At 36.9% G+C, this 63140-nt stretch overlaps 1 protein-coding gene across 1 annotated transcript; it reads left to right on the top strand.

Moving 5' to 3' along the window:
• Positions 1-21593: 21593 nt before the first annotated feature.
• On the top strand, positions 21594-55202 carry LOC115213070 (T-complex protein 1 subunit zeta). The gene is made up of 15 exons (XM_029781981.2): positions 21594-21760; positions 24488-24551; positions 27404-27538; positions 28131-28190; positions 31180-31293; positions 38813-38916; positions 41045-41155; positions 42498-42657; positions 45334-45416; positions 45969-46065; positions 47413-47560; positions 49397-49489; positions 49994-50137; positions 54065-54137; positions 54645-55202. Exons 1-15 carry the CDS (start codon positions 21624-21626, stop codon positions 54718-54720), a joined length of 1599 nt encoding a protein of 532 aa, XP_029637841.1. The 5' UTR covers positions 21594-21623; the 3' UTR covers positions 54721-55202.
• Positions 55203-63140: the final 7938 nt, after the last annotated feature.

Raw genomic sequence — 63140 nt, 5'->3', positions numbered from 1 at the left:
AACCAAATCAAATCAGATATCAGAAAGCAGAACCAAAATCGAAGTCGATCAACATCAATGGAAATTGCAGCTGTGATACCAGTGCCGGTGACAAGTAAGCAAACCATCTGATCGTGGCCGTTACCAGCGCCACTCCGACTGGCCTCCATGCCGGTGGCACGTAAAAAGGACCATCCGTTCGTGGCCATTGCCAGCCTTGCCTGGCCCCCGTGCCAGTGGCACGTAGCACCATCTGTTCATGGCCGTTTGCCAGCTCCGTCTGGCACCTGTGCGGGTGGCACGTAAAAAGCACCCACTACACTCACAGAGTGGTTGGCGTTAGGAAGGGCATCCAGCCATAGAAACACTGCCAGATCAGACTGGGCCTGATGCAGCCTTCTGGCTTCACAGACCCCAGTTGAACCATCCAACCCATGCTAGCATGGAAAACGGATGCTAAATGATGATGATGATGATGATGATATTATATTCTATATTCTATATTATATCTATTATGAATAACAGAATGTGTCTAATATTAATAATATTAGTAATAACTGATTATTATATATGCTTATAAATGCAAATATTTATGTATAATTCAGTATATATATAGGTATTTAATTATATCTATATATGTATGTATATGTATATCTATAGATATAAGTTTTCAAATGTGTGTGTATTTTTATTTATTTTATATTTATATTTATTTATTCAGTAACATTATGTACTTTATAATCTCTGATGAAGTCTAGAGATACTTCACTCCATTTGAGTAATAAAGGTAGAATGAGGTATTTTTACCTCTTGGCTGAAACAGCTGTAAGTTATTTTCCCAATTTATATTCATGTTTGTAATTTTATAATAATTACTGGTATCCTTATATATTAATATATTTTATATCTTATATGTAAAGCAAAATATGTTATATGCATGTATATTATTGTAATTATCAGTTTAGTAAATAAATAAATAAGTTAGCGAAATATAATGTCTAAAAGTTGATGAACCACCAATTGATCCCCTCCATTTTCTTATTGCTATATATATAATATATATATATATATATATATATATATCATCATCCTCATTTAACGTCCATTTTCCATGCTAGCATGGGTTGTACGATTCGACTGGGGTCTTGTAAGCCATGGAGGCTGCACCAGGTTCTAGTCTGATTTGGCAGTGTTTCTACAGCTGGATGCCCTTCCTAATGCCAACCACTCCATGAGTGTAGTGGGTGTTTTTTACGTGCCACCGGCACAGGAGCCAGAGCAGGCTGGCAACGGCCACGATCGGTTGGTGCTTTTATGTGTCACCGGCACGGATGCCAGTCAGGCGATGCTAGTATCTGCCACATTCGGATGGTGCTTTTTACGTGTCACTGGCACGGGTGTCTTAACAATAATTTCCATTTGAATTTTTATTTTGATGTTGACATAATATATATATATATATATATATATATATATATATATATATATATATATATATTATATATATATATATATTATATATATATATATATATATATATATATACATATATATATATATATATATATATATATATATATATATATATATATATATATATATATATATATATATATATATATATATATATACATATATACATATATATATATATATATATATATATATATTCAGTAGGGTATATAATACCACTTGCTAAAATTAGAAATAGATGTTAAAATGTTATTTTCAACTGAAGATTGCAGAGTATGTTTGTCATGCAAAGCATGAAATCAATTGATATTAAAATATACATTACTTACTGATGTATTCAACACAAAGGTAAGCCTATTTCTCATATTTTCATTGCATTGCTCACGTGTATCTTTATCGTGAGCTCATGCTGGTTTTTGGAGCATTAGGTCGGATTTTAGCAAGTGGTATTATATAACCTACTGAATTTAAATTTACCTTATATTGTGCTGGTAATGGTATGAACTTGCTAGCCATCTTATTTTTACCTAATTAATACTATTAATAACAGCAAGTGATCCCAGCTCCATCCAAGCGGGATCACTGCCAGAACAACTGTCTGGCACTTAAAGAGCACCATTTGAGCGTGATCGTTGTCAGTGTCACCTCATTGGCATTTGTGCCAGTGGAACATGAACGAAACATTCGAGTGAGGTCATTGCCAGTGTTGCTAGACTGACTCCTGTGCAGGTGACACATAAAAAACATCATTTTCAAGCGTGGCCATTGCCAGTACCGCCAGACTGGCCCTCATGCCAGTGGCACTTTAAAAGCCACCCATTACACTCTCGGAGTGGTTGGCATTAGGAAGGGCATCAAGCTGTAGAAACTCTGCTAGATCAGATTGGAGCCTGGCACAGCCATCTTGTTCGCCAGTCTTCAGTCAAATTGTCCAACCCATGCTAGCATGGAAAGCAGACGTTAAACAAGGATGATGATGCTGATGATATATCATCATCATCATCATCGTCGTTTAACGTCCGTTCTCCATGCTAGCATGGGTTGGACGGTTCGACCGGGGTTCTGGGAAGCCAGAAGGCTGCACCAGGCTCCAGTCTAATTTGGCAATGTTTCTACAGCTGGATGCCCTTCCTAACGCCAACCACTCCGTGAGTGTAGTGGGTGCTTTTTACGTGCCACTGCACAGGTGCCAGGCGGGGCTGGCAACGGCCACGGTCAGATTGGTGTATTTTATGTGCCACCGGCACGGAAGCCAGTCGAGGCGGTGCTGGCATCGGCCACGAGTCGGATAGTGCTTTTTACGTACCACAGACCAGGGATCCTGGTGGTTCAATTCGATTTCGATTTCGCTTGCCCCAACATGTCTTCACAAGCAAAGGGGGTTGGCAAGGTGCCTGTCGTACGGTCGCATTGGAGTTTTACGTGCCACGGCCACGAGTCGGATAGTGCTTTTTACGTACCACCAGACCAGGGATCCTGGCTGGTTCAATTCGATTTCGATTTCGCTTGCCCCAACATGTCTTCACAAGCAAAGGGGGTTGGCAAGGGGCCTGTCGTACGGTCGCATTGGAGTATTTTACGTGCCACGGCCACGAGTCGGATAGTGCTTTTTACGTACCACCAGACCAGGGATCCTGGCTGGTTCAATTCGATTTCGATTTCGCTTGCCCCAACATGTCTTCACAAGCAAAGGGGGTTGGCATGGGTGCCTGTCGTACGGTCGCATTGGAGTTTTACGTGCCACGGCCACGAGTCGGATAGTGCTTTTTACGTACCACCAGACCAGGGATCCTGGCTGGTTCAATTCGATTTCGATTTCGCTTGCCCCAACATGTCTTCACAAGCAAAGGGGGTTGGCATGGGTGCCTGTCGTACGGTCGCATTGGAGTATTTTACGTGCCACGGCCACGAGTCGGATAGTGCTTTTTACGTACCACCAGACCAGGGATCCTGGCTGCGGTGGTTCAATTCGATTTCGATTTCGCTTGCCCCAACATGTCTTCACAAGCAAAGGGGGTTGGCATGGGTGCCTGTCGTACGGTCGCATTGGAGTATTTTACGTGCCACGGCACGAGTCGGATAGTGCTTTTTACGTACCACCAGACCAGGGATCCTGGCTGGTTCAATTCGATTTCGATTTCGCTTGCCCCAACATGTCTTCACAAGCAAAGGGGGTTGGCATGGGTGCCTGTCGTACGGTCGCATTGGAGTATTTTACGTGCCACGGCCACGAGTCGGATAGTGCTTTTTACGTACCACAGACCAGGGATCCTGGCTGGTTCAATTCGATTTCGATTTCCGCTTGCCCCAACATGTCTTCACAAGCAAAGGGGGTTGGCATGGGTGCCTGTCGTACGGTCGCATTGGAGTATTTTACGTGCCACGGCCACGAGTCGGATAGTGCTTTTTACGTACCACCAGACCAGGGATCCTGGCTGGTTCAATTCGATTTCGATTTCGCTTGCCCCAACATGTCTTCACAAGCAAAGGGGGTTGGCATGGGTGCCTGTCGTACGGTCGCATTGGAGTATTTTACGTGCCACGGCCCCGAGTCGGATATTTATATGTGTATAGTATCAGTACCATGAAAAATGCACCCAGTACACCCTATAAAATTAGTGGTGTCAGGAAAGATAAATAACCATAGAAACCAAACCAAAAATAAACCAGACAAATCTATAACCCCGCCAGTTCATGTAAATGAGTAGTGTGTAGTACCCCTGAATATGTGCTGGCTTCAGCAATAGTAACTCATCCAACCCATTCCAGCGTGGGAAACAGATGTAAAATGATGCTGCTGCTGCTGATGATGTCAACAAGGTGAGTGTGCGTGTGCACATGTGTGCATGTGTGTGAGAGAGAGTGTTTATGAGTGTGTGTGTGTGCGTGCGTGCAAATGCATGTATATGTGTGCACATGCATGTGTGCGTGTGCACATGCATGTGTGTGTGTGTGTCTATGTGTGCCTTTGTGTATATATTTCTTTACTACCCACAAGGAGCCAAACACAGCAGGGACAAATAAGGACAGACAAACGAATTAACTTGATTATATTGATCCCAGTGCGTAACTGGTACTTATTTAATTGACCCCGAAAGGATGAAAGGCAAAGTCGACCTCGGCGGAATTTGAACTCGGAACGTAATGACAGACAAAATACGGCTATGCATTTCACCCGGCGTGCTAACTTTTCTGCCAGCTCGCTGCCTTTGTGTATAGTAGTATTCACTGGTGTAAATTCCTTGTGGTATTTACTCCTTAATCAGAGCTAATTCTCTTAAAGGGGCCATGAGTCAGAGTAAACAAATACTAGATTAAGTAGTGAGGATGATATAATTGACAAAACTCCCTTGGAGCTGATGCCCCAGCATGGCCACAGATCATGGAATGAAATTAGCATAGAAACCAAAAGAATGCTCTTCCTTTTGTTAAGCACTTCATTATAAAGGAGACCTGGAATTTGTTGTTTATCTAAGCTAAAATAGACAAGTAGGTTAAATTACCCAACCTGTGTATAAAGTACAGCCATATACATTCACTATAAGACACTCATTGTGTACTGGTTGATAGTTGAATAATATTGTCATTGCCCTCCATTATATAACTTTCTCTATCTCTCTAGATTCAACCTAGTTCAACTTAAAATGGTGTTCCCACAATGTTTTTCTTTCTCGGCATTTATACTCTACATTTTCCTTAACCCTTACGTTACCAACCCGGCTGAAACCCGCTCTGAGTACAAATGTCTTATAATAAAATAATAATAATGAAATTATTGTATACAGTGCTCAGGTGCACCACAACTTGTCAGAGTATATGCAGTAATGTACAAATGTCTGGAAAGTGAACAATGCATGAGTCAGATACATGCTTGTGTGTGTATGGAGGGGAGAAAATCAGGTGTAGTGTTGGCGAATCTCAGAAAGCATGGAAGTTTTCAAGGATGCAGTGCTCCGACAACTAACAACTGATGCCGGCAGTTTGTTCCATGCTTCAGCAACTCTCAGCGTGAAAAAATGTTTCCTGGAGTCATGGGAGCTGTGCTGTTTTCTGACTTTGTAAATATGTCCATGGGTGTTAAATGGGTGGAGTTTGAAAAGGTGCTCAGAGTTATTGTTTGTACGATGATTGATAATTTTATGTGTGTCTGCCAAGTCAGCTGCCAGATGTCGGAGTTTCAATGTGTCCATGCCCAGTGAAGTAAGGCGTTCAGGATATGGCAAATGCCTGATGGAGGGTATTCTTTTGGTTGCACGTCACTTGTTTTCATAAGTTTGGAATTAAAATCTTCCACTAAACCTTAGTCAAAATTTATGTTCCTAACACTAGCTGAATGATTACTAAGTTGTTTTACTAAATCCTTTGTTATACTTAAAGTAATTGAAAGAAACACAGAGCATCTCAAAATAAATACAGTAATGAAAGGTTTAATACTTCAACATTGATAATTTATACAGATTCCCCCCCCCCACACACACACACACAACCACTAAATTAAAGCATTGTCTACATACACATAAATACTACAATATAATTAATTTTATTTCTTTGTTTATAAAGTTTGTTTCATGCACATGTTAAGTTTAAAGCTAGTACTGTGGAATAGTGGCATGACTCCAGTATTTCAAACCTGAAACACAGGTTCAATTTCTAGTTGAACCTATTCCTCGAAATTGTTATTTCTGACCAAAGTCAATAGTCTTCAAAGGACACAGACTTTACCAGGATCATATCTGATAACACAATGTGAGATGACACATCTTTCTATGTGGATGAACCATCCATTAATAGTTTCAATAATTTTTTTCATTTTTCAACTAGAATTTACATATATAATTTTAGGTCTTTATTATTATCATTATTGTCTGAGAGAACCATAAGCACGTTGGGCAAAATTCTTAGCAGAATTTTGTCTGTCTTCATGTTCTGCCAAACAGTTCTTACTCCTCTCTTTCAATACCTTATATAAAGTAACCACTTTATCTCCTATTCTCCTTCTTTGGCAAGAGGGCTCTTTAGTTTTGCTAATTATAAGACAACCTCCCTAATGACGGTGCCATGAAAAAAATATTCAATATACTCAGTAAAGTGATTGGCTTTAAGAAGGGCACCCAACCATAGGAACCATGCCAAAACTGAAACTCCAGAGCAAGATGTTAGTGACAGAAAAGGCTTCTGAGGCGAGCTGGCAGAAACGTTAGCACGCCGGGGGAAATGCTTAGCGGTATTTCGTCTGCCGTTATGTTCTGAGTTCAAATTCCACCGCGGTTGACTTTGCCTTTCATCCTTTCAGGGTCGATAAATTAAGTGCCAGTTACACACTGGGGTCGATATAATCGACTTAATCCGTTTGTCTGTCCTTGTTTGCCCTCTCTGTGTTTAGCCCCTTGTGGGTAGTAAAGAAATAGGTATTTCGTCTGCCGCTATGTTCTAAGTTTAAAATTCTGCCGAGGTTGACTTTGCCTTTCATCCTTTCGGGGTCGATAAATTAAGTACCAGTTACGCACTGGGGTCGATGTAATTGACTTAATTCGTTTGTCTGTCCTTGTTTGTCCTCTCTGTGGTTAGCCCCTTGTGGGTAGTAAAGAAATAGGTATTTCATCTGCCGCTACGTTCTGAGTTCAAATTCCGCCAAGATTGACTTTGCCTTTCATCCTTTCAGGGTCGATTAAATAAGTACCAGTTATGCACTGGGGTCGATATAATCGACTTAATCCGTTTGTTTGTCCTTGTTTGTCACCTCTATGTTTAACCCCTTGTGGGCAATAGAGAAATAAGAAAAGGCTTCTGACAAAAGTAAATCTACCTCAACAAATTCCGTTTGCCTCATACAAGCACGAAAAGTGGATGTAAAAATGATGATAGTGATAGTGACAAATTTATTGTAATATTTAATACAAAGGCGACGAGCTGGCAGAATCGTTAGCGCACAGGACATAATGCTTAGCGGCATTTCGTCCGTAGTTACTCTTTGAGTTCAAATTCTACTAAAGTCGACTTTGCTGTTTATCAGAGATATTTTGGTAAAATAAGCACCAGTTGAACACTGGAGTCGATGCAATCGATTTACCCCCTCCCCCCACCGAAATAAACCAATATTTATTTACTATATATTGTTAAAGTTAACAACGAAGGAAAATTTTCAGTCTTGAAATTTTATTAAAAATATAATTTACCATAAGCTGTGAGATCTTTTCGGTTTGAACGGCAGTTTTTTCTAGCGGTGTCATATGAAATTGTCACCCATAATTATGACCCTAGTATCGATCTATTGCATTTCAATCTGTTTTAGGGTTAGGGGTGGGGGGAATGGTATCTTTTTTTCTTCCCAAATGTAAATAAACCCAATCTGTTTCTTAAACGAGGGACGTATTCATACGGCACAGAATGTTGTTTACCTCAATGGACGTCATTGATTAGTTGAAATTGCAGAAATTGAAGAAAAAAAACAACAAATATCTTACAAACTATAGAATTTTCTTAATAAACCCAAGAGTATAAGATGTTTTATAAACACATGCCACCAGTATATGAAGTTTAAAATATTTTAGTTACCTAGAAATTATGTTAAAAAAACTGCCGTTCAAACCGAAAAGATCCAATATTTGTTATCTAAATTTGTAACAAGTAAACAATTTTCCTTCTGTAAATTATAGTAATTAGCCATCACCATAACATTTATATTTAACTTTTAACCAATCATCTTTTGTGATTTTCGGTTCATATAAAAAGTGAGGTTTTCCGAACAAAGGGAGATAATCCGAATCTAAGTTGTTTCCCCTGGTTGCAGCTCGCGGAGCTCAAATGTTGTCTTTTGTTGCTGTTGATATGACTGTTTAGCCCTACGTCAACCTTGATTGAGCAAAAATATTATCGAAATTATTCCAGTATTGATCCCCTTTTTGTTTATCTACATATCTATTTGTTTTTTAATGGACGCATACGTTTAATATTACATTATCCCGTATCGTATTGTTTTAAGATAATAAAGTGTGATTTAAGGAACATTTGGCTGCTATGTTTTACAGATAAAGTGACCAGGTAAAGGCTCCTTTGAAATTCACTAGACTCTTGGGCTGCGATGCTTATTACTTGGGGAATGCGAGAGTAGAGGAATTGCAGAACTGGTATAAACAAAATATCCTTATGGTATTTAGTTGCATAATTTTAAACACAGAATTCAGATTGCACCAAGGTCAATTTTGCACTTCTCCAGGGGCTTCATGAAATAGCTAGCAGTCTTGTGGAGGATCAATATAAACGACTATCACCTTTTACCAAATATGTTGCCATGGGCCTAAGTCAAAAACATTGTGAATATTTTTCAGTGACTAGATTTCTATATATAGAGGAATCAGTTTCTTTTATGCTTTCTGCTTTTCCAGTCAAACCCATGCCAGCATGGAAAGCAGATGCTAAATGATGGTGATGATGATGATGAGGAGGATATATATGTGTATATATATACATATATAAGAGAACAAAGTGTACATACATATATATATATATATATAGTTAATCCAAACATGAAAACACAACAACGCGAGGACGTGGAACAAGTATAGTATTATTGGACGCTCAGGAAATAAGGAGGGTTTAACGTTTCTGGTGGAGCTCTACGTCAGAAACATAGGAAAAGGAAAGATCCAAAGAAGGGAATATATATACGAGCTAAACGCACCCACTCCAATGGACGGTGCTGTGTTGTCAAACATTTAAACCAAATTTTCTCAAAACAATTTGTCTGACCGTCCCATAGGCCTCCCCTTTGAGAAACACTGATTTAACCTAAATTTGAGACACCAGCAAAAGAAGAAATAAAGATAGACTTTTTTTTTATTCCAAAGGAAAACAATTTTATTCAAACAAATATGCAACCAAAGAGTTTAAAGTACCAGTAATGATAAGGCTGTTGACTGGAAGTACACAAACATGGTTTAAACAGTAAGCTTGGCAGGAAAGAAATGTGCCTTTAAGCAGTACAAAAACAACAAAAAATTAAAGGTGCAGTTATGTAAAGGTTGACGGAAGAAAAGCAGGACAAAAACGGCTTTTTTTATTGCATTCTCACCTGGAATCGATTTTTGTAATTTTTTCAAGACTTATACACGCCCTGATACCATTGGTATCTACATATCAAATTTGAGCACAATCGGATGGAGGATACCCAAGATCCTAGAAGATACACAGACAGACAGACAGAACGGATTTTATATAAGATATATATATAAGAGAACAAAGTGTACGTATATATATATATATATATATATATCAATATCAGTAATACAGTGATTGTTTCTTGTCAGGAACAAAAAGATTAATAGGACTGCTATAGAAGTGCTCTATTGAAAGAGACAAAAATATCAAATTAAAGTTATTGAACAGGTTATTGAAATGCAAGGTCATCCGCATAGCATTTCATAATTCGAACATTTAATCATAGAATATACATATAAACATCCCGCAAGATGGAACATAATTCATCTGTACAAGCATACAAGCATATAATAATAAGGTGCGAGAAAAAAATTTTTTTCATCACAGTTTAGAGTTAATACTTTAGCGATTCAGAAAAATACATTTTTTTAAAAACAAGATGGCTGGTTTGCCAATTAAGCACATTACAAATACTACAGATAAATACAGAGAACCCTCCAACTGCAATAATAAGAGGCCTTTGAATAGTAATATGTTTAGGGATACTCGCAATAGGTACAGGTATAAGAAAATTAATAATTTTGATAAGGAGTTAAACAAAACGGGAGGTTCACGGTCTAGGATAAGGGAAGTTGTTTGGTTTGCTCCCCCTTTCTCCCTTAGAGTAAGGAATTTACCGAAAATGTTCTTTAGAATTCTGAAGTAGAACTTCCCAAAGAATCATAAATACTATAGCATCTGCAACAAGTCAACGATAAAATTCTCTTACTCTGTAATGCCTATCTTTGCTTCCATCATTGCTTCAATCAATAGAAGCAAGCTTGCTGGGTGGAATAGCGGAAAAAGTTCCTTTGAGGATGACCAAGGAACTGCGTATGATAATCTTGTAACGCCTAATGCCAATGCTACAAGCAGTCTACCTTTACCGGGTATATCGAACCCATGTAATAAGGGAAGATTTGATGGAATGAAAGAGGGAAACCCTTCTGGAATTGGAGATACAATAAGTAAAGGAAACAATAGGAATAAAACTAGGAAAGGCCCCGGAAAGACATGTAACTGTAGAAAACCCGAATTATGTCCTTTGGATGGTTCCTGTCTAGTTACCAACGTAATATATAAATGTGTAGTCAAGGACGAAGATAAGCTAATAAATTTTATATAGGTAGCACGATAGACTTTAAGGCGAGATATAGATCACACATGAGCTCTCTTGCTAACGGCAAATACTGTAACTCAACTACACTTGCATCCCATATACACAACCTGAAGAAAAATAATAAGAATTATCATCTAGAATGGTCCATTATTTCTAAAACCCCAAATTTCAGGAGAAATATCAACAAGTGTAGGCTATGCATAAGGGAATCACTTACCATCCTTAGGTGTTATGGACCGCACATTCTGAATAAATTTACGGATGTGATTCCCTTTTGCATACATAAATTTTCTTCTACATTCTTAAAAGTCTATAGGAAAAATAAGTTGTAGAAAATAATTGATTTAGCTTTTACAGGATTGAAACCACGGAGGCTCAATTTAATTCAATTTAGTTCAATTTAATGTAATTGAACTTAATTTAATTTAATACACCCATTCTTTTTTAATCTATAGTAATAAAAATAAGTTGTAGAAAATAAATGGTTTAGGCTTTTACAGGATTTGAAACCACGAAGGCTCAATTTAATTCAATTTAATTTAATACACCCATTTTTAAAAATATTTATATATATATATATATATATATATATTTTACCGCCTTATTTCTCTACTGCTTTAAAAAAAAAAAAAAATTTTTTACTGCTTTAATTCTTTCTTTTTGGGCTTATCCAAGCATGGATGCTTCAATGGGAAAGCACACAGCATTGTACTAGCCTGGTATGCGATGATGTCTGTCTTTATGTATTTTTTTCCCCTGACGAAGGAGGTATTATCTTGATGCACCCTAGTGCTTTAAACATAATAATACACCCCTGAAATGGCCATAGGGATAAGTAAATATTGTTTCCTTTTTAACTATAAGGCGTGTAACGAACTTAGTGAATATATCTTCTCTTGTACTTTCGGGGTACAAGAAAGCAATCACTAGCCGTTGCTTTAATAATCCAGATTCTCTACCAGTCAGAAACAACAAGACGCAGACGTAAATAATATATATACTACTTATTCTCTAATGTGGTAACAGTAACAATAAGTGGTTATCTGATATCCTTGGTTCTGGGCGCGCAAGGCTGAAAGTTAATGGATTGTAATATTTACAATGTTCAGCCGCTAAAAACAGAACGGGTTAAAGATGGCGTCCGGAACAGGGAAGATGAATGTGGTCGGCAACAATTTGGTGAAAACCTTCGGCCGACTGCTATCAGAGCTGGACAGCGAGAAAATATACGTCCGTCGCCTTCGGTCGCTGCTGTCCCAAGTCGCCGCTGACTGCTGCTAGTGGTCAAACGTTCTACGACCCCCTTGCCTCGCTAACTGCTACGTAGGCAATAGGGTCGTGCTTCCGGTGGTTCGCGCATGCGCGAGAGGGCCCTTCCTTTCTGTGCCTTGGTGAAGGCACCAACACTCGCACGCGCGAAATAGAAAATGGACGGTGCGCGCGCGCGCACCGTTATAGGATCACTACAAGGCTCCCCTCCAGTGCGTACGCACGAAGGAAACTTATTGTAGTGACTGCAAAACTCAAGGTGGACACCAGACAACCAAATAGCACACAATATAATAAAATGGCAAAATTTATAACATACACAAGAAATTTACTAAAGGAAAAAGAGAAAAAATACTCAATGAGCAAAAATCAAGAGTGCATGCATGAAAGTGTATACGTCACAAAGTATAAACCCTTCCGCTGAAAGGAGCGGAGGGAAAGCAAAACTCACAGTCAATGAACCTAGGCGAAATTAAAATCCAACTTCTCTAAAGGTGGTTGATCCTGCAAAATAGCAGTTAAATCAATTGCTGCAGGAGAGGAAATGGAATTGACAGAAGCTCGCTAGTAACACAAAAAGGCAAAAGTGCAAACATGCTGGTGTGATGCGCGACACAGATAATTTTCTGTTAATTACGTGACCAAACAGTGGTCTAACAGGGAAAAATAATTACGCCTAAACATGGCGCAGCGCATGTGAACATCCGACGTCCTATGAGTCGGGAAAAAACTAAGCTACTGCAAACGTGTTGCAAAGAACAAGGCAAGTACACGTGCGGAGCAAAAGGCGCATGAAATGCAATAGGGCTTGCCAGACCGAAAAACAGCAAGAATATGCCAGTGGTTGAGCGATTATATGCCTCGTTCGTACAGGAACAAAAGTATGACATGCTGGCGCGTTATAATGAACAAACAACCCTCTCTATGTATACGTGACCCCTTAGGGTCTACAGAAATGAGGTGTGTCCACAAAAGGCATATTTAGCATGGAAAAAACAAGCGAGAAAAGCATGTGTGACGTATGTATGTGAGAGATATGCTCCTATATATATATATATATATATATTTTATATATTTTTATATACCTATATATTTTTATATAGTACTTTATATTATATTTTTACTTTCTAGGTGTTGTAATGTTTTTTTTAAAAAAATGTATTTTTCTGAATCGCTAAAGTATTAACTCTAAACTGTGATGGAAAAAATTTTTTGTCGCACCTTATTATTATTATATGCTTGTATGCTTGTACAGATGAATTATGTTCCAGTATGTATATTCTATGATTAAATGTTCGAATTATGAAATGCTATGCGGATGACCTTGCATTTGTTTGTTCAATAACTTTAGTTTGATATATAATATATATATATTTTACCGCCTTATTTCTCTACTGCTTTAAAAAAAAAAAAAATTTTTTACTGCTTTAATTCTTTCTTTTTGGGCTTATCCAAGCATGGATGCTTCAATGGAAAGCACACAGCATTGTACTAGCCTGGTATGCGATGATGTCTGTCTTTATGTATTTTTTTCCCCTGACGAAGGAGGTATTATCTTGATGCACCCTAGTGCTTTAAACATAATAATACACCCCTGAAATGGCCATAGGGATAAGTAAATATTGTTTCCTTTTTAACTATAAGGCGTGTAACGAACTTAGTGAATATATCTTCTCTTGTACTTTCGGGGTACAAGAAAGCAATCACTAGCCGTTGCTTTAATAATCCAGATTCTCTACCAGTCAGAAACAACAAGACGCAGACGTAAATAATATATATACTACTTTATTCTCTAATGTGGTAACAGTAACAATAAGTGGTTATCTGATATCCTTGGTTCTGGGCGCGCAAGGCTGAAAGTTAATGGATTGTAATATTTACAATGTTCAGCCGCTAAAAACAGAACGGGTTAAAGATGGCGTCCGGAACAGGGAAGATGAATGTGGTCGGCAACAATTTGGTGAAAACCTTCGGCCGACTGCTATCAGAGCTGGACAGCGAGAAAATATACGTCCGTCGCCTTCGGTCGCTGCTGTCCCAAGTCGCCGCTGACTGCTGCTAGTGGTCAAACGTTCTACGACCCCCTTGCCTCGCTAACTGCTACGTAGGCAATAGGGTCGTGCTTCCGGTGGTTCGCGCATGCGCGAGAGGGCCCTTCCTTTCTGTGCCTTGGTGAAGGCACCAACACTCGCACGCGCGAAATAGAAAATGGACGGTGCGCGCGCGCGCACCGTTATAGGATCACTACAAGGCTCCCCTCCAGTGCGTACGCACGAAGGAAACTTATTGTAGTGACTGCAAAACTCAAGGTGGACACCAGACAACCAAATAGCACACAATATAATAAAATGGCAAAATTTATAACATACACAAGAAATTTACTAAAGGAAAAAGAGAAAAAATACTCAATGAGCAAAAATCAAGAGTGCATGCATGAAAGTGTATACGTCACAAAGTATAAACCCTTCCGCTGAAAGGAGCGGAGGGAAAGCAAAACTCACAGTCAATGAACCTAGGCGAAATTAAAATCCAACTTCTCTAAAGGTGGTTGATCCTGCAAAATAGCAGTTAAATCAATTGCTGCAGGAGAGGAAATGGAATTGACAGAAGCTCGCTAGTAACACAAAAAGGCAAAAGTGCAAACATGCTGGTGTGATGCGCGACACAGATAATTTTCTGTTAATTACGTGACCAAACAGTGGTCTAACAGGGAAAAATAATTACGCCTAAACATGGCGCAGCGCATGTGAACATCCGACGTCCTATGAGTCGGGAAAAAACTAAGCTACTGCAAACGTGTTGCAAAGAACAAGGCAAGTACACGTGCGGAGCAAAAGGCGCATGAAATGCAATAGGGCTTGCCAGACCGAAAAACAGCAAGAATATGCCAGTGGTTGAGCGATTATATGCCTCGTTCGTACAGGAACAAAAGTATGACATGCTGGCGCGTTATAATGAACAAACAACCCTCTCTATGTATACGTGACCCCTTAGGGTCTACAGAAATGAGGTGTGTCCACAAAAGGCATATTTAGCATGGAAAAAACAAGCGAGAAAAGCATGTGTGACGTATGTATGTGAGAGATATGCTCCTATATATATATATATATATATTTTATATATTTTTATATACCTATATATTTTTATATAGTACTTTATATTATATTTTTACTTTCTAGGTGTTGTAATGTTTTTTTTAAAAAAATGTATTTTTCTGAATCGCTAAAGTATTAACTCTAAACTGTGATGGAAAAAATTTTTTGTCGCACCTTATTATTATTATATGCTTGTATGCTTGTACAGATGAATTATGTTCCAGTATGTATATTCTATGATTAAATGTTCGAATTATGAAATGCTATGCGGATGACCTTGCATTTGTTTGTTCAATAACTTTAGTTTGATATATATATATATATATATACACACACATTCATATATAGTTAATTAAAAAAACCCCAGAAAAACCAACAATGCGAGGAGGTGGTACATGCAAAGTATTAATAAGATGCTCAGAGAAGGGAAGAAAGGGTGTTTTATGTTTCAAGCAAAGCTCTTCTTCAGAAACAGGAGACAGAGGAAAGTCCAAGAGAAAAGGAAGATGGAGGAAGAAAATTGCCAACAGTTGACATGTGATTATGCACACACAAACATATATATTTGATGTGAAGGAGGAAGAGGAGTTCTTAGGAGGTAACCTACTAAGGGCAATTGACCAAACTTGTGGCTGGAGCAAAGCTTCTGCCTGACCATGGGTGACATGGTGGTGGAACAGAGAGATTGACAGGACCATTAAAGAGAGAAAAAAGGTTCAGAAAGTGTGGAAACATGGAGGTAGCATAGAACAGTATCATGTAGCTAAAAGGGAAGCTAGGTAACAGTTCTGTGTAGCAAAAGTAGAAGCAGAATAGGAAAAGGTTTGTCAACGTCTTGCAATGTGAGAATTAGATGAGAGGTGCTCCAGATTGCTGCATAATGTATCAGAGAAAATCGAGATGCTGTGAGTGAGAATTCTCAGATGGATAATGGTATGCTTGCACTTATCATCATATCTCCTTCAGCCATATATCATCTTTATAGTACCTGTCCTTGTACGTCTATCATATTTTAGCCTTTTGACACCTGGTATAGATCCACTCATCTCCACTTCTCCTCCCTAATACTTTTTAGTAGTAAGAGCTTTTTTTCCCTTTGCTTCTCCTCTTTCACTGTTCTTTTCTTTCACTAGAGCTGGTGCCATGAAAAAAAGCAAAAAAAGCAGCCAGTACACTCTGTAAAGTGGTTGTGTTAGAAGGGTCACCCATCCATAGAAACCATGGCAAAGATGACACTGCAGCTTCTTGCAACCCTGCAGGTTGTCAGTTCCCAGTCAAACTGTCCTACGCAAGCCAGCATACAAAGCGAACATTAAATGGCGATGATGATGATGATATAAGTATATATGTATGCATGTACATGTGTATATGTATATATATATATGTGTCTATATATATATATATATATATAAAACGGGAAGGTTTATGAAAATAAACAAAAGACAAAGGCAGGTGGAGTACAAACAAACAATTGTATTAGTATGGCGCTCAGGAATAGAAATAAAACAAGTTTTTTACGTTGCGAGCCTACGCTCTTCGACAGAAAGATACACAGAAAAGAAACAAGGAGAGAAAAAAAAATGCATGCAGGAGCTAACGATTTAACATATATATATATAAAGGGAGAGTTTACGAAAACAAGAGACGAAGACAGGTGGTGTACCAAACAAACAGATGTATTAGTATAACGCTCAGGAATAGAAAAAGCCTTTTACGTTTCGAGCCAACGCTCTTCTACAGAAAGGGATACAGAAAAAACAAGGAGAGAAAAAAATGTGTGTAGTGGCTAACGATCAATTATATATATATATATATATATATATACACACACACACATATATATATATCGTTGCCAGCCTCGACTGGCTTCTGTGCCGGTGGCACATAAAAAGCACCATCCGAACGTGGCTGATGCCAGCGCCGCCTCGACTAGCTTCTGTGCCGGTGGCACATAAAAAGCACCAACCGATGCCAGACTCCCACTACACTCGCAGAGTGGTTGGCGTTAGGAAGGGCATCCAGCTGTAGAAACACTGCCAGATCAGACTGGAACCTGGTGCAGCCCCTGGCTTCCCAGACCCCGGTCGAACCGTCCAACGTATATATATATATATCATCATCATCATCGTTTAACGTCCACTGGTTGGACGGTTCGACCGGGGTCTGGGAAGCCAGGAGGCTGCACCAGGCTCCAGTCTGATCTGAGTGTAGTGGGTGCTTTTTATGTGCCACCGGCACAGGTGCCAGGGGAGTTTGGCAGCGGCCACAATTGGTTGGTGCTTTTAACATGCCACTGGCACGGAAGCCAGCCAAGGCGGCGCTGGCATCGGCCACATTCGGATGGTGCTCTTTACATTCAACCGGCACAGATATATATATATACATATATATATATAAATATATATTCATATATATATACATGCATATATATATATGTATATATGTATATATATATATATATGTGTATATACACATACACACATATATATATATATATGTATATACATATGTATTTACATATATATATATATGTATGTATGTATATATATATATATATTTATATATGTATATATATATGTATATATGTATATATATATGTATATATGTATATATATATATATATAAATATATATATGTACATAAGTATATACATCATCATCATCATCATCGTCCGCTGTTCATGCTGGCATGGGTTGGACGATTTGACTGAGGACTGGCGAACCAGATGGCTGCACCAGGCTCCAATCTGATCTAGCGGAGTTTCTACAGCTGGATGCCCTTCCTAACGCCAAATACTCCGAGAGTATAGTGGGTGCTTTTACATGCCACCGGCACGAGGGCCAGTCATGCTCAAATGGTGGTTTTTATGTGCCACCTGCACAGTCCAGTGGCACTGACAACGACCTCACTCGAATGCTTTTTCACGTTCCACCAGCACAAGTGCCAGTAAAGCGACACTGGTAATGATCATGCTCGAAGGTGCTTTTTACCTTCCACCGGCATGGAAGCCAGTCAGTTGCTCTGTTATTGATCACACTCGGATGGTGCTCTTAGTGCTCCACTAGCATGGATGTCAGTCATCAAATTTGATTTCGATTTCACTCATCGCAAGCAGAGTTTAATGTCCAATGAAGGAAAGGTACGCATAAGTTATGGTCTCACTTGGCTTGCCGGGTCTTCTCATACACAGCATATTTCCAAAGGTCTCGGTCACAAGTCATTGCCTCAGTGAGGCCTAATATTCAAAGGTCGTGCTTCACCACCTCATCCCAGGTCTTCCTGGGTTTACCTCTTCTACAGGTTCCCTAATCTGCTAGGGTGTGGCACTTTTACACACAGCTATCCTCATCCATTCTCGCCACATGACCATACCAGCGCAGTCGTCTCATATATATATATATATACCTATACATATATATCACGTGATCACGTGACCGACCAGTCCATCAGATGTAGTTACACATTACTGGTCACAATGCGTTCACATTGTTTTAGCCTTCAAATGACGCCACCCCGCTGGCTAAGCAAGCAGGCCAACAGAAGAAACAGTGGTGAAATAGTACAGCACGGATCACCACCCCCTGCTGGAGCCTCGTGGAGCTTTTAGGTGTTTTCGCTCAATAAACACTCACAATGCCTGGTCTGGAAATCGAAACCGCAAGTCCACTGCCCTAACCACTGGGCCATTGCGCCTCCACATATACATATATATATATATATATATATACATACATATATATATACACATACATATATATATACATATATACATACACATATATATACATATATATATACATACAATCAAAACAAATCAAAATAGATGAACATCAATGGAATTTGTATCTTTGTGGTACCAGTGCCGGTGGCACACAAGAAAACCATCCAAACGTGACCGTAGCCAGTACCGCATCGACTGGCCTCCGTGCTGCGGGCACGTAACAAACATCATCCGATCGTGGCCGTTCGCCAGCCTCATCTGGCACCTGTGTCGGTGGCACATAAAAAACACCATCCGTGCGTGGCCGTTCGCCAGCCTCGTCTGGCACCTGTGTCGGTGGCACATAAAATCACCCACTAGAAACACTGCCAGATCTGACTGGCCTGGTGCAGCCTTCGGGCTCCCCAGACCCCAGTTGAACCGTCCAACCCATGCTAGCATGGAAAACGGACGCTAAATGAATGATGATATATACATACACAAACACACACATATATATACATATATATATAAAATGTATAATATATATATATACATACATATATATATATATATATAAAATGTATAATCATCATCATCATCATCGTTTAACGTCCGCTTTCCATGCTAGCATGGGTTGGACGGTTCAACTGGGGTCTGGCAAGCTCGAAGGCTGCACCAGGCCAGTCAGATCTGGCAGTGTTTCTACAGCTGGATGCCCTTCCTAACGCCAACCACTCCAAGAGTGTAGTGGGTGATTTTATGTGCCACCGACACAGGTGCCAGACGAGGCTGGCAGACTGCCACGCTCGGATGGTGTTTTTATGTGCCACCGACACAGGTGCCAGACGAGGCTGGCGAACGGCCATGCTCGGACAGTGTTTGTTACGTGCCCTCAGCACAGAGGCCAGTCGATGCGGTACTGGCTACGGTCACGTTCGGATGGTTTTCTTATGTGCCACCGGCACTGGTACCACAAGGATACAAATTCCATTGATGTTCATCTATTTTGATTTGGTTTGATTTGATTTGATTGATTTGATTTGATTTTCACTTGCCTCAACAGGTCTTCACAAGTGTCACAAGAAGGAAGGCATGCACAGGTGGACTGACTATGTCCCAGGTAGGGGCCACGGGTTATGGCTTCACTAGTCTTGCCGGGTCTTCTCACGCACAGCATACTTCCATAGGTCTCGGTCTCTAGTCATTTCCATGGTGAGACCTAACGCTCGAAGGTCGTGCTTCACCACCTCGTCCCAGGTTTTCCTGGGTCTACCTCTTCCACAGGTTCCCTCAACTGCTAGGGATTGGCACTTTCTCACACACCTATCTTCATCCATTCTCGCCACATGACCATACCAGCGCAATCGTCTCTCTTGCACACCACAACTGATGCTTCTTAGGTACAAGATTTCTCTCAAGGTACTAACGCTCTGTTGAGTAAGTACACTGACATTACACATCCATCGGAGCATACTGGCTTCATTCCTCATGAGCTTACGCATGTCCTCAGCAGTCACGGCCCATGTTTCACTGCCATGTAGCATGGCTGTACGTACACATGCATCTTACAGTCTGCCTTTTACTCTGAGCGAGAGGCCTTTAGTCACCAGCAGAGGTAAGAGCTCCCTAAACTTTGCCCAGGCTATTCTTATTCTAGCAGTTACACTTTCAGCGCACCCACCCCCACTACTGACTTGGTCACCTAGATAGCGGAAGCTATCAACTACTTCTAGTTTATCCACCTGGAAAGTGACGGAAGTTGTTTTCTGCAGATTTTCGGAGGTCAATGCTCCCGAGCATCTGCCACATACAAAAACTATCTTCCCAGTTAGCCTACCTTTGACATTGCTGCACCTCTTATGTGTCCATAGCTTACACTGGGTACATCTTATAGAGTTTCTACCTACACCTTTTCTACAGATCGAGCAGGGCCATCTTCCTGAGGATATTTGTGGATTGTCTACCTTTCTACTTACTAGTACTTTGGTTTTAGCTAGGTTGACTCTAAGGCCCCTCGATTCTAAACCCTCCTTCCACACCTGGAACTTCTCCTCCAGTTCTGATAGTGACTCAGCAATAAGAGCGAGGTCGTCAGCATAGAGGAGCTCCCAGGGGCAACCTGTCTTGAATTCCTCCACAATTGCCTCGAGGACTATGATAAATAGGAGGGGGCTGAGTACTGAATCCTGGTGGACCCCAACCTCTACTTTGAATTCTTCTGTGTACATGTTGCCAACAAAATGTATAATATATATATATATACATATATATATATATATATATATATATATATATATATATAAATAATGTAATGTATATATATATATATATATATATAAATAATGTAATGTATAATATATATATATATAATAATAATAATAATAATAATATAATAATAATAATAATAATATTAGGGAGTATATCCAAACTTACAGGGAAAAATTAGATTTAGGATTAAATCAAATTCACAGTATAGATATAAATTAAATTAGAGATAAAACCACTATTAGGCAATACAAACAGTGATAAACATAAAAACCAAAACATAAAAAAAAACAATAAATAAATATGATTAATATAATATATAACATATATATATAAAATATAAAATTCAAAATTTAAACTATTAAAATTAAAAATTTTTAAATTAAAAAATTTAAGACATATATATATTTATATATTAAATATGTATGTATAATATGTTCCTTCTGCGCATCCGTATCGCAATCGAGAGATACTGTTCGTTGTGACCCACGTGAGTCAGCAGAACTCATTCTTGTCTAACAAGATGGCGGCCGTGAAGTCATTGAATCCGAAAGCCGAAGTAGCTCGCGCTGCTCAAGCCCTTGCTGTTAACATTAGCGCTGCTAAAGGTCTTCAGGATGTCCTTCGGACTAATCTCGGACCTAGAGGAACCCTTAAAATGTAAGCTGTTGTACATGTTTCTCTTTTTTTATCCCTCCGTCTCAATGCTCTTTCACTTCTGTCGCATCCAGAATCTTCCAGAATGAAGCCGGCAATGTTATAACTAAACTACTTACTACACGTGCTTAGGCCTCTCTTTTTTCTTATTAGCATTTACACTCACTTCTTGTTGGACATATTACGATTTCTATTTGAATTTGACATATTACAATATTAGTTTGCATTAGTATTTAATAGAAATATCTTTACGAGAGAGCGATTTATGAAATCCTGGCGGCCATGTGCGGCGGTGCTTTCGACTAAATTAATCTTTTTCATGTCTACTCCCATTCATATTTCGATTTTTGTTTTCTATTAATTACATATATATATCTGAAAATGTCTCGCCTGTTTTCTCTATGATATTGTATCTTTTTCTCATCGAAGATAATTCTGTCTGATGGCTAAATGGTATTATAAAGACCAGACAGTTTATAGCAATATGAAAAAAAAAAAAAAATGACATGCATCGCTTTATGTTTTACGAAATCGTCTAATTTTTCAAATCACAATCAAACCATGAAAGATATTTTAAATATATATAACTTGTATTATTAAATATTTAAATTCAATGTTCTGAACATCATTCTGTCCCCCCCCCCAACCCAGCCTTTTTTCTTTTATTCATAATTGTAGCTTTAATCTGTTAAATAATATTTTTTCCTTAATTTTCTATTTTCTTTTTGTATCTTGGATTTTTCTAAAATATAGACACTATTTAATTAATCTTGCAATTAGCTACCGGTGATAGAGCATCAATACTTATTTGGTAAAATTATTGGGAGCAGAACTTCCGATCATGGTAAATTAACATGGACTAGTCATTGTGAGCAACTCATTTGAATATTAAATTCCGATGAAAAGTATACACTTTCTTTCTGTCTTTGTCTCTAAAAGCTTCCATGACAGCCTTCTTTAGTTAATCCCTCTGACTAATATTAAATTAATAACTGGGGATTTAATTAAGATACTGCTAATATATTGTTAATTCAGATGTCCTGTGAAGATTGTGAATGTTCCGATTGAAAAAAGCGTGAAGTGTAAGAATTTTTTGGAATCCCAAGAAACTGTTCACGTTAAAAAACGGAACCTGTTAAAAGTGTTCTTCATATATATATATAGGAGACATGGTATTGTAGACAGGCGTCGTATTTTTAGAAAGTATGAGAAGACTAGCAAAACGAGCAATGAAACAGGGAAATAGGTGAAAAAAGGGGCTGTATGTTATGATTCGCGCAGTAACTATGTGCTCTCTGGTTCAGTCTCACAGTGTGGCACCTAGGCAAGTCCCTTATGCATTAGTCCTAATGAGTAGATGGAAATTATTATATCGTGAGTAGATGGAAATTATTTGGAAGCCTGTCGGAGGGTATGTTTCTGTTTTGGGGATGGTAGACTTATTATATTGCCCACTTTAGTATCACCACCAATACACTTGTCCTTTTGGTGTCTTTAACAGTCGACTCTGTTGCAAGCATTTGAGCCAGGTCTATACATTTTCTGCTTTGACTGAGCCATTAAAAATATATATATATCATCATCATCATCACCGTTTAACGTCCGCTTTCCATGCTAGCATGGGTTGGACGATTTTGACTGAGGGTTGGCGAACCAGATGGCTACACCAGGCTCCCATCTTGATTTGGCAGAGTTTCTACAACTGGATGCCCTTCCTAATGCCAACCACTCCGAGAGTGTAGTGGGTGCTTTTTACGTGTCACCGGCACGGGCCCAGTCAGGCGGTACTGGCAATGACCTCGCTGCATAATCTGGCATATAATCATCATCATTTAACGTCCGCTTTCCATGCTAGCATGGGTTGGACGGTTCAACTGGGGTCTGGGGAGCCCTGAAGGCTGCACCAGGCCAGTCAGATCTGGCAGTGTTTCTACAGCTGGATGCCCTTCCTAACGCCAACCATTCCAACCAATATTAGTTGAAATTAAGTAAATAATGTTCAGTGATCAGCAGAAACTATGGAGTAGTGTTCTTTTGACCTGCAACGAATAACAACCACATTTCCCTCCATTATCTCCTCGAAAGTCTTGATTAATGAAAAGACAACCCAAAGATTTCCTAGTGGTCACCGTTGGTGTATTTAGGTTTTCTATATCAGTTGACCTGTTGCTAAGCAATAAACAAGGTAGTTAATCTAAATTTTAATTAGGATAAGGTATAAAAGTTAGTGATCGTGTGTTCTTATCAACTAGTCAAGAATCGAAACTAAATCAAACTTGAAGATTTTGGTAAATCTCTACAAGGGTCAACATGAAAATGGATTAGTTGTCTTACTCCTCGTTATCTTTGATTGAGCATTCTTATAAGTAATTCAGTTGTAACCATTGCCATCTCTGCCCATTATATTTTTTTTTGTGAGATGATAAGATGTGATTTTATGGGTATTTAGTTGCTATTTCTAACAAGTTGTGTCTCCCTGCATAGAGACTCCTTAACATTTCACAAGTGCAGGCATGGCTGTGTTAAGTAGTTCACTTTGCAATGTGATCTCAGGTTCAGTCCCTACACAACACTTACCAATTTTATTCATTCCAATTATGAATATGTTTATGCATTGACTGTAAAGTTTCTTGATGTATTAATTTCAATGTTTCAATAAGTTACTCAATTGTGTATATCTCAACACGGAAACAATACGCATCATTAATTGTGAGCTTTTTTTCTTTTAAGGTTGGTATCTGGTGCTGGAGACATCAAATTAACTAAGGATGGAAATGTACTTCTTCACGAGATGGTGAGTGTCTCATTTGAAAAGCAATTCTTCCATTCACTTACAAAAAAAAAAAACAAAAAAACTTTCCAAGCCTCTTCATAGCTTAGTGGTTCAGCAAAAGAGACAGACAGAATGAGTATCAGGTTTTAAAAAAAATAGGTACTGGGATCACTTCATTCAATTAAAACTTCTTCAACCCCAGCTTGGCTAGCATCTAATGACTGAAACAGGTAAAAGATAAAAGAAACCCTGAGACATATTCCATATTTTTGGATGTTACAATATTATCTCATGATCAAGAGTTGAAGTAAAGTTAATTGCAAACTGGTACCCAAGAGTTAAGTTAATTTGTCTGTTTGCTAATTTGAACATTGTCAGTGAAATATTTGTTTTTTTTTTCATTCTAGCTTTGATAGTACAAGCTTGCAATACAATATCTCCATTCTGTGTTTTTTAATCAAATATTGTGTAATGGTTTGGCTTTCTACAACCACATATCTCTTTCATGGTCCTACTTCTTTTCCTTTGGTGAACTGCTTCTCTGGCATTAACTGAAATTGTAATTTCTTCAGTGTTGGAGGTGGCTTTAACAGTAGATAAGTTAGTGTTAGGGCATCCAGGCAAATCATGCCTAATATACACTATACAAGCAAAATTTGGTCTCCTGGCCCATTTAGGAGAGCAATAACCCTAAATAAAAACTAACTCAGGATGTCATGATCCATCTTCTCCATGTCAGCACAGAAAGTGCACATAAAATGATGTGGCCATCAAACTTCTTAGATCATCCTCACAGAGTGTGTCGTGTGTGAATTGAGATTTTTTTAATTTCCAAAAAGACAGTAGGCATCTTCAGTCATGTTTCTGCACAATACATAATGTTCCACTCATACTCAAGGCAGTGCTCCAGCATGGCTGCAGTCAAATGACTGAAACAAATAAAAGACTATCAAAATATCAATGCTGTGAGACAATGTATGAGTAATTCAAAACGAAGCAAGTCAGTAAGCATTACATTTAGCAGGGTAATCAGAATGCTAAAGGGTGGATCCTGACAAAGATTTATTTCTCGTTTTTAAAATCTAAGAATATTACCTGGTTCAAATATCTTATTTCTAAGAAAAATCACTATCCTACTAAACACCCAGCATCCCTTTAATATTTTCAGCCCCCTGTGAGCTCAACACTATTACTGCCCAATTAAAAGACTACTGTTTTAGAAGTTGTCCTTACTACCAGCCATTCATGGTTTTGGTAAATTGGCAGACATTCAAAGTTTTGTGCATGTGTTTTTTGTGAGAATTCTTCAATAAAAATCAGGTACTCCTCATATTTCTGCTAATATCCTGCCTTGAACTCCTTTCTTGTTATCTAAGACTTGAAAGAACTTTTCTGAGATTGCATTAATATATGTCTACATCATCATCATCGTTTAACATCCGTTTTCCATGCTAGCATGGGTTGGACGGTTCAACCGGGGTCTGGGAAGCCAGGAGGCTGCACCAGGCTCCAGTCTGATCTGGCAGTGTTTCTACAGCTGGATGCCCTTCCTAACGCCAACCACTCCGTGAGTGTAGTGGGTGATTTTTACGTGCCACCGGCCCAGAAGCTAGTCAAGGCGGCGCTGGCATCGACCATGTTCTGATGGTGCTTTTTTACATGCCACCGGCACAGGTATCACAACTACTATTTCCATTTGATATTTATTTCGATGTTCATGTACTTGACTCAATAGGTCTCCTCAAGCACAGCAGGTCGTTTTGCAATCCAAGGTACAATAACTACCTGGTTATTAAAATCCTCATTGAACCAACAGTCTATTTGGCCATATTTGTCATATTGGACAGATCTTGCTGGATACTCTTCCTGATGCCAACATCTTCCACTGATCTTCAAATTTTCATACAGCTGAGATACCAGACTTATTATTTATACAGTGTCACTGCTTCCCATGTTGTGTCAGTGCAAAGTTATGCTCACACATGTGCGTGCACATGTAATCTCCCATTCTTCTTTTGTTCTTTCTTGAACTAACCTGCCCACTCACCCCACCCAATCCTGTCTACCACTTATATACACCTTCCTGTAACTTGGGGGTTTGGTCCAATGCATTTCACCATCTTTTCTCTCCTCTACTGCTTGACACTTATTTGTGTTCCTCTGTCATACTCTCATTTCTCATCATCTGGCACAAAGCTGTCTCCACCTCAGTCGAGTCTTGGTGCCATGTAAAAAGTATCCCGTACATTCTATAAAGTGGTCGGTTTCAGGAAGAACATCTGGCCACAAAAGCCATACCAGAGGAGACAATTGAGCTTAATACAGTCTTCTGGCTTGCCAGCTCCTGCCCAAACTGTCAAATTACCCAAACCATGCCACCATGGTAGACAGATAATGATGATGATGAGCTTCCACTGAATTTGTTTCCTAAATTTCACTCACAAGTTCCTGATTTTTCGAAGGCCACCATAAAACAGCTCCTGATGGAAAGGACCCAAAACAGCACAGTTGCAAAGCAAACTTAACCACACAGCTGTGCTTGCCTCTATTGCATTAAAAGATAGCTTTTTTTTTTTTTTTTTTTTTTTTTACTTGCAAGAACCTGAAACTGAAAGTTCTTTTTATTTTATAATTCACTTTTTATTAAGTAATGTAAAGACAGTTTAAGATTTCCTCTCACAAGTGACCTGATCTGTGATATTGAAACTGAAATACAATGTGGCATGATAAATATGATAAACGCACTCATTCACACCATTAGATTTACTTTGGTTTATATATTAGTATATTATATTATATTATAAAATGTGAAAATTATCATCTGCAATCTAGTCGCTAAATTTTTTTTCTTTTTTTTTTTCCCCCCCTTTTAGCAAATTCAACATCCTACAGCTTCTTTAATTGCTCGGGCAGCCACAGCCCAGGATGATGTTACAGGAGATGGAACCACTTCGAATGTCCTTCTTATTGGAGAACTTCTTAAACAAGCTGAGCTCTACATTTCAGAGGTAAGTAACAAACCCTGCTCAGAGTATGAAGTCCATTAGGTCTAACCTAATGAATAAATTCAATAGAAAAATGAATTTCAAAATTTGTTTATTTTGTTAATTGATAAAACTTTGTTATTGCAGTAGAAACATTATCACAAAAACGATTCTACTAAAATGGCTTCACACATTTCATTTGTGCTGTTATTCAACTTTGTGACTTTGAAGTTTTAATGCTTCATGTTTTCAATGCAGAATTTCTTGAATTTTAGATATTCCTTGGGGCATCTGAAATGAGTTTGTTTTTGTTTTTTTCTCTTTCATTCCTAGCAAATTATCTTGGAAGCCTCTTAAATGTCGTTTTCTATGATCTGAGACTCTAAAGAGATCTTGTTATTACTGTTGCTAACATTCTTTTCCTGCAGTTTTATACAAGTTTCTTGAATATTTTATTTTTTAGTTGATATCTAAAAATTTATGTTTAGAATAGTGTTAGCTGCTATTCTTAAAATAATCTTTTGAAAAAAAAATTAGATAATGTTATTGACCCTGCTGTTGATAATAATAGATTTCTATAGATGATAATCTAATTTGTTTAATTTCACTTTTTCAGGGCCTTCATCCCAGGCACATTACAGAGGGATTTAATTTGGCAAAGAAAAAAGCATTAGAGGTAAATATTTGAATATTCTTAGAAATGTTCAAAATTATTTTGTTGAATACATGTGTGTTAAAAAATATATCGGAGATAAGCAGCAACTTAACCATTCTTTTGCTATATTTTTAATTAAAATTATACCCAGTGTGTTTGAGTTAAAATTCCAATAATGAATTTAGACTTGTTTCTTAAAACAGCTGTTTTTTTAGTGGGTGTTTGTGGTTTTTGTAATACAATTTAACAAGAGGTTCTTAAATCTGTTTCTTCATCTTTCTAATTACAGATAAATACATTGAAGTAAAATTTATAATTTTGTCCGAACATCAGTGTAGAAATTGAGTAATTAGCTAATATTCTGCCTGGTATGCAATGATATCTTCATTTAGAAACACTATGCACGTTATTGAATTTTCAGTTGAACTAAAATGTACATGAACAAGATGTGTACTATAAAGATGAAAAATAGAATGAAATATCGGAATTTACATTTGTAGAAAACAACAAAATGAAATATTCACACACATATGAAACAAATTTGTACCCATAAACAAACTAATGATTCACAAATATAGATTAATCAAAAGTTGTCATTCAGTGCAGATAACCTAAATACAAATGAGGTAAATAAATATTTTAACAAAATCAAATTTAAACTGACCAACCGCTGAGAGCTTTCCATTTCTGAGTTCTCTAAATTTAGGCACAGTTTTTTTTTTTTTTTTTTTTGCAACTTGATTTGTCCCACCATTTTATGGTAACTGGTTATATTCTGCACTTAATTGCATGGCTACATCTGCTTGCAACTAAAGACGGTTGCATCACTTTTGACTTCCTCCCAGTCTGGTATATTGTAAAATGCATTCACAGTACTCATTTGATATACACCAAACCAGGTATGTTATGAAGGTGGTGGGAGCCGCTGGTGCATCAGGAATAGCCAGAGAAATGTTAAAAATATTTGGCAAAGTAGGGCACAAACTATCCACTTACATAGTTGACTAGGTAATATAGGAAGGCGTAGCAGTATCAGCTCTAAGACAGGAGATGTCTAGAAAAGTTATATAATGACTTAATTGGGGATTTCTCATTTAACAAGACAAAGCAAAATTCTTTGTCTTACTTGAACTAACAGACTTTTCTTTTTTTCCATTTTGTGTTCTGGGTTTCATTAGTGAACAATCAGAAAATGTAATATGTACTTATAATAGTTGACCATTATTTTAGGAATAAAGACACTTGAATTGTATAGTATCTCTTACAAGTTTCGTCTGGGTAACTAATCAAATCTGGGATATAATTATTGTGAAGGTGCGTGGCTTTGTGGTTAAGCTGTTGCACTTGTGATCCTTAGATCATGAGTTCAATTCTCAGACTGGGCAGCGTATTGTATTCTTGTGCAAAACACTCCATTTCATGTTACTCCAGCCTTCCTGTTAATCAGGGGGAATGTTGGCCTGCTCACCTAGACAGCAGGGTGATGTCATTCAAAGGCTAAAATGATGCAAAGTGCTTTGTGACGAGCGATGTGTAACATTGCATAGTCTGGTCAGTTAAATGATCATGATATAATTACGGTTTGGTTGCACAGAATGGACCGTGGTATTTAGGTTGTCGTTCAGACCAGGCGTCCCAAATGGTTTTGTACAAAGAACTATTTAAGAATGTTGAAAAGATGGAAGGTCAGATTTTATTTTGAATTAAGATTTTTCCTGTCTGTACCTATACACCCTATCAAAAGAGCAGGGGTTAATTCTATTCCATAGATACAGTGTTTAATTTTGTAGGGATCAATTTTTAAATCATTTTAAAGATAATTTTCTCATTTAATGTAAGCTTTCATGTTACATTAAGTTAAAGGATATATTCAGACATTTGAAATAGTGAATACCATTTTTTTTTTTATAAAATATTTATATCAAATTTTATTAAAAGCCTCTTGCATAACTGCAGAATTTTTTCTTGGAACTCACTTTCTGGTACACTGCAATAGCCACACTATACATGTCCAAGTTTTGTATTTTAGCATTGAGTACAAGCATGGCCATGTAATTAAGTTTGTTTCTCACCTCTTGATTTCAGTCTCCCTGTATGGCACTTTGAGAAAAGTGTCTTGTTTTATAGTCCAGATTAACCAAAATCTTGTCAGTGGATTTAGTAAACAGAAACTGAAAGAAGCTTGTTTTTTTTTTTTTTTGTTTGTATGTCTCTCTCTGTATATTATCTCTCTCTCTATATATATATATATAGGGGGTGAAAGAGAGTGTGTGTGTGTATGCACATGTATATGGCTTAGTGGTTAGAGCATTGAGCTCATGATCATGAGGTAGTGAGTTTGATTTCTGGGCCAGGCTGTGGGTTGTGTTCTTGAGCATGACACTATTTCATGTTGCTCCAGTTCACTCGGTTGTAGAAATGAGTTGTAACATCACTGGTGCGGTGCCAAGCTGTATCAGCCTTTGTCTTTCCCTTGGTTAACATCGGTGACATGGAGAGGGGAGGCATGGGCAACTGCTGGTCTTCCATAAACAACCTTGCCCGGACTTGTGCTTCAGAGGATAACTTCCTAGGTGCAGTCCCATGGTCATTCATGACCGAAGGGGGTCTTCACTCCTATCACTCTTGTTACATTTTGATATGGTGTGATAGTTGTAAAATGAGTATAACCATTGCAGAAACAGTATCCTTTGTTTCCTGTCATATGTGGTTATGAGGAAATATTACCTTGCTGCGAAACAGGTTGGAGTTTGTAATAGGAAGGGCATCTGGTTGTAGAAAATTTTCCTGAATGAATTCCACCTGGCCCATGCAAGCAGGGAAAACTGTACATTATTATGATGATGATGAAACAATGATATAATTCATTTGTTTTAAAGCATTCAATCTTTTAGCTTATGTATATAATAGACACAGATCTGCTATGTTGATTGATGAGATAGGTATTTGTGAGAAGTTTACTTTGTTTTGTTGTATGATCTTAACCACTTTGTCCTTTTTACCCTTACAGGTCTTAGAGGAAGTGAAAGTAGTGAAAGAAATTGATCGTAGCACTCTCATCGAAGTGGCTAGGACTTCTCTTTTTACCAAGCTTCATCATAAACTAGCTGCCAATCTAGCTGAAGTAAGTTAAACTTCTTTCATCTCACTTCTTTTATTATGTCATATATTGCATGTCTTAACTTATTTTGTTGTACTTTGAGTATTTTATTTGGATCTTTTCAGTTTGAACGGCAGTTTTTTCTAGCGGTGTCATATGAAATTGTCACCCATAATTATGACCCTAGTATCAATCTATTACATTTCAATCTGTTTTAGGGTTAGGGGTGGGGGAAGGGTATTTTTTCCTTCACAAATGTAAAATAAACCCAATCTGTTTCTTAAACAAGGGACATATTCATAGGGCACAGAATGTTTTTTACCTCAATGGACGTCAGTGATTAGTTGAAATTGCAGAAATTGAAGAAGAAAAAACAGCAAATATCTTACAAACTATAGAATTTTCTCAATAAAGCCAAGAGAAAAAGATGTTTCATAAACACATTCTACCAGTATACGAAGTTTAAAAGTGTTTAGTTACCTAGAAATTGTTAAAAACTGCCGTTCAAACCGAAAAGATCCTTTTATTTAGGTTTAACTAAATTGTTTTCTCTTAAAATTTAAAGGTATTGCAATGCATTTAAGTATTTTAATGTTTTGTCCTTTCTTAATTTATACTAACTTATTTTGGTGGATTGATTTTTAAAATCATCTGTATTAAAATATTTCAACTGATTTACACAAGTTTTAAGTGAAATTTTTGTATATATATGATTGTTATTTTAAATCAAGTTTAACCCTTTCACTACCAACCCAGCTGAAATTGGCTCTGGCTCTGAGTACAAATGTCTTTGTTTTCATAAGTTTTGAATTAAAATCTTCCACCAAACCTTAGTTACAAATTATGTTCCTAACACTAGCTGAATGATAACTAATTTATTTTTACTAAATTTTTTATATTTAAAGTAATTGAAAGAAACACAGAGCATCTCAAAATAAATACAGTAACAAAAGGGTTAATAATGGACCATTTATAGATTGGGGACTCCTATTGAAAGTAATGTCAAATTTATTGTAAAACCCCAGTCAGTACAAATAGTTTTATGAATTTTTTGGTGCTGAACTCAATTCTTAGTTTCTGCCTGTCAATCATCATCATCATCATCGTCGTTTAACGTCCGTTCTCCATGCTAGCATGGGTTGGACGGTTCGACCGGGGTTCTGGGAAGCCAGAAGGCTGCACCAGGCTCCAGTCTAATTTGGCAATGTTTCTACAGCTGGATGCCCTTCCTAACGCCAACCACTCCGTGAGTGTAGTGGGTGCTTTTTACGTGCCACCTGCACAGGTGCCAGGCGGGGCTGGCAACGGCCACGGTCAGATTGGTGTATTTTATGTGCCACCGGCACGGAAGCCAGTCGAGGCGGTGCTGGCATCGGCCACGAGTCGGATAGTGCTTTTTACGTACCACCAGACCAGGGATCCTGGCTGGTTCAATTCGATTTCGATTTCCCCAACATGTCTTCACAAGCAAAGGGGGTTGGCAAGGGTGCCTGTCGTACGGTCGCATTGGAGTATTTTACGTGCCACGGCCACGAGTCGGATAGTGCTTTTTACGTACCACCAGACCAGGGATCCTGGCTGGTTCAATTCGATTTCGATTTCGCTTGCCCCAACATGTCTTCACAAGCAAAGGGGGTTGGCATGGGTGCCTGTCGTACGGTCGCATTGGAGTATTTTACGTGCCACGGCCACGAGTCGGATAGTGCTTTTTACGTACCACCAGACCAGGGATCCTGGCTGGTTCAATTCGATTTCGATTTCGCTTGCCCCAACATGTCTTCGCAAGCATGGGGGGTTGGCATGGGTGTCTGTCGTCGGATGAGGTTCTATATCGACTTCGCTTGCCTCAACCGGTCTTTGTGTCCAAGGGAGGAAAGGCATTCATAAGTGGGCTGGGCTCACTTGTCCTGCCTGGTCTTCTCACGTACAGAATATTTCCAAAGGTCCCGGTCTCTGGTCATTTCCTCAGTGAGGCCTAAAGTTCGAAGGTCGTGCTTCACCACCTCGTCCCAGGTTTTCCTGGGTCTACCTCTTCCACGGGTTCCCTCAACTGCTAGGGATTGGCACTTTCTCACACACCTATCTTCATCCATTCTCGCCACATGACCATACCAGTGCAATCGTCTCTCTTGCACACCACAACTGATGCTTCTTAGGTACAACATTTCTCTCAAGGTGCTAACGCTCTGTCGAATATGTACACTGACATTACACATCCATCGGAGCATACTGGCTTCATTCCTCACGAGCTTACGCATGTCCTCAGCAGTCACGGCCCATGTTTCGCTGCCATGTAGCATGGCTGTTCGTACACACGCATCATACAGTCTGCCTTTTACTCTGAGCGAGAGGCCTTTAGTCACCAGCAGAGGTAAGAGCACCCTAAACTTTGCCCAGGCTATTCTTATTCTAGCAGTTACACTTTCAGCGCACCCACCCCCACTACTGACTTGGTCACCTAGATAACGGAAGCTATCAACTACTTCTAGTTTTTCCCCCTGGAAAGTGACGGAAGTTGTTTTCTGCAGATTTTCGGAGGTTAATGCTCCCGAGCATCTGCCACATACAAAAACTATCTTCCCAGTTAGCCTACCTTTGACATTGCTGCACCTCTTATGTGTCCATAGCTTACACTGGGTACATCTTATAGAGTTTCTACCTACACCTTTTCTACAGATCGAGCAGGGCCATCTTCCTGAAGATATTTGTGGATTGTCTACCTTTCTACTTATTAGTACTTTGGTTTTAGCTAGGTTGACTCTAAGGCCCCTTGATTCTAAACCCTCCTTCCACACCTGGAACTTCTCCTCCAGTTCTGATAGTGACTCAGCAATAAGAGCAAGGTCGTCAGCGTAGAGGAGCTCCCAGGGACAGCCTGTCTTGAATTCCTCCGTAATTGCATAGAGTACTATGATAAATAGGAGGGGGCTGAGTACTGAACCCTGGTTCAGAAATATTTCAATTAGCTATTTTTTTATGGAGTGTAACCTCCACCTCTGTCTTAGTGTAGGTTTCATTTTTATTCCTTTTTATGAGAATTGGTTTCATAATTAATTTCATCAAAATTTTACAATACATTTAACTTTTTTTGTTACTTATTTTTCTTGCTAAAACACACCCAATCATCGTTTAGTGTCCATTTTCCATGCTAGCAATATATGCTTTAATGAAATTCTAGTCATGAATTTAGATGGGTTTCATGAAGCAACTAATACATTTTTTGCTTGTTGGCGTATGAATGTGATTTTGGTAACACAAAAGGTTCTTAAAATAAATGTAATGCAAATTTTTTCTCTCCAAGCAAATGGAATTTAAAATTATTTGAATGTTGAATATCACCATAGAAAAAGAGTTATTAGCTAATCAGCAGGGTATACAACATTTTCATATAGAGGAATTGTGCTCGTTAGTTAATTTTCAATTGAACTAAAATATCCATAAAAAAGGTTTACCATAATGCTAAGACCAGAAAGATTAGAAGTTATCTGTCTGACCCATGCAGGCACGGGATAGTGGTTATTAAATGGTGATGATGTTTAAAGAATATTACAAAATGAATAGTATCCTACATAGGTATGCATAGCTGTGTGGTAAGAAGCTTACTTCCTAAACACATGGTTCTGGGTTCAGTCCCACTGCATGGCACCTTGGGTAAGTGTCTTCTATAACTTTGGGCCAACTAAAGCTTTGTGAGTGGATGTGGTAGATGGAAACTGAAAGAAACCCTTTGAATACATATTTGTCTCTGTCCCCCCCCCCCACGATTGCTTGACAACTGATGTTGCTATGTTTATGTCCTCATAAATTAGCAGTTCAGCAAAAAAAAAAAATAGTAGAATAAGTACTAGGCTTACAGAGAATGAGTCCTGGGGGTCAATTTCTTCGACTAAAACTGTTTAAGGTGGTGCTCCAGCATGGCTGCAGTGTAAAACAGGAAAAGAATACATAAAGACACACACACACACACACACACACACACACAATGTTTCACTCCTTGTTATAGGTAAATAAAATTTTAAAAGATATGAGGTAGATTTGTTAAATTTTGTTCATAAAATCAAATCGTACATATATGCAAATTACTTCTGTAATGGAAACTTGTAAAGCATCCCACTCTATATCAGGCAGCTATGCAGAATGCACATTGGAAAGTTGCTTCAGTTGACCATCCTCTTAGAATTTTCCTTTTCTAATGTTAGCTTTCACAGCACAGTTTCTTGTTACAACTGATTTATCCCCCTTTTCTTCTTACGGCATTCAGATGAATTCTGAGGGATAGCCATCCTTCTGGTTGGCTTTTGCTCTTTATCCTCTTATTTTTTCAGTGAATAACCTGCTCTCAATTACTTAGTTGCATTTGCTTGGAACTGCAGATGGTTGCATCACTTATAGCCTTCCCAATTTGGATTATAGTAAAACACACATGATATTGATACTTACTACATACTTAACCTGTCACCAGAACCCACTTACCTCCTAGTCCAGCAACTGGATAATAGTTCATCATTTGATTCATCTAATCTACACCACCCATGTAACTATTGTAATTAAAGTTCTCAAGAGTGCCATTTTCATTAATGTGTTCAGAACAAGTGGATGGAAAATAGAAAATTAGGGATCATAATTTTCTTTCCCCATGTATTAGTACACTGCTAGTGTCTCATACAAATATTAACATAGTTTCTAAAACCTTGTTTGCCACAGGAAATGTACCAGTCACCAAGAGATTCATCTGTACTCCAGTAATTAGTGATCCTGGGCAGCTTTCTAATGCCTACAATAAAATAAAATGTCTGGTATCCTGGCATTTGTTGCATATTCTATTTGATTTTTCTGCATTTTCTTTTAAAAGCCCTTCAGTCTGAATCATTAATTGTGAATATGAAAATAGTACATTTTTCTTTTCTAGTCATAGAATGTTAGATATTGTAGTCATAACAATGTGGGGGTAAAAGATACCCCCAAAATAACCAGAGAATACAAATACCATGCCAGAAAAGTTGGGCACGTAATTGTTTATCTAGTGAAACCATGTTTTCATGAAAATAGTAACAAGATTCATATTGACATTCCCATTTAACTATTAACCCTTTAGCATTTAAACCGGCCATATCCGGCCAAAAGTATTCTGCCAGTTTTATGTTTAAACTGGCCAGATCTGGTCTCACACCAACCCCACAATATCGTTTGAAAAATTAACAGCTACCTCATCAAAATCTCATAGCTACAAGATAATGCATGATTAGTTCAAAACAATGTGGATAAAGAAGCATTAATTTTGGCAGAATAATGCGAACACTAAAGGGTTAATGAATTACTTTAAGTGGTTTAGGGCTGCTTGATATTATAAGGCAAAAATGTTCAATCTGTTTCTGGCAGGATGATAATGAAAGGTTTAGAGAAAACAATTGACAAACTCTGAAGATATGGAATTGTTGTTGAAAATTAAAAAAATCAAACTTGCTTTCAGTTCACTTTTATTTTGTAAGCACTTTCATCGTAACAGAGATCATAGTCTTCCATCAGGACCGTATTGCATCAGTTTTGGTTCTTTTACATCCAATATTTTGGTGAAAGTTTTCACTGCACTCCTCACTGATGTCATACTTTTCCATACACACACACACAAAAAAAAAGAAAGAAAAAATTTATCTATATATATAAAACTCTAGTTGTGTGAGTGTCTGTCCCCTTCGATTTAGATTCCTAACTCCTCCCACATTTTGCGGTGCAGTTTAACCAAATTCGGGTATCTTATAGTCGTGATTCATATCGAGCCCGTCTGACTATTAGCGCGCGTCAACGATGAGTCTACGATTTTAAAAATAATTTAACATCATTTTTTATTCCATTTTAATGCATAAAATGCATCGTGTGTCGATGGCGGTGGAGTTGGCGTCCACGCTCACAGCTGCACCTGTTTGCTTCTCCCCCTTCCCTCCCTCGTGAAGCTGTGGGGAAGGGAGTGTAAAGAAGTCAACGTTGTAATGCGTTGTGAAGGAAACCAGCGTTCTTTTAGAACAATGACTTCATGGCTTGAAGACACCAAAACAAAAATGGCTAAGAAAGCCCGAATTTATAAGGGAAGTAACTCTCTAAAAATGCTTATATAGTTATTTCCCTTACAAACCCGAGTAACGCCGGGCGATACTGCTAGTAATGAATAATAATGCAAACGAAATAAATGCATTTTAACCCGTTATCATTTAAACCAATCGTATTCGGTTCAAATATTCTCCCTCTTTTATGTTCAAACTGGCCTCTCAAACCTACCTTACAATGTCATTCTAAAAAAAGCAGTCACATTGAAATCTCCGAGCTACAAGATAGTGTATGAATAATTCAAAACAATATCAATAAATAAGCATTAGGCTGAATACTAAGGGGTTTCGATGTGTGTGGCACCTTATGTAATTATAATTTTCAGTAAGCACTGTCATCAACACTCTGTAGTTGGGAGCTTTGTGAATCATTAAACTCCATGAATTACACCTGCAAAATGCATGTCAAATTACCATTTCAACTTTGCTTCTTTATCTTTCAAGTTCTGATTTCAACGTTGCATTTACTTGTTCAAAAAATATACCACTCTTAAATTTGCCATCAGAGATCTTTGGAAACTTAAAGCAGAAAAATTTCTTTACAAGCTAAAATATCAATCCCAGTTTTATATGAAGTAACAAAACTTTTTCAAACTGACAACATTTAGCCTTCTTGTTTGTAAATCTTACTATCTCAGTAAACAAAGGAACATTTTATATAACCAACCTGCACACCAAACATAAAGACAAACAAATTCAAATCCCTTCTTCAAATTTTGCATTGTTGATTTTGGCAAGTAGCTGTTTAGCATTTTTGTAATCATTGGTTTGTGAAGTAAAACTCTTGAGTTTTAGCTATGAACAAGCATGTGTCCATAGTAAACAAACTATTCGTGCCTTCACAGTATCACAGATTTTAATTAATATCAAATTTGCTGTCTGGCATGTAGTAGTCCTTTAATCTTTTAGTCTGGATGATATACGACTAGCTCCTAACATGTAGAAATAAATTATAGTGATTTTTATTTTCTCTTCATAGACTGGGAATAGCAAAGGCATAGCCCATCTCTCACCTCTTACTCATCTCTCTTGAGCAGGTTAACCACTTCTACACATGAAGTGCTCAAATTTTGTTTATGTCACCAATAATCATTTCACTATACTGTCTATATGCCATCCAGAAATAGTCAATTTTCACAATTTTGACATCTGCTTAGTTCCAACATAATATCCACAAGATTTTTGCATTCTCTACTTTCATATTTACAATGAAATAATTTCAGTCATTTAGGTGGAAGGGGCTGTTCACTACAGTGTAACCCTCTAAATAACAAAAATTGGAATTATGTAAATCTGTAATGGTTGAAGATAAACTAAAATTGGTGATGCAACATCTGGGTTTATTTGTTCCATTGTGTAATTATATGTATATTAACCATAGAAAATCTACTTCCGTCCTCTTGTTAGTATTGATATTTTTCTTGTCAATGTTTATTTTTCAGCAAATTGTTGATGCTGTTCTTGCAATCCAGCAACCTAATGAAGCTATTGATTTACATATGGTAGAAATGATGGAAATGAAACATAAGACTGATATGGATACTACGTTAGTAAATTTTAATTAAGTTTTCAACACTTGAAAATTGTTTCTTGGGTATTAATCATTGTTTTGTAGGTTTCATCAGTTTCGTTTTGTGTAAATGTTGTAGAAGCATGAATTTTTTTTTTGTACCTAAGAGAATTTGTTTTAAAATGTAATATTTCTATTTTAATTTTTTTTTTTTTTTTGGTCACTTTTCAAATGATTTTATAAAGCTTAAAGGAACTGAGGTTATGTTGGTTTTAGCCAGTGGCATTCAACAGGGGCTCATGCATGCAAAATTGTAAATTGGGTATGCATAGCAATATAGTAAGGGTCCATGAAAAAATTTCGATTTAGATGTATGCTTAGCAAGAAACAACTAGGTTTTCTTATGTTTTACATAATCCAACTTACACAAGTTGATAATGCGTGAACAAAATAAGGAAATTTTGAAAGCAGTATCTATAAAACTAATGTTTAAACATTAAGAGGCTGAGGGATCCACCAGAGTAAAATATTATTATTGGACTGACTATTCATCTTGAATCTATTTCAGTTAAGCTGAAGTTCAGTATTGAGATTTCAAATTCAGTATCTAATTTTTTTTCCCAAAATAACTTGTTATAGTACTGAACAAAATAGTAAACTATTACTGATAAGGGGTAATTCAAAGAGTATTATGCGTGTTTACTTCCCTTTATGAATCTTACATATTCAACATTCAATGTTTTATAGAAATTACAATGTCCTACACTGAATACTGTATTGATTATTTTCTGAAAGAAAAGAAATTTTTAAATTTAAAATCTAAATTTTTTTTATATCTCTGTCAAAATTGTGAAATGTACGCCCTCTAGGTTAGCTTTATTTATTTATTTATTTATTTTTTTGACGGTCTTTAATGTTTCAGTAATGTGAAAAACAACTTGTGGTGAAATATGTAACTGGTAATAAGTTAAACTAGTTTTTGCCTTTTTCCTAAGCTAGCATGGGTTAAATAAATGTGTTATCTAGGTGTTGTTTTACAGCTGGATATCCTTTTTGTCTCACCTCTGCCTTTTCAAGTAAGGGATCTCTTCGCTCGTCTTTAAAGGCTCAAAGCCAGTAGACTAATTTTTGACAGAAAACATGACAAGTGTTTGAAGACTATGTAAACACACATTCGTTTATCATATACACTTGCATCACTAACATATACAAATCAAATATGTACATTTGATGAACTTTCAGTTTCCACATACTAGATCCACTTGGGGTTTTGGTTGGCCTGGAGCCATAGTAAAAGACACATCCCCAAGTTGCTTCAAATGCAACTGAACTTAAAATCATCTGGTTGGGAGGCCAACTTTTCTGCTATGTGATCATGTATGTTGATTACTTTGTACTAATCTGATCATTGACAAACTTTTGATAATGTTGTCTTTAAAAGTGAAGAACTTCATAAGAATGTCAACAAATGTCACTGTTTTAGCTCAGCATCTTCGTGTGAAACTGGGCTGCAAGTTATCAGAAAGACATACATGGCTTAAGGCTACAATAAGCCTGAGGGGTTACACAATGAAATTGAACTTGAGGTCATGTGGTTACAAAATGAATTCTATATTAACACAGCCAATAGCACAACAAAATCTTTAAAAAGCCCACTTTTCCTCTGGGTCATTTCTTTAGGGTACATTTTTTTGCCTTCTCTGAACATAGCAAGATACATTTCAATTATACCAACTATAATTCTTGTTGGAAATTACCATAAGTTTTAAATCGAATAATAAATTAATCTAAAGATTATCAAATATCTTAAAATTTTAGTTATTTTACCGCCTCCCCCATTGATAGATTTAACAAGCTTAGCTGCAGATGGACAAGGTGACTTATTTTTTTGGTTTTTATTACATGTGTAACATGTAGTTTTATTACATGTGAGACAAAACAACCACTAGGTTTTTACTCAGATTCTCTGTACAATTTCCCAGCTTTCTTGTATTTCATAGCATTTATATTTAAAACCATCAAAAACAAATCTTCAGTGTTTGCTGTTTGAATAATATGCTAATTGTACTGGATGATATGTTAATTATACTGAATGCTGCAAGTGGGTTTTATAATAGCAATGCTTAATTGAATAATGCAATATTGACCGCTTGTTCTCTTCCAGACTTGTTAGAGGTATTGTCATGGACCATGGAGCAAGGCATCCTGATATGAAGAAGAGAGTAGAAAATGCTTACATATTAACTTGCAATGTGTCACTGGAGTATGAAAAGACGTAAGTAGCTTTCGTTTTCATATTGTTTATTAAAATCTACTCCCTGTCGTGTATTTAATGTAAATATACAGTTTTTGTACCTGGCTTTCGTTGACATGGAGAAAGCCTTTGACAGGGTCCCCTGATCCCTTATGAGGTGGTCAATGAGGAAACTAGGGATAGATGAATGGTTAGTGAGAGCTTTGCAAGCCATGTACAGGGACACTGTCAGTAAGGTGAGGGTTGGCAACGAGTACAGTGAAGAATTCTGGGTAGAGGTAGGGGTCCACCAAGGTTCAGTCCTCAGGCCCCTCCTGTTTATCATAGTCCTCCAGGCAATAACAGAGGAATTGAAGAAAGGATGCCTCTGGGAGCCCCTCTATGCTGATGACCTTGCTCTGATTGCTGAGTCACTATCAGAACTAGAGAAGTTTCAGGTGTAGAAACAAGGATTAGAATCGAAGGGCTTTAGAGTCAACCTAACAAGTGGCAAGATTGGATGAGGAAAGCTGTGTGAAAAAGTGCCACGCCGTAGCGGTTGAGGGAACCTGTGAAAGAGGTAGACCCAGGAAGAGCCGAGATGAGGTGGTGAAGCACGACCTTCGAACATTAGGCTTCACCGAAGCAATGACTAGTGACTGAGACCTTTGGAAATATGCAGTGCTTGAGAAGACCCGGCAAGCCAAGTGAGACCATAACCGTAGCTTATGCCAGGGGTGTAACCAGCTCACTTATGTGTACCTTTCCTTCATTGGACACTAAACTCTGCTTGTGAAGGCCTGTTGAGGCAAGTGAAATCAAAATCAAACCAAATTCACTAATTTGATGACTGGCACCCATGCCAGTGGAGTGCTCAGAGCAGCAAAGTGGCTTCCATGCTGGTGGAACATAAAAAGCACCATTCAAATGTGATCGTTACCTGCGTCGCCTTACTGGCACTTGTGCCAGTGGTACATGAAAAACATTCAGGCAAGGTTGTTGCCACTGCTGCTGGACTGGCTTCTGTGCAAGTGGCTGTTGCCAGTACCGCCTGATTGGCCTTCATGCCGGTGGAACATAAAAGCACCCACTACACTCTCGGAGTGGTTTGTGTTTAGGAAGGGCATCCAGCTGTAGAAACTCTGCCAGATCAGACTGGAGCCTGGTGCAGCCATCTGGTTCGCCAGTCCTCAGTCAAATCGTCCAACCCATGCTAGCATGGAAAGCAGACGTTAAACAATGATGATGATGTTTAATTGCCTTAAAATATATTTACTTATTGCCTCTGTTTGAAATTTACATATACTAAGTTGAATGTAGCATTTTTATGTTACCTTTTGATGAGTGGTGAAACATTTTTTTTTCTTTGTTTGAATGCTTCTAGGGAAGTAAACTCTGGATTTTTCTACAAAAGTGCTGCTGAGCGAGAGAAGCTTGTAGATGCTGAACGAAAATTTATTGATGATAGAGTACAAAAGATCATTGAACTGAAAAGGAAAGTTTGTGACAACAATAACAAGGGCTTTGTGGTTCTGAACCAAAAGGTAGGTTTGTTTTAATAATGTGAGATGCTGCTCCTGTGAATGAGGTTAATGCGCTAAACTATTTATTAAATTATCAGAGCTTCAAACTATCAGCTGTTATTAACAAGGCACATAATTCTACTGGCTCTAGTAGACTTGGCTAATGATAAGATTATGCACCTACATCACACATAAGATGCTAAAAACCAAATATATCTGAGTGGTTAAATAGTTCATGACCATGGGATTTGGGGTTCTGTCCCGCTACGACCCATGCCTTGTGACTGAATTTGATAGCTGGAAACTGGAAGCATGTGTATGCTTGTGCTTGTGCATGCATCTTTACCTCTACTGCTTGACAACCAATGTTGGTTTGTTTGTGCTCTCTGTAACTAACCATTTTGGCAAAAAGATATCAATAAATAAGCCCCAGAGTCAATGTTGACTAAATCCTTCAAGGCTGCTGTCCAATGACAAACAAGTAATAAACAAACTTGAAATATTGTAATTTCAGTTTGATATGCTGATAATTAATCATTAGAACTATTTCTTTAACCATTTTGTTACCATATTTCATTTGGAATACCCTGCTTTTGTTTCAATTTAATTTTGAAAATAATGAACAATTCAGTAAAACCGCTTTTAAGCTGGTGTTTGGAACATAAATTAACATAAAAATTCTGATGGAAGGTTTTGATTCAGTTCTCATTAAAGCAGGAAATTGGTCTCGAGGAACCAAGGGCTCTCAGGCAGTTTGATATTAAAGGGATTAATTACTGTTGTTCAATATCAAAAATTGTGTTTGAAAATGTGCAAATGCAATGTATTTATCTTTTACTTCTTTCAGTCATTTGACTGGTCATATTGGGGCACCGCCTTGAAGGCTTTTAATTGAACAAATCAGCCCCAAGATTTTTTTTTTTTTTTGTCAAAGTTTGGTACTTACTCTATTGGTCTCTTTTGCCAAGCTGCTAAGTTACAGGGCGTTAATACACCAACACCGTTTGTCAAACTGTGGCGGGTGGATAAACAAACACAACAACACACTCACATAGATATATGCACATATATGACAGGTTTCTTTCAGTTTCTATCCACCAAATCCATTTACAAGTCTTTGGTCGGCTCGAGGCAATAGTAGAAAACACTTGCCCAAGGTGCCACTCAGTGGGACTGAAACTGGTAAAAAAAAATTGATGGAAAAATTATTTGAAGAACCCATCCTTCTGTCAGTTGTTCTCACAAATGGTGTTGCACTCAACCTTCTAATAAAAACCTCTGTTACTGGGAATAAATTGTTTTAGTCAGAATATACAACACTGCATATAACGGATATGGAGCGCCGTTTCTTTTGCTGGGTAGTCTACGCTATTGCAACTATGTACAAGTTACTGTTATGAGCCCCAAAAAAAAAATTAATATAGATTTCAGTTGTCTCCCTTATGTTATTACGAATTCTCTTAAGGTCTACAACATTCTACTTTGTAATTTTGATTGAGCGTTTTCAGAGAGGTCGGTGTCTAAAACATTGATGTAGTTAGCCTGCATTTCATTGTTCTTCATGCAAAGTCTTTTCTGGGAATTTTTCTGTCATTATTTTGAAATGTCCTAATTATTGATTCATTCTATATAGTTTCTGTCATACTTTATTGAGGAGCCCTTATTGGACTGAAAGATGTTTAACCCTCTTGCTGTACTTATTAAAGATTATACTCACGTTGTATGCTTTTAATATTTTCGGATTTTGGAGTCGGCTCCTTTGTCTCTATTGGCAAAATTCTCTGTATTATGGGTGTCATTTTAATTTGATTTAAAAACTGTTTTTGCCCATTTAATGATGTGTATATATCATAAACATACCATCACTGGTTGTCAAGCAGTGGTGGTAGTGGGACAAACACACACACACACACATGCATATCTGAGTTTCAATGATTGAGTATAGAACAATATATTTATCTATGAAATTTCAACTTTGTCTGATTTTCACATTTTATGGTAAGATCAATAAAAAATGTACTCCATCTGAGAGATAAATAGTATTTAGTAGACATAATACATGTTTTTATATGCTAGTTATAGATTCTTGTGATGAAAACCTGTCAAAATGATGCATGCCCTGCGTGCATATAAATTCTTTTGCAAAAAATCTGCACGATCAAAACATTTTGATTCTCCCGTCTGTCAGTTTTGAAGATAAACTAAAATTTAATGAGATGAAGCCACTCATCCAATGAGTATTTCTGCCAGATTTGATGAAAATCTGTTCAGCCATTTTCCAGTAATTTTGCAAACACAGACAAAAACAAGTGACTACAATACCCTGCTTTTGTTTAGCGTGCAGGGTAATTATTACTCCAGTGATACATGAAGTTATATTAATCTAATATCTTCATTTCTATATCTGTTCTTCTATAGTTGTGTGAGTTAGGACATCATCATTTTTACACCGATTGTCATTTTTATACATATATAAAAATTAAATCTTCATCTCTAATTAAAAGGAAAAGCATTCTAGTAGATGAATTAGTATTCAGATAATACCTCAAGATGATATTCTCTGTTTCCATTACATTGTTCATGTTAAAAGCTGTTACACAATTTTAAGATATTGAAGGTTGTTATTATCAATAAATTTAAGAATTATATTTTTATTTGCACAGACATTAACTTACTCTGTAAACATTTATTTTTTAGGGCATTGACCCATTTTCTTTGGACCTTTTAGCCAAAGAAGGCATCGTTGCTGTAAGACGAACTAAGCGCAGGAATATGGAAAGGTAACATCTCTCTCTATATAAACGGCAGTTTGTCTGTGTGTGTTTCTGTGTGTCTGTTTGCTTGTACCCTCACCCTGACCACGGCTTTCAACCGATTCTGATGAAACTTGACACACACATAGCCCAATGTCATAATTCAAAACTAACGCAGCGAAAATTTTGAAAAGTTCCCCCAGTTCTGAAAAATATCGATAAATTCGACATGGGGTCGAGAATCAGAAACACAAACCACAGACTGTCATGGGGACGCAACTCGACCTTTTTTAACTCAAAAAAAAATTTACCATCATTTTTTTCCATTTTTTTGCTATTTTTTGGCTATAACTCTCTAAAAATGCTTTATAGTTATTTCCCTTACAAACCTGAGCAACGCCGGGCGATACTGCTAGTTTTGTATAAAACACTGAGTTCATTTTTATTTTTTGTTTTTTATGAAATTCTCTGAAGCTTATCTCTAAGATTTGATGAACCAAGAACAATAATTATTTAATTAAAACCATTTATGAATTTTGAAATTAACATAATGATTTACTGGAATTTTTTGTCTTTCAGGCTAGTTCTGGCCTGTGGTGGCTCTGCTATGAATAGTTTAGATGACCTTACACCTGATTGTCTTGGTTTTGCTGGTATAGTTTATGAACATGTGCTGGTATGTGATAACTCTTGACATTTTTGACATACTCTGTATATAAACTATATATGTAACTCATTTTTTAAATATGCCTGAGTTTTAGATGGGTCAGTCTGCACAAGTGTTTGAGAAGGTACCACATATTATGCCCAAAGAATGGTAAAATATTGTATATTCATAGCTGACTGGGGTTGACCCCATCTGCAATACATAGCATGAGATTACGCAATTGATATTTACATTTAGATCACAACAGCTCAGGACACAAGCCTGCTGTGTCTAGTAATTTTTATGTATGGACTGTTATTGAAATTAACTGACAGCCTATATTTTTCATGAGATGGAACAGGACCTGCTATCAGCATCAGTGTCTGACCTCGTCTGGAGTCATAATAGTTAATGTGTTGTCAGTAGTTTGACACCTCACTATATTGAACACAGTTAACATTTTAAGTGTAGTGAAATAGATTTGTCTGAGATTTGAAAGTGGACTGTCTTGATGCACCGAAATCTTCAAATCTTAGTGAATTTGTCAATAACAATTGTAATAAGATATTTTACTGGGGATGTGTAAATTATAGTATTGTCTTTATTCATTCTGGTGATGCTTTAAGAAGAATATATTATATAAATTTTGATCAATACTTCAACAGTGACTGAATATATTGAGACTATGGTATTAGCTTGAAGTATTTACATGAATTTTCATTCTTAGTTTGCAAATATTTTTAATGTCAACCATTTAAAGGTGGTTATAGGACACATTTTATGAAATCAAGGACTTCGTGCTAGAGCATTGTCCTGATGAAACAAGACCCTTTCATTAGTTTACTTGGGTATTTGGTCATGATGGCTCTTAGTAACTATCTTAGCAAGTTGGCACAGTACTCTCAATTGATGGTGTATCTGTTTTGAAGATAGTCAATAAACAATGCCTTTTACATCCAAAAATCTGAGCTCATCACCCTCACTGCAAATGAAACACCCTTAGTCTTCTTTGGATCAGGTGAGGAGGAGTGTTTCCACTGCATGGATTGTCTCTCTAGCACTGGCTCAAAGTGATGAAGCCAGCACTCATCTTGGCTTAGGAAACAACGTTATTAATAAGAGGGGTTGAAATTATTGCCTGCAAGATTTCACAGCTCTAGCATCACTCCTTCATAGTCAGCCTATGAAATTTTCAGCCCACTCTCATACAATAGAAGTGGTAAGTCTTGAGTGAATGAAAGCTTTAATTTCACCTTTACCTTTCATACTATATATATATATATTTCTTTTTTTAATATTTTGTGAGAGTATTTTTGTCTTACTTTAACTAATGGTTGAAATTTTTATTATCAAGTTATGCTACACTTTCATTATTAGGGTGAAGACAAATTTACTTTTGTTGAGGAGTGCAAGAACCCTCGGTCCGTCACTATTCTTATTAAGGGACCCAACAAACATACAATTGTTCAAATCAAGGATGCCGTTAGAGATGGTCTTCGAGCAGTGAAGAATGCTATTGAAGATGGTGAGTTGATATGGATGCCTACTTTAATTTATCATTTTTTGATACCAACCTGCCTGAGACTGCCCTTGGTCCTATTGTTCAAACCCCGTCTTATAAAATGATCTAAATTAAAACCCTCTGTCAAAATTTCATATGTTGCAAACGCCAGCTTAATAATGATAAAATTATTTTACTGAAGTCCTCATCATTTTCATAATTATTGAAAGAAAAGCCATGTATATCATCACAAATATAGTAATAAAATGGTTAATCAGGTCTTAGAATTTGAAATACTTCAACAAACTGTAGATATTTTGTTGTGATACTGTAAACAACATACAATGTTTAGATTATGGAATAAATTCAGTATATATTGGTTTCAAGAATTATTTAAACATCTATTCATCTTTCATACTTTAGTATTTAAGTAGATATAAACCTCAGAATTTTTTTTTTCATCAGAAGAATTTAAAAAATTTTTGTTTGGATTGTTTGAGCAATTAATGCATTCAACTATAATGTCTAACCTTTTTAAAACTGGTTTATGGAAAAGGCCTTTCATGTTAGGAATGCAGCTCTAAGTGCATAACAAACATTTAGTCTAGAACCATTTACCCATAGTAATACTACTTAATCTGAATAATATCACATCAAGTTAAGTAATAGGATACTTTAATTGAATGAGACTTTTGCTTCAGTTAAGTAAATGTTTGGTGGTGGTGGGATTCCTAACAATGTTTCCATTGTAAATAGTTATCACAAATGTTTTTAGTCTATTTTTATTTCTCTAATATGTTTTTTCATTTTATATTTAATGGAATTACCCATCTTAAGCACTAATATGCATATTGGAATTTCTAGCTTGCTTATGCTACCATATTTGGTGGGCTTATAAAGTCATTAGTTACATATTTCTTTTTTTTGGACAGAATGAGTTAGATGTCACCTCTGAAGATCCTAATAAAGTTTGAAAGCTGAATCAGATAGTGCATGTAGAAATATGCTCTCATTTATTGTATTTATATAAATTTTATGCAGCTTTGGTTAAATTTTACTGTTTCTATTGATTTGTGTATGTCACTTAAAAAGTGTTTGATTAACTGATGCCTTGTAAACAGCATCCAGTCCACACTGTAGAGTGATTGGCATTGGAAAGGGCATCCAGCTGTAAAAACATTGCCAAAAATGACCTTGCCTGTACTTGTGCCACATAAAAAGCACTCAGTCCACTCCGCTGGGTCGTTGGTGTTAAGAAGGGCATCCAGCTGTAAAAACTCTGCTAAAACAGACACAGAAGTCTGGTGCGGGCTTCTATCAAACTGTCCAACCCATGCCAGCATGGAAGACAGACATTAAATGATGATGATGATAAGCTGCAATACCATCATTCAGTGACCACTCTTCAATTATCTTCTTTCTTTGAGTCTTCCTCTCACAAGCAATGTGATGTGTTTTACTAATCACCAGATAATTGTAATTCATTATAACCTCTTCTACCACTCCTGTTAATGCGTTCCAAACAGATTTTATTTTTGTCATTTTGTGTCCACCTTTCAGGTGGATTGGACTGGTCATTATGGTCTGTTCTTATTTGGTGTTACTACCCTCCTAGAATGTTTAGAACCATATCTCTTACATTTAATATTTTTGCATGATTTCCGTGGCTGGATGCCCTTCCTTTTACCAACCACATTACAGTATATAAGTAGATGTATTTTATTGTGATATCAATGTTAGAGAGGATATCATTACTTGGCCAAAACCCTCTGTGTCCTATGTTGTCTCCATGCATTTTATTATGACACCAGTACTGACATGTGATAGGTTTTAACATATTAAATATTTTCATTTTCCAAGGCTGTGTTCTACCTGGAGCCGGTGCTTTTGAAATTGCAGCATATCGTGAATTAATGAAATATAAAGAGGAAGTAAAAGGTCGTGCCAGACTTGGTAAGTTGGAATTGTATGTTAATGGAAAAGTGTGTTACAGAGCTGATTGATCTTTAACAGTTTAGCAATCAAATTGGCCATTTCCAATACAAATTTCTACCTGTTTTATGTTTAAACTAGCCAAATCTGGCCTCTTACGCTTACTCTACAATGTCATTCTGAAAATTAACATTTACTTAATCAAAATCACAGCTACAATATAATACATGGTTAATACAAACACTGTGATCAGATAATCATTACATTTGACTAAGTAATCTGAATGCTAAAGGGTTAAGTTCTTAATTCTTTATTGCCAGAATTATATTTCAGTTTATTTCATAGATTTGAATTGTTTTGTTTTTCAATGGTTCAGGTGTTTTTTTAAGTTGAGTTTATGAAGTAGATACTGTTGCATTCTACATTTCAATTATTAAGTCCTTTTTTTTTTTCTTTTTTTTTTTTAGATATCATTTGAATTTCAATTCTTTTAAAATATGATGCTTTATTTTTCTTTTCTAACAGGTGTACAGGCATATGCTGAAGCCATTCTAATCATTGTCAAGGTATTAGCCCAAAACTCTGGTTTGGATGCACAAGAAACCATGGTAAAACTTCTCCAGGAATACACATCTCCATCTCAGTCTGTAGGCTTAGATATCAAATCAGGTTAGACTTTTACAGTTTTAAATTTGATAATCATTTTAACATCCATTTTTCTTTCTTGTTTGGGAGTCAAAGAAAATTCGTTGAGGCAGATTTTATTCAGTTGGATGCTTTTCCTTCACCTGCTTCCACACAAGGCAACATTTGCCCCAAGTCCTTAGAACATGGGCAGCACAATGACCAGGCATGTTTTCATGGAATATTTCAAATAAATCAAATTGCAAGTATGATGACAATGTTTGTTGACAATTAGCCTGTGATGTCAAGACATGAAGACCTGAACTCACACACTCTGACCACATACAACAGGTTTCTTTCAGTTCCTTTCTACCACATCCACTCAAAAGTATTGGTTGCCCAGGGCAAGACATTTATCCAAAGTGGCTTGCTGTGTGGTTGAACCCAAAACCACATTGTTGTGAAGCAAACTTCTTAACACCACAATCATATCTTTGCTTTCCAGAAGTAGTTGTAAATATTATTTGTTTATTTATTTATGGAAGCACTCCGTCGGTTACGACGACGAGGGTTCCGGTTGATCCGATCAACGGAACAGTCTGCTTGTGAAATTAACGTGTAAGTGGCTGAGCACTCCACAGACATGTGTACCCTTAACGTAGTTCTCGGGGATATTCAGCATGACACAGAGAGTGACAAGGCCGGTTCTTTGAAATACAGGTACAACAGAAACAGGAAGTAAGAGTGAGAGAAAGTTGTGGTGAAAGAGTACAGCAGGGATCACCACCATCCCTGCCGGAGCTTTCGGTGTTTTCGCTCAATAAACACTCACAGTGCCTTGTCTGGGAATCAAAACTGCGATCCTACGACCGCGAGTCCGCTGCCCTAACCACTGGGCCATTGCGCCTCCTTATTTATTTAACAGGTATAAGCAAAAGGTATTTTCTTGTAACACTATTATGAAATAAACTGTAGCAAAATTTATTGATTGATGTATAGGCACTTAACCTTCTGCTGCTTTTGATTTAAATGATTTTGTCTGGTCAGTTGCTTATATTTAACCAGAGTTAGAATTGCAGTAGGTACATTTTTACTAATTCCAGTAATTCTGACTCTGGCTCAGAAATAGTTCCTGTTCCTGAAAAGTTCTCTTTCAACTTCATCCATGAACATCATAAGAATATCCGCTATTTTTTATGTATATAAAAATTGACCTCAACTCACTTAGGCAATTTTCTGGTTCTGATGTTTTTGAAATCTAGACCTCTTTTCATTACTGTACAAGATAATTCAGTTTCTCTAATAGCCACAAGTTATATAAAGTAGATCACTATTTATCTAGTTGCCACCATGCCTTTTACATTATATATATATATAATCAAAATGTAACTGCATGTGGTCTGTTGGCAATTTTTATTTTTCCTCCCTCTTCTTTTTCTCTTGGACTTTCCTCTTCTGTTTCTGAAGAAGAGCTTTGCTTAAAACATAAAACACCCTTTCTTCCCTTCTCTGAGCATCTTATTAATACTTTGCATGTACTACGTCCATGCGTTGTTTTTTTCTTGTCCCTTTTTCACTCCATTTTCTTTTAATTTCTCATCCATCATTAACATTATGAATGTATATTATTATTACTACTACTACTACTATTACTTTCGTTCCTAGTACCATCTCCCCAAATTAAACTGCTTCCAGTTGCAACTTATCTATTTAAAAATTCTTGTCCCATGTGCTCCATTTCATTCTATTCTGTCACATATTCTTGCCTAGTTGCCAAATGATGATGATGATGCATTGCTAAATTAAGATTCCCTTGTTTTCCGATTTCTCATACATTCATTCACCATTAACACTTTAAATGTATCGTTTACGAACAGCTAATCTCTCAGAAGCTAACTAATTAGGATAATTATTCATTTCTTGGTCTGTTTAATTTCTAATTTCTCGTTTCTCTGGTTTTATTTCCCATCCATCATGAACATTATGAATGTATATTATTATTATTACTACCACTTTTGTTCCTCATACCATCTCCCCAAATTAAACTTTGCTTGTTCTCGCTTGGCCGCATACAGCGAGGATGACATTCCAAAGGCTGGAGAAGTTTGAAGGGGAAACGATGCCCCATCTGATTATCATTTATTCTGCAGTCTTTAAAATCATTTGGACGGTAAAATATCAATTCTGTAGATGAGGTCATAACAGTACTGAGAAGTATTTTTTGTCAAGGACAAGTCAATTTTGGAAGAGGAGCCTTGCAAGTCCATCAGATTGATGGAAGAGCAATTTAGAAAATGGAGAGTATATTTTAGATTGAAAAAGAACTTTATCTTAATTTTGAAAAATAAGTATTAAAAACTCGCTTTATTTATGGGATGACCCAATACATACATACCGGCAAGTATACAAGGTACTTAACTGTTTATTTTATTGTCACTCCTCTTATACACAGGCAGTTAATAATAGGTAAAATCATATACTAAGAAAAATTGATGTTCCAGTATTATGCAAATTAAATGGGCAAGAAAAACCTGCTACCCGTGTTAGTATGCGAAAATGGATATAAAACAAATGAAATTATGAATTACAGTTAGCAAGGTGTAGTTATGTATTTCTATCTCCTGAACAACAAATTTAGAAAATTTCATTTGCTTTAATCATTTGGCTTATATACCAGGATTTACCTCTTTAGTTCTTAGCAATAGTTTTCCATTTTCTGTCAGTTATATATAGCTACCACTCCACCACCATACATATATATATATATATATATATAAAATTGTCACAGGAATGGCTGTGTAATTAACCCTTTAGTATTTAAACCGGCCATATCTGGCCAAAATATTTAATCTGTTTTATGTTCAAACTGACCAGATCCAGGCTCTCACACCTACCCTACAGTCAAGATCTTGGAGATATGAGATAATGCATAATTAATTCAAATCAATGGGAATCAATAGGCATTATGTTTGATGGAATAATCTGAACACTAAAGGGTTAAGAGGTTTGCTTTCCAACTTCTTGAGTGGATTTGGTAAATGGAGACTGAAAGAAACTCATCATGTGTGTATGTACTCCTTATCTTGACATTGTGGTACTTGGAAGTGGTCTATGTTTCCAGTTTTTTGAAAATGTATCTGGCCATGGGGGAAATATTACTTTGTCTGGAAATTGAAGGGTGGTGACAGAAATGGCATCTAGCAGTAAAAAAAATCTGCCCTAATGTATTCCATCTGACCCATGCAAGCATGGAAAAAATTAATGTTAAAACAATGATATATATTGACGCCTATTATTTGACAAAAGCATTTTGAAAAATAGACAACTATGTACATTGTTATTCCATGTTTGGAAGGTTTTGATAAATTTGAACAAAGTAAAAGTAAAAACAGGTTTTGGATCTTTTCGGTTTGTACGGCAATGCTGTGTAATTCTGTTTACTCTCCATCTAGTTTATGGTGAGGCTGGAAAATAGAGGCTTAAAAACCTTATTAATATTGTTAGTATTATTGAGGACTAAGTATATCTAAATGTTTTATTTGTTCAGCCTAAGGATCTTGAAGCTGTACCACTCCTTATCACTGATTTAAATACAGCATGTGTTTAAGAATGGTTAGACTGGATATCTTCTAATTACTATTGCAGATGTTAAACTAAATTTCATTTTAACTTACTCCCTCTACTTAGTTTACTCAGAGTATCAAATGTACACTTGTCTGAGATCCAAGTAAAATTAACTTCACGAGAAGTAAAGCCTATATTTTTTCCCTCTTACTGCTGCCATTTCATACTACTTAATAGTGTTGTTAATATCACAGTTTAAATGTTGCCTCCCACTCTCTCTCTCTCTCTTTTATTCTCCTTCCCCTTCAAACTAAACTGGTCTCCTATTGTGCTATATTAAAAAAAAAAATGTCAACTTGCAATTTTTTTTTTTTTTATATATTCAAGCTAGTTGTTTTTCTGTTGCAGGTGAAGCTATTATGCCTATTGAGAATGGTATTTTGGACAATTACAGAGTGAAAAGGCAGTTGCTGCATTCTTGGTAAGTTATTTATTGTTGGTGAATATATAAAATGTCAGAAATATGACTACCTAGTTTGTGTGCAAATTTCATATGTATTTCAGGAAAAAGTAATACTGAATACTTTCCTATTAGAAACCTGAAAAATAAAATGATGCTCAACTGATTAGTATATTTTAAGCTTATTAACCCTTTCGTTACCAACCCGGCTGAAACTGGCTCTGAGTACAAATGTTTTGTTTACATAAGTTTTGAATTAAAATCTTCCACCAAACCTTAGTCACAAATTATGTTCCTAAAACTAGCTGAATGATAACTAAGTTATTTTACTAAATTCTTTATCATATTTAAAGTAATTGAAAGAAACACAGAGCATCTCAAAATAAATAGTAACGAAAGGGTTAATATAATTTTACCACATAATTAAATGTTTTGATAAATATATATACATTGTTTGATGTGTGTTTGTTTTTGTGTCCAAATTTTATTATTGTTTTAAATATTTATTTATATTTTTTTCATTTTCAGTACCGTTATTGCCAGCAATCTTTTATTAGTAGATGAAATCATGAGAGCAGGGATGTCTTCTTTGAAGGGTACTTAAAGAAAAATCCATTTGTGGTAGTATTTAACATTCATGTTTCAAAACTTGTTTCTACACATTCTCTCCATCTGGTCACTCGCTGTTCTGCATGAATGACATTTCAACTGTGACTTCAGTCTGGCCACTACCACTACCAGTGGCTTCATTAGTTGCCACAGCTGTCTGGTCTCTGTCACCACCAACTTCTGCTTGATACATAGTGTTAACACTACCTTTGTATCGCATTCAGTGTTACTATTTTGCTTCTAACAGGATACTTAGTTAAATTCATGCCATTGCTATCTAAAATCCAGAGTAAATTAAAAGGAAAGATTTTTCTACTTGTTCCTGTCTGCCATACAACTGTAAAATGCAGGTGGCATTCAACTATTCCATGCAGTGTCTTTGTCAGTTTTTCCTTGTTTCAAAATATCTCATTTTACAGTTCTCACAGCATATCTGTAACTGGCTTTAAAAAATAAAAACAACTGAATCCCTTTAAATTCTTTTACATTGTTTTTTATTTAAATTATTGCTTAACCATTGTATATTGTTATTCCATGTTTGGAAGGTTTTGATAAATTTGAACAAAGTAAAAGTAAAAACAGGTTTTTCTTTTTTACTTCATCCATTTCATTCTCTTAGCTCCTCCAGTGTTGTCAGCACAACATGCTATACACCTTTTGCAGACATCCCCTTTGCTCACCTTCCTCCTCTCTCCACTCAGGCCAACTCCTATTGATATCTCCGTTACAATATGCATTAAATCAAAATTTGAACATGGAATAACTAGAAAAAAACTGACATCTACCTTTCGTGACAGTGCCACACCACTTGCAACACATCCTCAATGAGTCAGAAGAGTAGAGGAAGGGAACAAAAGAAAAAAAAAATATTTTGCCAACTAGAAATTATGAATATTTAGAAAAAAAATTTGGCTTGATAATACCCCATGTGACTCACGGCCCAATTTCACCTCTTGTTCAAGGCATTTATATAAGTTTGGATGGTTTATCTCTAGAAAAACAAACCAATCCAACTAGTTTCTGATCTTGTAAAATTTTCTTCAGGAAAAAAGAATGAACGTTCCTGTCCACATTTGTGGCCAATAGCTATTTGTACCGAATACAGCTGGTCTAAAAATTCTGCATAGTGCACTATTAATTTATCCACATCGCTAAAGCTTGACTGTCATGCAAATTCCACCAGTTCAAATGTCCTAGTTGGTGTACTCCAACTTCTTTGTAATATGAATTTGATTCACAATTTCTATTGTTTTTCACATTATCTTGTGTAGGTTGAACTGTGTAAAATGCTAGGGAAAGAAACCTAGCTGTTTCTTGCATTACATACAACTAAAGCAAAAGTTTTTTTCATGGACTCTTATAATACTATTGTGGGTCCCCAATTTACTATTTCGCTGCGTGAACCTCCAAAAGAGCTGTAAATCTTTGTGAACAGAAAAATACATGTTCTTTATCTGAACGTTTTCTTTCTCAATTTTTCTTTCCATAGATACATTTGTACTGTAACCACTTTTTTACTTTTCATGGCGAAACAAAATTGTATGGTGTATATATGTATATAGTATGTATGTAAAGAGGGTGTGCATTTATTTCAAATTATCTCCCCAAAGCGCTATGTAGCACACTATTATAAATATAAACTCTCTGTAAACGCTTCTACTATTGCTACCAGCGTAAGTTTCTTGAAAACTATTTATGGTATTAGAAATTTTTGACAACTATACAGTAATCTTTAAAAAATTATATTGGAATCAAGTCGTTTGTGCTGGTGTAATATATCGCAAAGGCGATAGGACTGTGCCATGTTGGAGAGAGAAACAAGCTAAGATATATTTTACTAACAGGTAAGTAGTTTTTCAGACACTCTTGGAAATCTACCAGTTAAAAGGATTTTATGAGAATTAGGTAAAATGACACCTGAATAAACAAACATTCAAAGCTTGCGTTTATACTGTGTGTGTGCTTGTAATAATATATATGTGTGTGTGTATAAGGTATGTACCTGAGTTTGTAATATTAAGTGTATTATATACATATGTAGGTGGTGTGTGTTAGTAATGTATAATATATACATACAATAATGTGTGTGTCGCTGATTAATAAGGTAAGTTATGATGCACCGTAAGTATGAGGATATGATAGTGATGTTAGTCATACGCGTTTATCTAAATATAGTATTCATCAAATGCTTAGTCTTGGATCAAATAACCATGTCCTCTGTTTTGTTGTTTTCAAGAAACTTTTTTTATTTTATTTTTTTGCATGATTTTCGCATCTTAACCAAGTTCCTGTCGAAAAATACCCCCCCCCTCCCCATCTACGCTAATTGTACAAATTAAGTTTCTGTATCCGGGCGCATTCGTGTGTATGTGTGTAATGCATATCTTTATCTAACTGGGAGAGGCGAATTCGCAGAGTCAGTAGAGCGTAGGAGGAAATGTTCAGTATTTGCCCCAAAGTTCAAATCCCGCTGTGGTCAGTTTTGCCTTTCATTCCTTTCTGGAGGTAGATAAAAAAAAAAATAGCAGTCAAGGGCGGTGGATAGGCAGAATTATTAACACATTGAACGACTTGTATTTTTGTTTTGGTACTTTGAGTTTTTGGGTAGTAGACAAAATTCATGGGCCAGTTCAACACAATAACCCGGTCCTTAGGTTTCCTTTGACAGAATTTACTCTGTTGCAAGCATCCCCTCCCCCGACAGTCTCGGAGATCCTGAGAAAAATAAAGGATCACATCACGGTGGTGGTGGTAACGAAATGGACATAGAAAGCTGCTCTCACATTTTTGACAATTTAGAGATTGGGAAGGGGTCTATCTTCCTGACTATATGGTTGAACACACTTGGGTTGCTGACGATGTTGCTGGTAACTCTAGGTTAATCCTAACTGAGCAGACCTATAATTAAAAGTATTCCAGTCGTGACCACTCGGTATTGTTAAAGCTATGCAGGACTACATTATTTAAATGTCTTTACTTAAGACGTGTGTAATTTAAAGGAACTTAATGAGCCAGAAATAGCAGTCACAATGGCTGCTACTTCTAGCTCGTTAAGCGACCACGTTGAGGCTCTTTCGTTGGCTTACATTTGGGTAGACTGAACAGGATTTCAAAGATACACGTATGAGTGGTTTCTCGTTGCTTACACTAAGGCTCGTGCTAGGACTTAAATCCATCGGGCCTAGCTAAAGGAATAATAAACAATTACTTAATCCTAACTCGTAAACAAATGGATGTAAATTTCTTTATCAATTACAAGAAAATTATTTCTAAACAATAGTAGGCGCAGGAGTGGCTTGCTAACCAACCACATGGTTCCGGGTTCAGTCCCACCGCGTGGCATCTTGGGCAAGTGTCTTCTGCTATAGCCCCGGGCCGACCAATGCCTTGTGAGTGGATTTGGTAGACGGAAACTGAAAGAAGCCTGTCGTATATACGTATATATATATGTGTGTCTGTTTGTTCCCCTAGACAACCGATGCTGGTGTGTTTACGTCCCCGTCACTTAGCGGTTCGGCAAAAAGAGACCGATAGAATAAGTACTGGGCTTACAAAAAGAATAAGTCCCGGGGTCGAGTTGCTCGACTAAAGGTGGTGCTCCAGCATGGCCGCAGTCAAATGACTGAAACAAGTAAAAGAGAATAAGATTACACATTTTGAATATAGTCAATTACCTCAACCCTAGTATATGACTAGTATTTACTTTATCAACTTTGAACGATGAAAGGCAAAGTTAGTCTTTAACTCAGAACTTGAGACCAAACAAATACTGCTGTACCGATTTTTCTAACCACGTCCTTTTATGCATATAACACTAAATATTACGCTTTGGAGTTAGGGAGAGAGGAAGTGAGAGCGTAGGTGTCTTCAGCAGAGAATGCTTTATTTCTCCTTTCTACTAACACTGGTGTAGTGGATGGATAAATGTATAAGATAGGAGAGAAACAGCTGTGAAGTCACAGGTTTGTATCTTGTAAACAGCACTTAATTTTGAAATGGTAAAAAGGCTAGAGAAAACCTATTTCTTTACTACCCACAAGGTAGTACTAAACACAGAGAGGACAAACAGATTAAGTCGATTACATCGACCCCAGTACGTAACTGGTACTTAATTTATCGACCCCGAAAGGATGAAAAGCAAAGTCGACCTCGGCGGAATTTGAACTCAGAACGTAACGGCAGACGAAATACGGCTACGCATTTCGCCCAGCGTGCTAACGTTTCTGCCAGCTCGCCGCCTAGAGAAAACCAAAAGGTGAAGGGCAGTGCTACATAATGTGGTGATCGAAGAAATTTTAAATAATTGAAACTTTTCCAGTAATGGGGAGAAAAATTTATCTTAATGATTAATTCAGCTCAAGAAGGACGGAAGGAATAACTTCAAATTTAAGTCAATTAAAACTAGAATGTGGACCACGCAACAGGAGAGGAGTCTGATTTTGGCAGTATAGTAACAACTTTGGATATGGTTCGGTTTTATGAAACTGCTCGATGAATAGATATACTGTAAGATAGAAATTACTAGTTGCTGAAACACTGATATTGAGTGCTTTGTTAGGCCTTTCATCCCTTTCTGGGGTCAATAAAAATAGCAATCGAGTACGGTGGATTGGCAGAATTATGCCCCGGTATTTTTAAAGCTATGCAGGGCTATATTATCTAATGTCTTTATTCAAAACGGATGAGTTTAATTTAAAGGAGCTTTTCCCCAAGCGGAGTTATCTCTATAGATATTTGTAAATAAAACAATTTACCTAGCCGTGAGGGAAGGAATCGATTTGACGTTTCGGGAAAAGTTGTTCGCCATAGAAGGGTTATAATGTTTTAGACATAGCTCTAAATCGGATTTCTCCTCTTCCTCACTACATACTTATTTTCACCATTTCTGTAAACTGATGGTATTTGCCTACATAGACCTCAACCAAGGTCTTTCAGTTCTTCTATATTACTTCATATACAATACACTATACGGACACTGAGTTTCATTTGTTGAACCGTCTAGTACAATGTCCGTTGGATATTCTACTTTGTAGTTCCTTATATTCATTTATACTTCTGTCGATAAAGATCATTTTTTTGTTATTGACGATGAATCTTTAGCCTTTTTTCTTTCTTTTTGCTGTGTAATCTCCAGAGTTGTTTCACTTCAGGCTAGTTTCGATCAAGTTGACACATGATCAAAGGTTTTCTAACCAAGTCGGCAGTAATTTTATTCAGCTGAATACACGTCATTGATTGGTTGAAATTACCGAAAAACTACAACTTTAACGTGAAATAACTTCGTAAATATCAGTTTTTGTCAAAAATGCTAAGAGTAAAAGATGTTTTATATGATGCATTCTACCAGTGTCCGAAGTTTGAAAGTGTTTAGTTACAAAAAAATTATTTTTAAATCTGTTGGTCAAAAGGTAAAGATCCCTGCTCATACCTAAATTCTAAGAACCGTATTTCGTGAAAGATTTCTCTTTGACGAAAGTTTAGAACTCAAATATGGGCAGTAATTTCAACCAATGGGAAACTAACAATTCTACCTATTCGAGCAACATGATCATTACATCATATTATCGCCGATAAAGGTTTATTATGACTTGCGTCGCTATAATAGTTTATGACTAATATTCTCTTCTGCTATAGGCACAAGGCTTAAAACTTTGGGCAAAGGCTAGACGGTTATATCGACCCCAATGCAGAATTTGAACTCAGAATGTAAAGAAAGACGAAATGCTGCGAAGCATTTTGTGCGGCATTCGCATGCAAACGATTCTCCCAGCTCGAGCTGGCAGAAACGTTAGCACGCCCGGCGAAATGCGTAGCCGTATTTCGTCTGCCGCTACGTTCTGAGTTGAAATTCCGCCGGGGTTGACTTTGCCTTTCATCCTTTCGGGGTCGATAAATTAAGTACCAGTTACGCACTGGGGTCGATATAACCGACTTAATCCGTTTTTCTGTCCTTGTTAGTCCTCTCTGTGTTTAACCCCTTGTGGGTAGTAAAGAAATAGATTCTCCCAGCTCGTTGCCTTATTTAAAACTAATATTAGATGGAATAGATCTTTTCGGTTTGAACGGCAGTTTTTTCTAGCGGTGTCATATGAAATTGTCACCCATAATTATGACCCTAGTATCGATCTATTGCATTTCAATGCTTTAGGGTTAGGGGTGGGGGGAAGGGTGTCTTTTTTTCTTCACAAATGTAAATAAACCCAATCTGTTTCTTAAACGAGGGACATATTCATACGGCACAGAATGTTTTTTTTTTTTTTACCTCAATAGATGTCACTGATTGGTTGAAATTGCAGAAATTGAAGAAAAAAAAAACTACAAATATCTTACAAACTATAGAATTTTCTCAATAAAGCCAAGAGAAAAAGATGTTTTATAAACACATTCTACCAATATACAACGTTTAAAATATTTTAATTACCTAGAAATTATGTTAAAAACTGCCGTTCAAACCGAAAAGATCCGATGGAATATTTAATATTTATGAAGGGATTTCGAACCTAATCATCTACTCCTTTCTCAGTGACGCGAAATAAAGTTTTCCTCTTCAAGAGTTGATAAATGATTAACTGCAATATGAGTCGATTCGTTATACAGCTTTTATGCATTAAGGCGATCATATCTACATCGCTCGCAGAAGCTCCCACATTTTGTAAACACATCTGATTGTAATCAAATTTGTTCTTGTTTTGATTTAAGACATAGAAACGTCTCTTTCTGATGGTATGGAATTTATGTCGGCGTCGGGTTGATACAGTCAACAGTCGCCAATGTGGCGTGTTCTGTTGTGGGAAAAGTGAAAATTGTGTAGTTAAGCGTCGACATCGCTAAAGTATAATATACTAGCATTAAAGATCCGTCGTTGCCGGGTCATAGTGCTAGTGCATGTATATATGTGTATATATATGTGTACATATTACATGTACATCTATATATATACATCGACACATAAAATACAAAATACAAAGTTATATCTTGATATCGCTAGTGATAACAATACTCAAAATATATAACAGACTAGAATTGTTAGCCCGTGTTTTATAATTTCGATCAATTGTATCTTGTCCTCCCTCTTGTATAGAAGTGTGGCTACAATCCAGCCTACTTCTACTTCGGGGAAGTGGGGGGGGGGGCATTAAAAAATTTTTTTCAGGGACGTCCTACGTCCCAGATATAAAGGTAAAATTTAAATATTTCCACTTTGCAAGTTCAAGTCGAGTACTCCCTTGCACGCTCCATTGACTCGAACCTTGCTTCTATTGTGGCGAATTTACCGCCTCTGATTAGATACCTTTCATAGTCGCACCAAGACACTTTTCGAAGGTGCTTTCCTCCATGTGTTCAAATCTTTTTTCTCTACATTGTATACTTTATAGACAATAGTCTTTTCTTTAATTTAATTTTTTATTATCCATCTGGACTATTCCATTTCTGCACGTTAATTTCATTTTTAATTTATTCCCATTCATGTGAAACCACTTATTCAAGTTCAAATCATTGATGCAATTTTATACCAATTGCTATTTTTACTTTTGTCATGTTACGATTATATTATAATTTAGTTTGATTTTAATTATTACTTACTACATATAATTCAATTGTTATTATCATTTTTATTGTTAAAGTGAAAGTATCTGACATAAAATAGAGAAACGTTTTTGTTTCACTTTTAACACGTAATACGGAAATAATGGAGAAGATATGATATTGCTATGGGCTCGCTCTAGGCAAGAAGTTGAACATTTTTTTTTGCCCATGAAACTACATGGACCCTAAGTAAGGCATGTGTAAAATTTGAATGGAATTGGTTGTTTAGTTCTCAAGTTTTAGGGAATCGTAGTGGAGAAGATATGATATTGCTGTGGGCTCGCCCTAGGCAAAAAGTGAAAAATTTTTTTTGCTGATGACACTCCCCGGACCCTAAGTAAGGCATGTGTAAAATTTGAATGAAATTGGTTGTGTAGTTCTCAAGTTTTAGGGAAACACACAGACAGACACACATTCTCAGTTTTATATATATAAAGATTATTAGCTGCAAGCCTTTTTTCAGTCGCCGAAAGTCATCATTGTTGATAGTTTGTATAAACACCAGGTTACAATTGTTGGTGAGGGTAGATGAAACGTCGGGGTTACCAATGTTGGTAATATGTTAGGTGAGGTGGTTGCTATAGTAGAACTGCTTTGTGAAAGTTGAACGTCGCGGATCACTAATGTGGAGAAAATGTTGAATGGGTATCGACATATTGGTATGATGTTACTTATTTCTTTATTGCTCACAAGGGGCTAAACATAGAGGGGATAAACAAGGACAGACATAGGTATTAAGTCGATTACATCGACCCCAGTGCGTAACTGGTACTTAATTTCTCAACCCTTAACCCTATTATCTCCCCTAATTTCGCTCTTGCGTCTCAC

The sequence above is a fragment of the Octopus sinensis genome, linkage group LG6, assembly GCF_006345805.1.
Source record: "Octopus sinensis linkage group LG6, ASM634580v1, whole genome shotgun sequence".
Lineage (NCBI taxonomy): Eukaryota > Metazoa > Mollusca > Cephalopoda > Octopoda > Octopodidae > Octopus > Octopus sinensis.
The sequence above is the reverse complement of the archived record's forward strand: the minus strand, read 5'-3'. Positions and strand labels throughout refer to the sequence as shown.

Bases quoted from the DNA above. Each gene is read 5' to 3' on its own strand.
- LOC115213070 (XM_029781981.2), top strand. From the start codon at position 21,624: ATGGCGGCCGTGAAGTCATTGAATCCGAAAGCCGAAGTAGCTCGCGCT. The intron at 24,552-27,403 runs GTGAGTGTCTCA...CCCCCCTTTTAG, and splicing joins ATGTACTTCTTCACGAGATG to CAAATTCAACATCCTACAGC. The intron at 41,156-42,497 runs GTAAGTAGCTTT...GAATGCTTCTAG, and splicing joins TCACTGGAGTATGAAAAGAC to GGAAGTAAACTCTGGATTTT.